The sequence below is a fragment of the Physcomitrium patens genome, chromosome 3 (genome assembly GCF_059467195.1).
Source record: "Physcomitrium patens ecotype Gransden chromosome 3, ASM5946719v1, whole genome shotgun sequence".
Taxonomy (NCBI): Eukaryota; Viridiplantae; Streptophyta; class Bryopsida; order Funariales; family Funariaceae; genus Physcomitrium; species Physcomitrium patens.
In genome coordinates this window covers 7,764,340-7,829,637 of record NC_143412.1, presented here as the reverse complement: position 1 = coordinate 7,829,637, position 65,298 = coordinate 7,764,340, and the positions used below count along the sequence as shown (strand labels likewise).

The 65,298-nt window shown below is 38.1% G+C and overlaps 5 protein-coding genes across 7 annotated transcripts; 3 read left to right on the top strand and 2 right to left on the bottom strand.

The window, feature by feature from the left end:
• Positions 1 to 6,037: 6,037 nt before the first annotated feature.
• LOC112280582 (ubiquitin carboxyl-terminal hydrolase 4) lies at positions 6,038 to 9,476 on the top strand. Its single transcript, XM_024516218.3, has 6 exons — positions 6,038 to 6,558; positions 7,026 to 7,142; positions 7,370 to 7,468; positions 7,626 to 7,817; positions 7,972 to 8,153; positions 8,561 to 9,476. Exons 1-6 carry the CDS (start codon positions 6,436 to 6,438, stop codon positions 8,967 to 8,969), a joined length of 1,122 nt encoding a protein of 373 aa, XP_024371986.1. The 5' UTR covers positions 6,038 to 6,435; the 3' UTR covers positions 8,970 to 9,476.
• Positions 9,477 to 24,004: 14,528 nt separating this feature from the next.
• LOC112279426 (uncharacterized) lies at positions 24,005 to 27,070 on the top strand. Its single transcript, XM_024513843.3, has 5 exons — positions 24,005 to 24,788; positions 25,408 to 25,498; positions 25,635 to 25,707; positions 25,994 to 26,077; positions 26,347 to 27,070. The coding sequence occupies exons 1-5, from the start codon at positions 24,526 to 24,528 to the stop codon at positions 26,664 to 26,666; spliced, it is 831 nt and encodes a 276-aa protein (XP_024369611.1). The 5' UTR covers positions 24,005 to 24,525; the 3' UTR covers positions 26,667 to 27,070.
• Positions 27,071 to 32,481: 5,411 nt separating this feature from the next.
• Positions 32,482 to 38,736, bottom strand: LOC112279299 (eukaryotic translation initiation factor 3 subunit A). The gene is made up of 12 exons (XM_024513598.3): positions 38,463 to 38,736; positions 37,103 to 37,584; positions 36,641 to 36,856; positions 36,073 to 36,441; positions 35,873 to 35,902; positions 35,223 to 35,612; positions 34,857 to 35,081; positions 34,494 to 34,700; positions 34,113 to 34,325; positions 33,911 to 33,991; positions 33,616 to 33,817; positions 32,482 to 33,483 (listed from the first exon to the last, which is right to left on the bottom strand). Exons 1-12 carry the CDS (start codon positions 38,506 to 38,508, stop codon positions 32,903 to 32,905), a joined length of 3,042 nt encoding a protein of 1,013 aa, XP_024369366.1. The 5' UTR covers positions 38,509 to 38,736; the 3' UTR covers positions 32,482 to 32,902.
• A 2,181-nt stretch (positions 38,737 to 40,917) lies between these two features.
• LOC112279300 (ubiquitin carboxyl-terminal hydrolase 4) lies at positions 40,918 to 44,158 on the bottom strand. Its single transcript, XM_024513599.3, has 6 exons — positions 43,556 to 44,158; positions 42,972 to 43,088; positions 42,646 to 42,744; positions 42,297 to 42,488; positions 41,961 to 42,142; positions 40,918 to 41,553 (listed from the first exon to the last, which is right to left on the bottom strand). Exons 1-6 carry the CDS (start codon positions 43,676 to 43,678, stop codon positions 41,145 to 41,147), a joined length of 1,122 nt encoding a protein of 373 aa, XP_024369367.1. The 5' UTR covers positions 43,679 to 44,158; the 3' UTR covers positions 40,918 to 41,144.
• Positions 44,159 to 46,368: 2,210 nt separating this feature from the next.
• LOC112279912 (uncharacterized protein At3g06530) lies at positions 46,369 to 61,861 on the top strand. 3 transcript variants are annotated; one of them, XM_024514667.3, is made up of 38 exons: positions 46,369 to 46,845; positions 46,996 to 47,209; positions 47,377 to 47,472; positions 47,814 to 47,931; positions 48,244 to 48,414; positions 48,926 to 49,093; positions 49,423 to 49,478; positions 49,793 to 49,882; positions 50,260 to 50,488; positions 50,629 to 50,760; positions 50,938 to 51,012; positions 51,222 to 51,390; positions 51,952 to 52,091; positions 52,219 to 52,341; positions 52,536 to 52,707; positions 52,842 to 52,945; positions 53,270 to 53,401; positions 53,561 to 53,717; positions 53,969 to 54,141; positions 54,417 to 54,495; positions 54,660 to 54,843; positions 55,065 to 55,140; positions 55,239 to 55,418; positions 55,775 to 55,861; positions 55,987 to 56,091; positions 56,424 to 56,513; positions 56,625 to 56,827; positions 57,005 to 57,212; positions 57,486 to 57,656; positions 57,829 to 57,924; positions 58,162 to 58,229; positions 58,416 to 58,725; positions 58,917 to 59,093; positions 59,250 to 59,921; positions 60,091 to 60,500; positions 60,661 to 60,904; positions 61,050 to 61,232; positions 61,419 to 61,861. In XM_024514667.3, the coding sequence occupies exons 1-38, from the start codon at positions 46,692 to 46,694 to the stop codon at positions 61,647 to 61,649; spliced, it is 6,447 nt and encodes a 2,148-aa protein (XP_024370435.1). In that variant the 5' UTR covers positions 46,369 to 46,691; the 3' UTR covers positions 61,650 to 61,861. The 3 variants fall into 3 exon arrangements, with proteins under 3 accessions (XP_024370435.1, XP_024370434.1, XP_090104785.1); XM_024514666.3 differs by having other exon boundaries at positions 46,376 to 46,845; positions 54,657 to 54,843; XM_090248659.1 differs by lacking the exons at positions 46,369 to 46,845; positions 46,996 to 47,209; positions 47,377 to 47,472 and having other exon boundaries at positions 47,814 to 47,936; positions 54,657 to 54,843.
• The last annotated feature ends 3,437 nt before the right edge of the window (positions 61,862 to 65,298 follow it).

Genomic DNA, 65,298 nt, shown 5'->3' with positions numbered 1-65,298 from the left:
GAAATTTAAAATATTTGTCAAAATGTTGAGAGAGGAAAGAGTCACTCCAATCCTTGCAAAATCTAGCCACCAGATTATACATGGAAGAAACAAAAATGAAGCTAAGATTTGATTTGCATAAAGAAGCGCTTGTGTTTAGAACTAGAGATATCCTTTACGATTGATATTGCCCGGGCTTTGGACACACAACTTCGGGCTCCTCATCATCCACCTTATTTTAAACCCCAAGATTCTTAAATGAAATCGCAACTTCGGCCAACAAAGAATGGAGACACACAAAGAATAAGTTTGTCATTACTGTGGCAAACTCGGCTACATTGCAATGCATTGACGTGCACTGGATTTGCTTTCCACAAGCCGCTACCAAACCAAGGCCAATTACATGAAATAATTTACTGGTGAGCAATATTTCACTCTAGATGACATTCAATTTGTGTTGAAAATGTTATCATTAGCATTGCCTCATGATAAAGACTGGATTATAGATAGTGGGGTCTAAAACACTTCTCTGGAGATCATGAAGTTTTCTCAACATTAGAAAGACCTTTCTATCAAATTTTGGCAGCCACTACAGACGGAAAAACACATTTTGTACAAGGTTAAGGTAATGTAAACATACATGGTTCAAATAAAGAAATAAACAACCTCACAAATGTTCTCTTTGTTCCAAGCTTAAAACAAAATCTGTTATCGGTAGGATAATATGTGCAAAATAATAATCAATTATTGATTTTTAGAAGAGATAAGAGTGTAGTATTAATGCAATCAAATCTACTGCAGATGGTCACAATAGATCATTGGGATTAAAACTCTTGATTGTACAAATTAAACACAGAACGTATACCTTTATCTCAAGACAAGTCACAGCTCCTAGCATAAAACTCAGTAATAAGACGTGAGGTCAATTTTTGTTTTTTTTTGGAATTGCCGCCTTGGCCATGCTGGATTTTCCACGTTGACCATGATGAACTCGGAGGGAGCCTCCAAAGTTCACAGCAAAACAAATAGTATGTCAATGTTGCCTTCGAGACAAACAGACTCGTGAATCATTTTCTAAAGATGGTGCATCAAGGTCAATTGAATTACCAAGCTAAATTCATTCAAATCTTTGTGGTCCATTGAAAGTCATGTCACTGTTAGGTACAATATACTTCCTCTTGTTTGTAGACAATTATACTAGAAAGATTTGGATCTACTTCCTCAAGGATAAAAAAAACACATGGCAAATTCATAGAATTTAAAGCCATGATAGAAAGATAAACATGAAAGTCTATTAAGAAGTTAAGAACGAATAATAGAGGAGAATTTATTTCAAATGCCTTTACTGTTTTTTGTCAGAATCATAACAATATTAGACAATTCATGTAGTCTTACACATCTCAACAAAATGGGGTGGTGTAATAGAGGAATAGAATTGTCCTTAAAAAATTTTGATGTATATTATTGACAAAAAAATTGCTTACTTTTTTTATAGCCTGAAGTAGCAAAGATTGCTCTATATTTACTAAATCAAATGCCTATATAAGAATATGAATCCAAATTTTTTCATATGATGCTTTTTTGGACTTTAAACCACATCTTGACCATCTAAGAAGTTTTGGTTATTTATTTGAAGTTCATATTAGAAATCATATTAGAAATAAATTTCAACCATATTTGATAGTTGGCACTTTTGTAGATTATAATAACTATATCAAAATGTATCACATTTATTTGTTCTATTTTAAAAAAGTAATAATATTCTAGAACATAATATTTGATGAAATAATATTTTATAACTTAAATGCAACAAAGTCTATTTTAAACTACATATCATATATAAAAACTCAAATTAAATATAGTAGTATAAATATAGCTATTGATTTACTATTATTAATATATATTTATTCTTTTTTATAACCTTCAAATATTATTGAAACAACATCCTTTAACTTTGTACCAAATCGAGCATGGTCTTTTTTTGTTAATAATTCACGATAAGACAAGACACCATCTAGTTTAAGATCTCTACCGCCAATGCACCACTTCCATGTTATTGATCTTTTTTCTATACAAAAGCCAATTGACTTGACAATACAACCAACAAAAACCAAAAATAATGATTCTACCAAATATCTAAGATTAAAGCCAATTCAGATCTCAATTCTAATTCCATTTAGTTATACATCTTATAACAACTTTAATAAATAATCCATTGCCATGGCTTGTAACAATCTCACATCCATTATAATATCAAACTTACTAGTACCATCATTGGAATCTACATCAATGTGATTGGCTAGTTTTACATAGAATGTGCCAACTACAACCAAGGCAAGCTACCAAATGTGCTACCTTGGATGGTTGAGAAACTACTTTGTGGGATTTATGACTCTGCCAAATTTTTAGTCTACATTGTTTCAAGGAGCTACTTCTTACTAAAGATGGATGTATCCAATGACAAAAGAAATATAATCTATACATAAAAATGAAACATGATTTTTTACAAAGTTACCTTTTTATAAGTTTATTATCTCAAATAAATGAATTTATAAAGCAAAACTAAATATTGATGGATTTCTACAAAAATTTAAAGCCTAGTTAATAGCTTAGAATTTTAAATAGTAAGAAGGGGTATATTGTGAAGAAACATTTGTACCAATTATAAAATAGATAATAATTTGAGGAATGGTTTTAATTGATGCTCAAATGAATTGGAAACTATGTTATATAGACGTAAAAATTTTCTTAAATAAAAAATTAAAGGAAGAAATATATATCATTCAACCTTAAGGTTTTGACATATCAAAAAAAAAAAAAAAAAAAAAAAAAAAACTAATTTGTAGATTATGGAAGATTCCACATGAATTAAGACAAGTACCACATGTTTAGTATAAAAAAATAGACTCATACTTAAAAGGCATAGGATTTTAATAAGGTATAAGTAATCACAACCTATATTCTAGATTATCATAAGGCATAATAATTTTCATCTCTTTAAATATAAATGATCTTTTTATGATTAAAAATTGTACAAAAACATATGATCAATTTCAAGAAGTAATTATATAACAGATTTGAAATGTTCAATTTATCAAAAGAAGAAGTTATACTATATTTGAAAGTAAAATACATACAAGTTTAGGAAGAAATTTTTATGATACAACAAGCATATTTTCAAAATATTCTTAAATTTTTTTAAGTATAAAGTTGTGTACTGGCAACAACTCTAATGGATAAAAAGAATTAGCTCAATATTGATATGAGAGAAAAAGATGTGGATCCAATACAATATCACAACATTGTTGGAAAATGTCTCTATTTTATAAACATCTGCTCCAATATTCAATTTTTCATAGGAATTTTTGGTGGCTTCATGGCAAAACCTCACCAATCTCACTTACTTATAGTTAAACAGATTTTGCGCTACATCAAGGATACGCAAGACTATGGAATTTCATATCAAAATAATAGTCTATCAAAACTCTCAAGATACATGGATTTAGATTAGATGGGAGATACAAATCAAATTCAATCTACTACTACATTGGTTTTTAATATTGGAACAATTCCTATCTTAAGGCTATCCAAAAAATAATCTACAATAGCTTTATCATCACTAAAAGCAAATATAGATTGTAAACAAATGTATCACAAGAAGCCTTGTGTAACACAATTTTACTTTATAATCTATAACTTAACATCAAATAACTAATGGTAATCCATTATGATAATGTAGGAAGTTTTAGAATAGCAACAAATCCAAGAATAAATCCACAAACAAGACACATAGCTATTCATTACTATTTTACAAAGGGAAAAAAAATTAGTAAAAAAAAAATCAGACCATAATATATTCCAACACTAGAAAAAGTAGATTATAGTATAATAAAATCACTTAGGCACTCTTTATTCAAAAAACTTAAAAAAATCCTAAGTATAATTATTACTTTCAATGTAATCAAGCATTCATAATTAATATTTCTTAATTTAGTTTAAAAGAAAATCTTTTTTTCTTTACTATAATTTTAAATGATTTATATTTGGAGCTTCTAAAAACTTTAATCTTTTATTCATAGTCCTACTAAGCTTTGTAGATCTTAAGATTATATCCACGCTAAATTCTATAGTATCTTCTAGGTTGAAATAACAAATGCTCCTTCATAGAATAAATATCTTTGAAGCTAAAAACTAATCAATGAACAAATATCTAATTATCTTTATTTAAAAAAAGTTAAAGAGTAAAAAGACCAACATGCAAGATCTTGGAGCTTTAATAGTTAGAAAAACATCAATTTGTCTAAGAGTTGTAGCAGTAACAAGAAAAACATAATACTCTTTGAAATTCAATAAGCAACTAAAGATAATTGAAATAAAGACCAATAATGCCTAAAGAACAAAGCAAAAGAAACAACATTGAAACATTCAAGTTTTCAACATTAGTATCCACATCTAAGAAGATAAAAAACTAAGTATCTTGTAGAATTAATCACATAAATCTACCAAAAAACTATAGCAATATTCCTAAAAACTAGTCATCTCCTTACCTTGCAACAATTAAACTTGAAGCAAAAGAATATAGATACCTTCACCCTTAGTAATTTGATATCTCTAGTGAGATACCAATGATCAAGAATACACCTTTTAAATCTTCCATAGTCAATCAAAATTGTCATAAGAAAATCACCTTATCATATTAGTACTAGTATGTCTTCTCTTATAGCTGAACACATAGATTGAAAGAATATCATAACAACCACAAGGGCAAGAATGAGTATTGGACATTACATCCTTATGACTAGATATCAATCTATTCTTTGGATACATAACTCTTTGAATAAGAAGCTTCATCTTTTCTTCAAATTATAATTAAGTAGAATGTATATATATTGGTATTTTAATACAATTCTTGAGGGACATATTTACACAACACATTTGTATTATAGTCTATAGGCTCATGCTAGCAACCAACTCTACAATAATCATAAACAAGCAACCATGTTCAATATATAGTCATAATTTTTAAAAACAATGTTTAATTTTATAACACACAACTGCAAATTGTGTAGTAATTTTTTTAAAGAAAAAAATAATAAGAAAATAAGGTAAGAGGAAAAAGTGGATTAAAATGAAACTAATCTAACTAAAGAGGGAGATGAAGACTTCTTAGAGTCTTAAGAGGATACAATTTAGAATTTTTAAGGTTTTGACCCAAAAAAAGGATAACAAAACCTGTGTATTTCAAAGCATGATAGGCCTAAGGGCATAGCATGAATGTTTGTTGATAAAAACTTCATGATATGTTTAACTTAATAAATTCCAGATTATACAATATCATAATCCAATTCAGTGAAAAGAAATGAAAATGCGTTATATTTTGTGTTCGTGCACAAGCTACGAAGCAGTAAATGAGATGCGTGGTCCACTGGCAAACTTCTAAATCAAATTCGTAATCGGTATTGATTGTTCGACTTACTGACTGAAAAAACAGTGATCGTTGTAGTAAATTCTATTTATCAACTATTGGTTCAGTGACTAGAATGTTAGTTGTATTTGACTTGAAGAATATCCTTTTGCTTGCATTTAATGTAATGCAATAAAAACTGAGAGTTTTATGCCGCCAAATTCCAAGCTACAAAGATGTAAATCAGATTTTGAAAGTAGCATGAAATACGTGATATTACATCCCAAACGATGGCATCCTGACTGACAGACAGACAGACACACACACACACACAACAACAACAACAACAACAAAACAAATAAAGAAAAAAAAAAAAAAATTATAAAAATGAGGAACAGGTGGTTTGAGTAATGTGAAACTCCTGAGAAGGTTTAAGGGTAACAGGAGGAAGGAGACGAACAATCCTTCCAAGGGGGCGAAGAAATCGAATATTCTCTAATGAGAATATTCAGCGGAGGGGTAGGGGACGCGTGTGGGAGCGGGGGGAACGGCGGGAGGGAGCCAAGATGGCGCCAGATTCGAAGATCGCATCAATGGGGCCCTCCCAAGCCAAAGGCGGACTCACTCGCTCGCTCGCTCACACCAGTTTCCTCACAGCAACCCCTTCTTCATCTTCTTCTTCTACTTCTTCTCCTTCCTCTTCTTCACAACCTGACTTGCTTGCTTCTAATGGATGGATGGCGCATGCTTGTCTGCGCCCCTCCCTCGACTGACTGACTCCATATCTTCTTCTTCTTATTAGCCTTTGCTCACAGAGAAGGAGGAGGACTTGTGGGACACGCAGCTCAAGCAGTCCCAACACACGCTGAATATGCATGCCATGCGACGGAGGCGGTGATGGACATCGCGGTGAGATCGTGGTGAGATCGGAGTAGCGGGGGAAGGGAGGGGGGAGGGGGAGGAGGAGGAGGAGGAGGAAGCAAAGGAAAGGCAGAGAGAGTGAGACTCGGACTGTGGCCAAGCTGCCCTCTCTCTCCGACGGGGGACGACCTATGGTCATGGGAGCCTCGGGTTCCAAGCTGGAGAAGGCATTGGGCGATCAATTTCCCGAGGGAGAGCGCTACTTTGGCCTCGAGAATTTCGGCAACACTTGCTACTGCAATAGCGTTCTGCAGGTATTGGTCTCGTTCCCCCTGTTGCTTCTGCCGTGCTGGGTTTTCGTTTCTGATGCAATCGTGTTGCCCCGGCTGCGTCGTCACGGTGCACTCTTTGGTTCCGTGTTGTGGCGCGGTGGTGAAGGAGCTTGTTCGAGATGCCCGGTGCTTGGGTTTCCGCGAGTTTGTTGCGGCTTGGGATGCGATGGTGCCCCGATTAGGTCATCGAGGGATCTAGAAGAGTTGGGTTGGGATGGTCAGTTGCAGCTGAAGAGGGAAAGCGGTGAATTGATGGCATGATTGTGTCTACCCTGTTGGCCGGACGAATTGACACACCTGATATTGTGATCGAGGGATCGAGGGACGAGACGTGGGGTTTGGGCAGTTTTGCGAGGGCGTTGGACATGTGCGGGCCGAGTAGAAGGACGTGAACGCAGCAGTGCGTGCGAGGAGATTGAGTGATGGGTTGTGTGTTGGGTGTTTTGTAGGCTCTGTACTTCTGCGTCCCATTCCGGGATCAATTGTTGGAGCATTGCGGTCAGAGCAAACCCGTCGCTGAAGCAGAGGAGAATCTGCTGACGTGCTTGTCCGAGCTGTTCTCACAGGTGAGGGGGTATTGTTTCTTGTGCGTTGGTGCATCGGTCAAGCAGGCGTTGTGGTGGGCACGGAGGCAGTGGGGCGTGTGGGGGAGGGGACGTGATGGTGCGGTTGGGGTTTGGCGCGTGTACGAAGGGTTGGGTGGCAGTCGCAATAGGGATATGTGACGGAAACGGGGTGTGGAAGCAAGGGTTGCACAATGTTTGACGCGCGTTGAGGAACTGGATGGGTGCAGATAAACTCGCAGAAGAAGAAGACTGGGGTGATAGCCCCGAAGCGATTCGTGCAAAGAGTGAAGAAGCAGAATGAGCTGTTCCGGAGTTACATGCATCAGGTGCGAGGGAGGCTTGGGTTTGAGCTAGAGCTGTTGATGGACAGCTCCCGTGTGCAGGGATGCGGAGGTGTTGTTACGCGCGTCGCGGGAATTGGGGTTTGGTAGGAGGTTGTTTGTGAAGGGCGAGCAGATGTTGACTGTTATTTGGTTGGTGCAGGATGCCCATGAGTTTCTGAACTTTCTGCTGAATGAGCTGGTTGACATCCTGGAGAGAGAGGCGAAAGCAGCGAAGTCGAATTCAGGGTGTGAGACGTCACCGGGCAAGGTGGTGGGGAATGGGTCAGTGAGCGGCCTGGCGAACGGAACGCACAAGGAAGCAGTGGTGACATGGGTACACAAGATATTCCAGGTGCGAGGGTTGACGTGATGTGACGGTGGTGGGCAACGGTGGGGACGTTGTGTGAATGTGGGTGCAAAGTGAAAAAAGATGAGGGTGTGGACGTATGTGGGTCGGGTTGTCTGACGGGCGGGAGGCGCGGTGTGTGGGTGGGTGTGTGATGCAGGGGATACTGACAAACGAGACGAGATGCTTGCGATGCGAAACCATCACTGCGCGAGATGAGACATTCTTGGATCTGAGCCTGGACATCGAGCAGAACAGCTCCATAACGAGCTGCCTGCGGAATTTCAGTTCTACGGAAACGCTGAACGCGGAGGACAAGTTCTTTTGCGACAAGTGTTGCAGGTGGGTTTGGTGGCAGTAGTTTGGGGGTGAGGCGTGATAGGATTGCGAGAAGTAGCTGAGACGTGGTTGGGCCGGTAGTGAGTAGATGGTGCGTTTGGAGGAGGATGGTGTGGGGGGTTGAGGATCGTAGACGTGGGTAGCAGGGTGTGTGTGGTTGGGCAGGAATGCGGACGGCGGTGGTGGTAGTTGGTCGGGGAGAGGGGGGTGGGGAGTGGGATTGTTGAGAGGCGCAGTGCAATGTGAGAAGAGAGGTGGAGCTGTGGGATGGTGGAATGGATGTGAGGTGGGGAGGAGACGCGTGAGTGGGTGAGGGAAGTGTGGATGAGAGGAGAGCAGGGTGGGAGAGGAGGGGATGGTTGAGTTGGTGTGGATACGATGGCAGCAGTGACACGATGTTGGTGGGTCAGTTTGCAGGAAGCGCAAAAGAGGATGAAGATAAAGTCGGCACCGCGGATTCTAGCGCTGCACCTGAAGCGATTCAAGTACATCGAGCAGTTGGGGCGGTACAAGAAGTTGTCGTACCGGGTGGTGTTTCCGTTGGAGTTGAAGCTTTGCAACACGACGGACGATGCACCTGGGTCGGAGGCAGAGTACTCGTTGTTTGCGGTGGTGGTGCACGTGGGGAGTGGACCGAATCACGGGCACTACGTGAGTCTGGTGAAGAGCCACAACCACTGGCTGTTTTTCGACGACGAGAACGTGGAGATCATCGACGAGTCGATCGTGCAGACATTTTTTGGATCGACGCAGGAGTATTCGAACAACACGGACCACGGGTACATTCTGTTTTACGAGAGCTTGGAGCAGAAGAGCTAAGGTTGGGAAGCGGAGAGGGTGAGGAAGGTAGGAATGGTGGAGGAATGGTTGCGATGAGGTGATGGCATCCCCTCTCTTTTTTTCAGGAGGATGCGTTATGGTAGGTGGTGATTAAGAGGAGTTGGACATGAGTGTTGTTGAGAGATGAAGAGTATTTGCAAGGTAGGAACACGGCCATAGTCAACTGTTTGATTTGACCAAGTGCTATGATACCCATCAGCTTGTGGGTTTGCACTTCCAAGCGCGAAATTTCATGAGAGTAGTTAAATATTGGCTGCTTTGCATTAGCTTGGGAGTTGGGAATGGAGCTTCCGAGAATCCGACTCGCTGTGCTGTATAGGTTGGAGTAAATGGTGCCGAAATGTCTGTATGAGTGATGTACCAGTACCTGCTTGGGTTCTTGCTGGGTTCGTTTTTTATTTTCCTCGGAATTTCAGAGTTGCGAACCATTGCTTGTACAACGATGGTTATGATGCAGGTAGAGCTCAGTTTCTTGCCTTTTGAAAATTGGTATTTTGTTCCAAGTTTTTGTGAATGCTGACTTTATGATCCAGGCGGTGGTGTTGTTGGGTTATTATTTGTACTTGATACATCTGCAATGATCGATCTCATTCAAGTTCTCTTTGGCTCCGTTCGCTGGTTATGAGGGTCTCTACGGGTATTCATTGATTGGTGACTCTTCAGTATGTGCTTGAACATATCACGAATTCCCGGCTTAATATTTTCTGGCTAACAGCAGCTTACTTTTAGGTAGGAATTCTCGCAAAAATATTTTTTAAACTGATGTATCACCCTTTTCGTATCACTTTTACCTACAGCATATATTCTTCGGGAATAAAGCCTTTCACCTAGATCCGGGAATTCGTTGCCGAATATGCCTTCAATTAATGCTCCAATTTGATCCGATCAATCCACCTCAAAGACATTTGATCTTCTAGCATGTCATGATGGTGTACAAAACAAATTATGATCGTCAAAACCTCAATGTCTGTAGTTCGTATTCATTTATCTTTCATTACTGTGGGGTTACACTCGATTTCTAAATACGACAAGGGAGCAATGTCTTGGTTTGTTTCTGACAGCTTGAGAGGACTTTTCCGTCCTGTGCAATGCACCAATGTTTTTCTTCGAATTTCTGCTCGTACTTGAAAATGATTTTCAATTCTATTACAAATCTGCAGATCTGGAATTTGATTGAACCTTCACATGTGTGCACTAGCACCAGCTGGTCGTGATATCAAGCAAAATTACGTCAAACTTGATTATCCCCGGGAATGATCTTAAAACGCCGATGAATGGCAGCTTCCTCCCAAGAATCTCTAAATAGCATTATCCAGGCTGGCGGTTAGAATCACATGCCTGACAGACCCTTGCACAGAATTTATCCCTGCTGTGACAAAAAAGACACTTAATTGTCAGCTACAATATCCACGTTGACGAGGATGAAACCTCTCACAGTGAACGGCTACAACTGAAGTACAAAGTGGCTCATCATTGGAAACTTACCCACCAGATGTACCACATCCTTGCTACAACCCATGTACAGAGGTACGAATTTTGAACTGCAGTCTTGTCACAATGCTTCTTTTTTTTCGCCATGTATCTGGACACTCTAACGTCCCACTTTCAGAATTCAAAATTGGATCGTTCAATTCATACATGCAATGATTATGTGGAATCGACAAGGCTCCAAAGCCTCCTCTCACAGGAGATATGTACAACCTGATTTCTACTGGCTTCAGGACACCTGTTCTGAGCAGTTGTCTTGCTGAAGTTTTACTCGTCACTACAAAGATAGGCTTACAAGTGTGGTGTGAGTTGCTTCCATTTCTCATAGCTGATATGGGGAGTAACACGTTGAACATCGCAGCTCTCATGCACACACCAATCCACTGATAAAAGGATGGGTTTCTTGAGGAGCTCGAGAAATTTCTACTTTTGACGGCACCTTCATGGGACAAACGGCAATAGAGAATTGCAGGGTTGACGTTGCAACCCTTAATAAAATCAATTAAATAAAATAGAAAAAATATATATAAAAAACCAAATTGGTGGGTACGAATGTTTCGCATACCGATGACGCCGAACTTCTGGGACGTTGAAGGGTTGAAAAACATGTCAAGGAGACAGGACAAAAGCCTTGCCGCAAGCTTGCATTGTCGATGGTTGTCCAGAAATCTAGATCGATCAGTTGTCAGAAACATTGCAGAGGAAGAGGGACCCACAGTTTGCAAGTTTACGTCCTCGACAATTAACAACTACCGCAAGCAAATCAGCGACAATGAGACGATCCAAATTGAAGAAAAGCGACTTTGGGAAAAAGGGGATCCATTCAAGAGTGGCTGGCAAAAGTGGTTCGATGTCTTGATCGATGCAGAACACAACATATGCACGCCGCACAGCTGAATGGTCCATTCCACACCTGCATTTTCTTTTGGCTGCTGCAGGTCGGGTCAATGCAGGCACTGCAATGGCGATGGCAATGGGGATGGCGATTCTTCTCACCTCGGCGAGTTTTGTCGCCGATTGTTGCCTGTTTGCAGGTTGATCGTGTCACGTCTCAGTCTACAATCTAGATCTCATCGTGAGCAAATGATCCTCACCAACCTCGACAATTCATAGTCACTCTCACACACAGCATGATTTGGTTTCTTAATTTATTTCACAGCGGCTCTTATCACGTTGAAAACAGGATTTTTCTCAGGTAATATATCTCTTTCCATGTTGTGCACTACGCGGAATTAGATGCAACTCAAAAATAGGAAGTTGACTAGTGCTTTGAAAATCATTGAATTTGGCCAAGCAAATGGTTTATTTGTAGTAATTTTACACCAATGTTTTGACTAGAGTTTATTTTTTGATTTATTTTTATTTCATCATGCTTTTGTTTTGTGTTATGTAACCAAGTTCCATCTAACATTTGCTGGCTACTTGACCTTGCCAATAATTTATCATTCTATGCATAAAAATACAGTGTAAGTTTCATTGCTATATGTATTTCTTATCACGTCTGTGTCAAAAATAGTTACGTAGTTTTATTCCAAGTCATTCATTTTTTAGACCTTAGAATCTTATCTTAACACAAAAATTATACTAGTTGGATATTGTTTTATTTTATGTTCTTGTCCTTATTTAATTAATTATAAAAGAAAAGAGTGTCATTTATAAACAAATTAATTTAAAATTAATTAAATATATACAACCTTTCTTTTTTTTTTTTAAATGTATAGCATTTTTTTGAGCATTTTTTTGCATGTGTTTTTAAAGTCCAGGAGATCTTTTAAACTGGTCTTTTTTACATTGATGTGTACTTGATTTTTTTTTACAAACTTTCATTGGAAGATGATTATTTTGTTGAATTTAATAAATGTTTTTGCCATTTACAAAGATAAAATACCACAAATCTTATAATCATTTATATGACTTAACAAAGTAGGTTTTCTTCATCTTGTGTCTTTTATTATATTTCAAACTTGTTATAAGAAATATAGAGAAAAACTAAAAACAAGTCATATTTTATGATAGTATTTTAAAATCATCTATATATATATATATATATATATATAGATATATTTTGGAGAAGGTTAAATAGACCCATGCTTTGACTAAATTGACCCATCCTTGATGAAGAATATGGTAATCATGATGAATGTGGTTGATTTTCATTGCTTACAGATCTAATGGTAGAGAAATGAATCATGATGGTTAGGATGGGTGGGTCAATTTAGTAAAAACTTGGATCTATTTAACATTCCCTTATGTGTATATATATACAATGGTGTTTGGTTAGGAAAAAAAACCACTTAGAAGAAAAAAATAGATAAGAGCACTGTCTCATTTTTTTTTAGTGCTTGCCCATATTTTTCATGAACCAGTGAGAGAAAAGTGTGGTTAAAGTCAATACTCCATTACAAGTAAGTACCACCTCCACCAACACAAGGCATAACGTGTCTCATTAATAGCAATTTTTTGCTCCTCTGTGCAAATGCCACTCACTCCAAGTTGCATGGCACAACTATGGATATTGACACCATTAGTTTGATCTGCAATGTTCTTGGCTACAAGTGTGTGTAACTGTAAAACATCCACAATGTGCTAAGCCATCGTCCAGCATGCCACCCTACTTCATTGTACCCATTTTAGCTTGAGATGGACAATGCGGCTGTCAGCAAAGATGCACTACAATTTTCTATGTTTTATTGATAATAAACTTCCAAAGGCATGGAGAACTGTGCGGTATTTGGTTATGAGAAATGTGGTTAAGAGAAAAGCTTTTCCCTATCCCAAGGGATTTCTCTTAACCAGACACCATTATAAATATATATATATATATATATATATTCACACATACATACACTCATTAAAACATCAACTTTAACTTTTTCATTGCCACCATCGTCTGTCATGAGAATGTGAAACGTTTAAAAGTTCTCTACCACATTCTACACCGCCTCATTTCGCGCTGTGCCAGTTACACGGCTTCGAAGTAGTAGCAGCCGCCAGAAGCCGCGATCAGCCGCCTGGAGAGGATACCATGATGTGGCCGCCGCCGCCGCCGCCGCCGCCGCCGCCCTTCTTCATTAGCACGAAAGAGGGAGGTGGAGAGTGGCTGTGGCGTCGAGACGAGGAGGCACCGGATCACTGAGCCCCCATTTCTTCTTCTTCTCCTCCTCCTCCTTCAGAACCCAGTTGCTGTGGACGCTTGTGAATCCCTCCCGTGCGATGTGCAGAACGATTCTTTCTAGAAACGATGATGACGACGATTGTGATTTCGAGACAGCAAGGCCCTCGACATCTGGATGCAGTGACTGTAGGGCGGAGTGGAACAATCTCCGTCATAGCCCTGCTTCCTGGCAGCAATTCTCATCACCCTTGCTTTGTCCCAGCCTCGAAATCTCATGCTTCAGGGAGCCTACACTGTGACAGACCTCGCAACGTGCTCGTGTTTGCAGAATTCGTCACTTTCGCACGTCTCACCGCCGGTACAGAGTGTGGCCTTAAGCATTTCATGAGCAAAAAAAAATAAAAATAATAAAAAAAAAACTTCTCGCCACTCATCTGCCTGCTGTGAGAGCTTCACGGACACTGACTGTAGTTAAGAAAACTATCTACCTCTATAGACGCAATCGAATCGTGGCCGAGGACTACGCCTCGAGCACAACAACATGCATGAATCTAGCCATTGAGACCACTACCCGCATGCCGAAGTAAACTTCTTCTAAACTGTCAAGTCAACTTCCCCTTTCCCTGAAGCTCTCACAACAAGTTCCCATTCCTAGTGAGGTAGCAGCACTATTCGGTGTTGACACTGCTTAATGAATTAATCAATTGATACGGATAGATAGATTGATTGATTGATTGATTTGTGTGTGTGTGTGTGTTTTTTATTTCCCGAATCCGGCTCCGAGCTCGCATTGGATGTTGATAAGCTAATGTGATGCTTCCGTATGGAATATGCTTATTGTGTGTGTGTAAGTGAGTTTTTTTTTAGAGCACTGTTCACTTCGCTTCAATATCAGGGCCTGCAATCACACTTCATAACGTGGACAAGTGTTGCGAGAGGAGGGGAATGGGTCAGGGAATTACATTTATTTATTGGGAACTACTTGGGCTCCATATTTTTATAATAGAATTGGATCTTTGTTGCTACTCTTTTGTGGTACAAGATACTTATTCTCTCAAGTTGGGCGTCCAATTGTGCCTGATATTGTTGAGATCATTAAATGTAGCCGGCGCTCTCCATAATATTTATTGTAGATTATAATAAATATTGTAACTACAGTATTTAGAGTCTAGTGGAGAAGTACTGTTTATCCTCTTTCCTTTTCTCTTCTTGTATATGAGACACAACTAGATCAATAGATTTTTATGTGTGAAGCTCTCTCTCCTTAGAAACCCTCTTGTGTGTATGACTTACTACTACTCTTGTGTGTGTGTATGACTTATTATTACTCTTATGTATTTCTAAACATTCTCAACATGTTATGAGCACGACTCTCTTCTACACACTATCACAATTTTTTTTGCTCTAATCTTGACTCTTCAAACCTGTTGCTACTCTTGATTCACTGTTTGCCTCATGATCTTGTTGCACTTCTTATTGGCCCCTCACACATTAGCTGCTTGCTTAGAGCACTTGTTCCACTCTCTGCCTTGCTTACTTAGAATATTTGTTTAGAATACTTGATCAAGCCAGCTCCACTCCAACTTGCTCCCTGCTGTGCCATGCACCTGCCGTCGAACAGCCGCCAAATTACCATTGAACTCGCTGAGGTACTGCCATTGGCACTGCCGCCCTACCGTTGTTGTCCACCACTGCCATCCTGCTACCCTGCAACTGCTGCCCTACCACTGCCTATTGCCTTAATCCACAATCTCCTTAAAATATATATATATATATATATATATATATATATATAGATATATTAGTTTTTCAAATTCAAATTTATCATTTTATTTGACTTTATATTTTAAGGTATGTTTTACTCAATTTTTCTACTTGATCTTGTATTTTCTTTACAGATTTATTTATAATGAGTGCTTCAACATCTTCAACTGCTTCTATTATGGTTCCAACTATTACCAATGCATCCCAACATTTTCAAGCTCTTTTATTTCCACCATTGACTATGGATGGAAATAATTATTAATTATGGGTAAAAATGGAAAAAATAAATTTATTTACAAAATAACTCTCAAATATCATTATGTTTGAAGAATCTCCTACAATAAGTATTTCTATACCTCTTGCTATTTGTTGGAAAGCACTTCTTCTCTTTTGTCATCATCTTATACCTACATTATAACATCAATATTTAAAAATGGAAGATCCTCTAGAACTTTGGAAGAATCTTAAATCTAAGTTTGATCATCAAAAGACCATTTTTCTTCCACGTACACATCATAATTGGACACATTTACGTGTCTTGGATTTTTCAAATTTAAATGCTTTCAATAGTGAAATGTATAGTATTGTCTGACAATTACGATTATGTGGACAAAACATTTTTGAAGAAGAAATGATTGAAAAAACTCTCTCTACATTTCCTCCTGTATCTGCTCTGCTTGCACAACAATGCAGGAACATGAAATTTCAGAGTCATTCTGATCTCATGTCCTATCTACTTCTTGCAAAGAAGCAAAATGATCTACTCTTGCACAATGCAAAAGCTCATCCTATTGGAACTACAGTTCCATAATCTCATGCACTTAATATTTCAAAGTCTAAAAAGAAATTATATAAACATGGGAAACATGCTCATAAGTATCAAGGTAGTTATAGTCATGACCATTTCTACCCATATGGAAAGAATAAATGTTCTACTATTAATTATAGTAGAAAACAAAAATCAGAGATGCATTCTTGCTATAAGTGTGGAATGATTGGACATTTAGCACATGCGTGCCATACTTCAAAATATTTTATTAAAATATTCCAAAAAAATAAGAAACTCTGAGCTGAGGCTCGTAAAGTTCATACCATGGATGTGTCAATGGATTCAATTGGTATTGATGACTTAGAGGCTTATATGAATGATAAAACCTCTAATGATGAATTAAATAATGCACTCATCGATTCTGCAACAACACATACTATCTTGCAAGATAGATGATTTTTTATTGAAAAATCTTCAACTTGGCAAACTAAAAATATGATGACTATGGCTGGAGCAAATGCATTTTGTTTCCAAGAGGGCACAGTGATGGTAAAATGACCTGCGGGTTCCATCATAAAATATAAACATGTGATGTTTGGACCTTGAGTACCTTGGAGTCTGATCAACTACCGAGATGTGCTCATTAATGGTTATCACCTCTTGACTGCTATTTTAAATAGAAAAGAGATTTTGGTTCTTGTGAAGAACCATAAAGTTATTGAAAAAGCTTTTGCTATAGAAAATTGTTTATACCAAATTGTGATTTGGCCTCCCATTATATTTAATTTTGCATCATCTATCATAGAGAGTCGTGTTTCACTCTGGCATGGATGATTGGCACATCTAGGATCCACATTATTTAGAAAGATCATTCCATGTATAATTGGGCACAATTTAAAGCCTACGGATGTAGACTCTATGGAATTATGTTGTGCATGCATGCAAGATAAAATGATTACTTGGCCTTCAATTTGGAAACTTCCACAAGAATTACCACCAATGCTTGAAAGATTGCATGGTGATATTTGTAGTCCTATTAATCCAATATCAAGACTATTTTGTTATTTTTTGGTCTTTGTTGATGCATCAGGTAAACAATCACATGTTTCATTATTATCAACTCGAAACATGGTGTTTGTCAATCTTATATCTATGCTTATTCATTTTTGTCCACATTTTCTTGATTATCCTATAAAAACATTGTGTATGGATAATGCAAAAGAATTTGTATCAAAGTCTTTTGAAGACTATTGTACTGCAACAGGAATTGAGTTGAAATATTGTGTTCTATATGAATATGCTCAAAATGGACTTGCAAAGTTATTTATAAAGCATATACAAGTCATAATCCGGCCACTCTTCTTTCATGCAAATTTACGTGCATCTATGTGGGGTCATGCAATTTTACATGCTACAGCATTAATATGCCTCCGCCCTTCTTTTCTTGAAATTATTTCACCACATGAGCTGATTTTGGGTTGTCTTCCAAATATATCTCACTTACGAGTATTTGGTTGCCGTGCTTGGATTCCATGTTTATAACCTTAACAGCATATCAATGGAGCTCATTGACAAGAAGGCATATATGTTGGTTTTGATTCACCAAGCATTATTCGTATTATTGATCCATCAACTGATACATTATTACGTTCACATTTGCAAAATTTTTGTTTTGAAGAAAATGTATTTCCATCTCTTTAAGGAGGGATATCCAATCAACAAAGAAATAAAGTACTCATATTTGAAGCACCAGAAATATTTACAATGAATTCTAATCATATGACATCTTTGGCAGAAACTGAAGTTGCTAAGATTTTGGATCTAAAATAGATCGCGGATGAAACACTTGATGGCTTCAATAATGCACCTAGAATTACAAGAGTTCCTATTAATGAGGCTCAAAATGCACTCGCTCAGATTACAATGCCATTGACTATAATACCTCAACTTATAAGAACAACAACTAAAAGAACTCGTGGACCAAATAAGCAACCACATAAGAAAAAAGCTATAAAATTGACTAATCCTGGTATTATTTCTCAAGAAATTTTCACTCATCCTACGAGACTACCTATTCATGATAATATATCCATGCATAATGTATTTTCAATTCCTATAAAAAACAATCTTAGAATTGGAAGGAATAAGAACAAGTTGAGTAAAGAATTATCTATTCTGTATTGTGCTATAGATGATATTTGGGACATACCATCTATTATGGTAGATGAATCATTTACATATATGATTATAGAAGCCCTTTCTTGCAAGGAAGACGATCCTAAATCTCAAACCATCGAAGAGGTGATGTATTGCTCTAATTGGTCAAAATAGAAAACTACTATTGAGGAGGAGTATGCCTCTTTGCGTAAGAGGAAAGTCTTTGGCCCAATTGTAGACACTCTTACATCTTGCCCTGTGGAATATAATATGGTATTCGTATGCAAGTGAGATGCTCAAGGTCGAATAACCCTCTATAAAGCTCGTTTTGTTGCTCAAGGATTTACTCAACGATTTGGCATTGATTATGAATCCACATATTCTCTAGTCATGGATTCAATTATATTTCGATATATTATTGGAATGACAATTCATGCTACCGTGAAAATACATCTGATGGATGTAGTAACTGCATATCTATATGGTTCTCTTGATGCAAATATTTATATGAAAGTTTCACCTAGCTTAGAAATAGGATCTCCAAATCGACCCGCTCGAGGATAATATCATGGTATTAAATTATGTAAGGCCTTGTATGGTTTAAAACAATCTGGACGCATGTGGTATCAACGTCTTTGAGATTATTTAATTACAAATAATTTTATAAGTGATCCACTAATCCCTTGTTTATTTATCAAACGAGATAAAACTGGTTTTGTGATCATCGCTGTATATGTTGATGATCTTAACTTAGTGGGTACTACATCTACATGTATTACAGCTACTAACCTATTTATACGTGAATTTGAGATGATAATGTTAGAAAAAATAACTTTTTGTATTAGTTTTCAAATTATGCATCTAATAGATGGTAGCATTTTTCTCTACCAACTAACATATATTAGACAAATCTTGCAAAGATTTAATATGATTGATGCTTATCCATTGTCCACACCAATGGTTGGACGTGGTTGTAATGGTCATGATCCATATCGTCCATGCGAGGAAGAGGAGGAAATATTGGGAGATCAATATCCATACCTCGTAGTAGTTGGAGCACTTTTATATTTAACTACATCTACAAGACCATATATTGCATTTGCAATTAGTGTTCTTGCAAGACATAGTGTATGTCCAATACTACGACATTGGAATGGCATCAAATATTTATTATGTTATTTAAAAGGTACTAAAGACTTAGGATTATACTACACACAATCCATAGATCCAAAATTAGTTGAATATTGTGATGCAAGATATAAATTTGATACTGCAACAACTAAATCTCAAATAGGATATGTATTTTTAAGACATGGAGCTGCAATATCATGGAAATCAGTGAAACAAACAATAACTACAACTTATCCAACCATGCAAAAGTTATTGCCTTACATAAAGTATCTCAAGAATGTATTTGGTTGCGATCAATTGACAAATTCATTCAAACAACCTATGGATTTTCATATGATGATTCTCTAATTATCTTACATGAAGATAATAGTGCTTGTATTGCATAGATGCAAGTTGGTTTCATTAAAGGTGATAAGACAAAGCATATTGATCCAAAGTATTTTAGTTATATCCATGACTTGATTACTGATCAAGCACTTATAATTAAGAAAATTAAATCTACAAATAACCTTGCTGATCTCTTTACCAAAGCTCTCCCATTAAGCAACCATCGTCGACTTACTTATGGCATTGTTATGCGACGACTTACTTTTCTTGAATAAAAAAGTTAATGAGATTTTTAAATAATTAAATAAAATGATGTTGTACTCTTTTTCCTTCATCTATGGTTTTGTCCTTAAATAAAATAAGATTTTCTTAGATAAGGTTTTAATGAGGCAACAATTGTTGATCTTGCAAGATTACAGAAAAGTATAGATTATAATTCTATACAAATTTTATATTATGTAAATATTATGATGAGTGAAGAGGAGTGTTGAGATCATTAAATAAAGTCGGCGCTCTCCATAATATTTATTGTAGATTACAATAAATATTATAGCTATAGTATTTAGAGTCTAGTGGAGAAGTACTGTTTATCCTCTCCTCTTTTCTCTTCTTGTATATGAGACACAACTAGGTCAATAGATTTTTATGTGTAAAGCTCTCTCTCCTTAGAAACCCTCTTGTGTGTATGACTTACTACTACTCTTGTGTGTGTGTATGACTTACTACTACTCTTGTGTGTGTGTATGACTTACCATTACTCTTGTGTATTTCTAAACATCCTCAATAGATACAAAGCTTTGATGGTGGCCCTTCTTTTTGTTTTGTTTATTAAAATAAGTGATTTTATAGATTCTTTGGATCATGACTTCTTTCTATCTTAAAGAGGGATTGTGATTCTTTTTTAAGTCACTTCACATATTTTTATAGTTGCTATTCTTGTACCAAGTTTTTAAATATTTATTTTCATTACTATTATTTAATGATTTTAGGTGAAATTTGGCAAAAATCAATCCTAAAAATTTTAAATGTTATAGTATTTCAAAATATAATAGATGTTTCTTTAATGAAAAATCATGAAATGTATATATATATATATATATATATATAATAATAATAACACAATCATTCTTATCCAATAAACATATACCTAAAAAGTACACAAACATGCAAGAAAAAATATTTTTTTTTACAAATTAAATATTATATAATTTATTACTAAATATAATTAAATAATCCAATTATTTTAAATATTTTAATAATTATTTCTATATATTTGATGTTTTAACTTCTCTACATTTGATATATGTATTTAAAATATTACATATATCAAATATATATATATATATATATATATATATATATATTAGTTTATTTTTTCTTTAGAATGTATGTTTTTTCTTAAAATTTTGATTGTACTCAATTTATATATATATATATATATATATAAAATAAAAGTAAAATATTTTATTTTAATTAAACTTACTCTTTAGTTGTTTATTAGTTCTACCCTTATTCTAGTACTATAATTGAGCTTATAAATTGCTATGTAAATAGACTTAGCTCAATTATATATATATATATATATATATATATATATATATAAAATAAAAGTAAAATATTTTATTTTAATTAAACTTACTCTTTAGTTTTTTATTAGTTCTACCCTTATTCTAGTACTATAATTGAGCTTATAAATTGCTATGTAAATAGACTTAGCTCAATTATATATATATATATATATTTTTAAAATCATACTAAACTAGAATAATTAATTTTAAAAAATAAAATTTAATCATTTAATCTTGTCGTATTATAAACTATGTATGTATATTTTTAGATTCTATATTTCTGCAATTTTAATAATATCTTCAAAACAATCCAAAAAAAAAATAATATCAAAGTTTTTGTCAATTCTTATTTTTTATTTTATTTTAATATATTTCTTCTTTTCAGTGAAAGATTCATTTAGGATCACACACAAGTTTAAAGTACTTGCACAAATAATTTAAGTTCAAATAACAACAATAATTATTTTACAAGGATCATCTATAAAACTTTTTTTTTAAAACAAAGATTATAGCAGATTCAGCATTTTAAGTCCTAAATAAATCTTATCAAATTCCTCTATATAATAGACCTCAATGCAATATATCCATAAAAATTTCTTATTTCATCTATATTTTATATACGTATAATCTATTCCTTATTTAAAATCTTAATTTAGATCTTGTATTGTTTTTATACTTTTTAAATAAAATAAACTAAAAAACAAACTCAAAATCCAAAAATAAATAAATCTTTAAACTCATATTGATTGTCTGTTAAATATTAAAACTACATTGTTTCTTTTGATTTGTTGTTGTTGTTGCTGTTGTTGTGTTTTTTTTTTTTTTTACTACTTTATTATTAAGTGAGTTGTATTTATGAATAAATTTAATTATATATGAACCAAAAATGATAAATATCTGAAACTTATGAGAAATTATTAAATTTTAATTAATACTAATATTAACTTGTAGTTTAACCTTCATGATTGTTTTTAATGAAATAACTAGTTAATTGAATTGTGTAAATTACTTGGCACTTTTTTAAAAATTATGCTAAATAGTTGTTAAATTTCATTATCATTATTTGAATTATTAGCATAGCACCTAAATTTGAGCTTAGCAAAGTTTATTGTCAAATCTAATTTGTATTTTTATGATAAGTATATAGCTTGGTATATTTATATAAGATGATTATTTGAATCAACTTCTTGATCCAAATTCAATCTCTTCCAATTCTTAGAGAACACCATTTAGTTGTAATGCAACACATAATAGAATCATGTTCAAGATAAGGTATTTGATCCTTCCTTCAAGTGGTGAGATATTCTCCTATCTTCTTTAAAATTAAAAAACGAACTTTCCAAAATATTTAGATAGCAATTTTTACATATATCTTCTGAAAATAAAAGAGATATATATATTTTTTATTTTATTTTTAGCTTTATTCCTTTTGTACAACACATTATTAACTTACATACTTTATATCACAAGTTTTTTTCTTTTTTCTATTTTAAACTTACAACACAATCAACAACATTGTTTCCAATTGCAAATAGTCAATTCTTAAATAGAAACAAACACTCCAAAATGTTCAATCAAGTGTATATCTATGGATAATTTACATTTCCAAAAAGCACAAAAAGACTTTCAAAGAACTTAATTGGACTTGCAAAAGAATCATCCATGGCAACATGATCCACACACTTATAATGTATGATAAGAATGTGTTGAATGTAAACCCACAAATAATGGCCAAAACACCCTAAACCACAACTACAAGCTAAATTATAAAATTTGATTACAAGTTTTGACTACCAACAGCACAATTATACACCAGGAGTAGGATCTTAGCAACATGGGAACCCTAATTCTCCAAATCCCAACCTGGTTGTCCACCCTGAGCCAGATCCATGGCAGTCAGATTCTGCACCAGCTCACTCTGACTGTTTTTTTTTTTTTTTTTTTTTTTTCGATTGTCTGTTTTGTGGGTTTGCAGCTTTCCTTCGTTAACAGGCCAAGGCGATAACACCAACTTCTGCTCCTCAGGAAAATAATTTAAATAAATAAATAAACAAACAACAACAAAACAAAACTTAAATAAGCAAGGAATCAAAGCCACACAAGGATGAGGTGTGTGTGTGTGATGCAGGAATCGGTAGTGTGGTCTCCGACTAACTGAGAAGGCAAAAGGAAAGGGAGGAGACGTTGCTGATGGTGTGGACAAGCTCCTCTATATTGGCAGAATTGCAGAGCAGAGCAGAGCAAGCAAGCAAGGAGGGAGGAAGGGAAGGAAGGGAGGGGAGGGCAATCAAAGGAAGGAAAAAGACGAAGGATACGACGAGGCAGGGGTTTGTACCGGGCAAAAGGGAGAGAATGAGGGTAAAGCTGCCGCAGCAATGCCAGTCATGGGTGGTGATGGCGAGAGCGCATGATCGCCAAAAGCGCAGACGGGATTGGACAGATGACGCGCAGTTGGGCGAGCCCCAATCGGGCACAGCAACGATGGATGGCAAGCGACCTAACGGAACAACGAAAGAAACAAAGCAATGACAAAAAGCAACCCCCCCCCCTTTTAGAAGACCAAAAAGGCGATCCATAAAACTAAAAAGAGCTCAGGAATTGCGTCCCGCAAGGCGAGGGGATGGGTGGGGGGTGGGACGGGGGCAGAAGTAGAAGAAGATGCTGCCGCACAACATCAGGGGCAGCAAAAGCGAGAAGAAGGGAGAGGAGAGAGAGAGAGCGAGCGGGAGAGCAGGAGAGCGGGCGAGATAGAGCCAAGCGCGCAAATACCCATCCTCCCCGCGGCAGATATTATTCCCTGTTCCATTCGTGCTGATCGTATCATCCCCCTGCCAGGATTTCCCATCTGGAGGTCGCCGCGCTGCAGCGGTAGCGCGAGAGCTCGCCGATGGGCGGGCCTGATGTCGATGGAGAATTGCTTGCTTTGGGGATTCAGTCTCGAGGTTGTATGCACCGATTTAGTACACACGCAAGGGCTCTCTGACACGGCGTGAGAGTTTGTCATCATCATTATCGTCATCATATCAGGCACAAGTGCCTTTGCCTTCTTCTCCCAATCCTATTTCTGACCCTGAGATAGCAGTCAACACTCAACGGGTGTCTCTCTCTCTGCGTGTGGTTTTTTGGAGAAGGTGGGAAAGAAAGAAAGAGAGCGAGCGATAGAGTTGGGATTGCTACTGGGTGGAGTTAGTTTTTGTGGAGTAGGCATTGTTGGCGATGGGGGATGAGGACGTGAAGGCGAAGGATGAGCAAGTCCCAGGCTGCTCAAGGCTTCATGTTTTGTGTGCGTTGTCGGAGTTTGGCGACGGGGAGCTGGCGGAGCTCCGTGAGCTGCTAGATGCTGGGGCCGATCCCAACGCCTTGGACAGCTTCGAGCGCGCTCCGCTGTCGCTGCTGTGCATGAATACGGGTCATGTGGAAGCTGCGAAGGCACTGTTAGCGTCTGGGGCTCTACCCTCGTCTCAAGACACTTGGGGCAGGTACCATCGTTCGTGTAGTCTTGTGTCTTTGCATTAGACTGCTGGACTGCTGAATGGGGGAGGTTCAAGTTGGGTCCTCTATTTCAGCGACGAAATTCCGTCGTTTCGTCTTTGCCTTTTTGTTTCTGTAGTTTAGGTTTGTTCTCTCTTGTTCGGGAACGGCGTTTTTGCAGACTTGCAGTCTTCTTTCAACATCAATATGTGTACGATCAGGGATTCTTGGCTTGGATGCTAGGGTCAAGAGATTGGCGGGATGACTGTTTTGTGTGTCGTTTCTGATTTGGCGCCGGAGCAATGTTGTCCCATCTCTACCTGCAGTTTTCACTTAGATATGTACGTTTAGGATATACATCCGCGTAGGGAGCTGTTGCCCCCACTTTTCTGTTGCCGAATAATCGCCGGTGCCAAGTGCGCATCCATGCTTGAGAGCAAAACTTATCACGAGGACGATCACAACTACGCAAGTTTCAGGGAATCGTAGTTTGTCACGTCTGCCAGTGGTGACGAGTCGAGAGTGGTGAGGTGGATGGTGCTGAGCAAAGGTAGCACGGTTTGTCATTGGTGTGCAGACTGATCGATTAGGAAGCTGCTTCATCATCCTCTTGTTTGGGGTGGGCAGGACATCGCTGCACTGGTGTTGTGATCGGGGATGGTTGGCGATAGCTGAGCTTCTACTCGGGAGTGGAGCTTCGGTGAACGAATCCACAAAGGTAAGAAAACAACAATAGCTGAGGTCGGAAGGTGGTTGAGATTTGAATCGGCACCTCGTGTCTAAGGGTGGGTAGCACTCACTAGATGATGGGAAGGCAGTGGAAGTGGTAACCAGCGTTGGTTGTGGATTCGCAGCAAGGAGACACGCCATTGCTTTGGGCAGCTAAATCAGGACATGTCAAGTTGGTACAGTTGCTGTTACAATCTGGTACGTATATATATATATATATACACACACATTTATTGCATAGATGTTGCATATTTCTCCCAAGTATTTCGTCTATTTATTTGCAGTTTTCGGGTTCATGATGTCTGCACAGGTCTGCGAATCAACATCACACTTCCAGACCTTGATCTTTTTCCACTGAATTGTAATTAGCATTTATAATATGTGATAAAGGGGTGTTTGCTGCTGTATTGTACTCTAAGTTTGAATAAGCAAGAATTGTTCAACCTTAATGTGAGTTTGTCGTTGCGATGCTGATGAGTGGCAGGATGTGATCCACTCCTGCGCAACAATCGCGATGAGGCTCCTCTCGATGTGGCTACTGATGAAGTCGTGAGCACTTTGATATACTGTAAGTATTTATAATTTGTCTTAAATTATGCTTATTATTGGAAGTTCAAACACACACTGGTTGTTGCGTTGTGGAACCACTTCATATCGCAACGCAGGATCGATCCCAACGTGCTTCTTTGAATTGCAATGCTTTCCAAGACAATGTCATCTTTCGAACTGCTCCAGATGAGAATTTACTTAATTTTAATGCTGTTCGTAAAGATCTGTCTCGAATTGCGGCTGCCCACAGCAAATCATTAAGCAGCATCTGGTTGGCAATGTGGACAGCTGCAGTTTCTGAGAAGAAGTCTAGCATTAGAGTCACAGATTTTGCTCCTCCCCTTCAAAAAGCAGAAGACGCAGTGAGAGAGAAACCCACCAACTGGAAGGAGGAGAAAGCCCCAGCATCACCAGAACGCAACATTCCTAGAACGGTCAGCTCTGAATTAGGCAGCCGTGCATTGGCCGGGTTGCCAATGGGCGCGCAGACTGGAACCTCTGGTGGTCTGTTGTTCTCAGCTTACAAGAAGCAGCCAATGTCATCAATAGCTGGATCGGGTTCTGGGCCAGGACCCAAGAAAATGAAAATAACTCTGAAGAAGAAGTGATTTCTTGATGTCCCCTCGCACCGTGTGTGTAAGATGATCCCGTACTGTAACACTTGAACATTGGTAAACTGGTCATTTTTTCTGATATGATTGGAGGCTCTACAGTCTGGCCAATCTATCTCAGGCTTGACAAGCCAAATTGTTTGGACTGATATTTTTTCCACGAACCCAAGAATTTGGTCTGCTCTGGGCAGCAACCTGTTCATTGAGAATGAGGGAAGGAGATGACACTCAGTATGTAGAAGCAGCGAATCGATAAGGTAGAATGTGGATACATTGACGAGAGCCTTCTGGAGTGACGATTGCAGGGTATCGCTCCTTGCCGTCGTAAGGACCTAGATCTATCCTTGATTCGTGTACAATGTCAAAGTTTAGCAAGATGAATTCTTTTGGATGTTTGTAAACTGTCTCTAGTTTTCCAGCAGATTGTCAGCTATGGTGTCTATGTTTTGCTATGCATTGGGTGACTGGATGCAAAATATAACTCAGGGCTAGTTCACAATGGTAGTAAGGATTGCCAATTTAATTTTACTCGTGTGCAACTAGTGGAAGCGTCTATAACTGTGATGTTAAGCCCAGCGTTGTGACATATGCAGTGACGTGTGTACAGAACTTTGTGTTGTCCACAGTGCGAAATAGATTTAGATTGAGTATAAACTAATTGCAAACCCCCCGTACAACTCCCAGATACTTGCGGCGGTGGAGCTTTTGTAAATCAAGCTCCGAATATCAGAACAGTCAGATTCTTAACTGGGAACTCCTCATATAAAAACGTAACGAATTCGAACCTTGTTACGTTGAAATTCCAATTCCCTTACCGAGCAGACTTACACTGATATATCTGAGCGTGACCTGACCAGAAAACTTCGCTTACCATGACACGGCTTAAGTTTCACAGTCGTTTTGATTGTCAATTTTTCTTCAACAACTTGGACTCTATATGGACTTATTGTTTGCCGTCGGTGTGTAAAATTAGTATTCTTCGGGATTGGGGTCGCTGCATAACTGCAGAGGCTACTGTGATCAGTGGGAGATTTAGGACCTTGGATTCCTAATCCTACCGGTACCTTCATCGGTGTGGCTAATGAAAAGAGGTCCTTCCCTCATATTCTATTGCATAGAGACGCAAGGAAAGGTAACGACAAAGTATTCAGAGTCTAGAAAATTTGTAGCTATTACTACGTTGCCTTATTAGTTGCACACATTTGACTTCAAACTATATTTAACTGATTACTCTAATGTGAAGTGTTTTGAAATTCCATCTGATAGTCATTTCTTCTTTGTCTTCCTTTTCTATTCTTTATAAGACCAAGAAAAGAGTACAATCTGTTGTTGCCTCGAAGGCCAAATGCCTCAAACTGATTTTTTTCCCCAAATAAAGATGATTTGTTTAAGAGGCTTGAAGTCCATAGTTGTTTTTTTGCCTCCAATTGTAGAGCACGGTATGGGTTGTAGACTATGTAGTATCGTCTTTCTTCAAAATAGTGCACCATCCAAGTATTCCACAACTCTTGTAATATTTTTACCAATATAGTTTGTTTGTCATGTTGTGTCAATCTACTTGTATTTTTATTTTATTTTTTATGTGAATTTATATTGCATAATAGTCTCCTTGCTTTTATTTTAATTAATATCTCTTACTCTATTGTTAGATTTCCTCTAGACATGTTTTTTCAATACTTTTCTATTCTACCTTAAAGAAATTTACCTACAACAACTTGATTTATTTAGTTATTTAAGGATTTCAGCCATATTAATACTTCTTTTGGAAGTTTACTCTTTTGTTGGCTAATGTGCATGAATCTTAATAAATCCTTCCATAACATTTTTCTTTTTACATTGGCTTTGCATTAGTTTTTTTCTTGCCTTTACATAGTGTATTATTTTCCATTTGAACAACAATTTTATTTTTAGAGTATAATTCTTAGTACTTTATGATAAGGTATTATTGCCAGGAGTAATGCTATCATATGTATTTTTTAATTGGATTTGGTACATGTGTTTGGACACTATTTATCCAATTTTATTCTATAATAGTTATTTGAATTTCTTTTATCTACATATTCTCATCTCTTTCTATCTACTTGTTTCTTCTACTTCAATGAATTTTATTTGGTTTTTTCTTTTGGTTTGTTTGACTTATTTTAAATTAACTCATTTTAAATCATAGTGTAGAGTTGATTTCTATTATAAAACTATTTACATTCTAGCTTATTGATATTGAAAAAAATTAGACATGGCTCACAATGTTATTTGATTACCAAAAAAATAATATTGTACAAAGGTATTAAACATAATTTAGTCTAAATCACCAAGTCTGAAATTTGTCTAATTTTATTTTATTTCCTCTTTAGAAATTATAAGAAATAATTTCAAACAGAAAAGATTTTACATATATAATAGTTTAGTTTCATAAAGTATATTTCGAAAAGATTTATATATGCTTCTTTGGCTAAGTTTTGTATTATTGATTATTGATTTTTTATTTGCAAGTTGAGTAATTAAAACCCTTTTTCACGTGTAATCAAAATTTTATAAACATCCATTTGATACTATATATTTTATTAGCATTTACAAATTTATAATATATACAAACAAAAATAATTTATATTCAAATCAAATTTTACATAAAAAAGTTAAATTTGTTTATAAATGCTATTCTTTTGTATTTTTTTAAAAAATGCATCGACCACCATTAATTCTAAGAGATCTTTTCTAGAAATCAAGTTGATATGTAAATAATATAAATGTAGATTTGTTGTTTACAATAGTAAATCTTTTTCCAATTTGTTTAATAGAAAAAATTATGTCCTTTTTTGTACAAATTTAAATCCTTTATTGATTAAAGAATACTAGCTTCTATTAATTTATAAAGCTATTTTATATTTATTTTTTTACACTTTTGTCTATATAGATTGCATCACAAAACTTGGTATAGAGTAATTTCTATTCTCTTTTCTATTATAAAGTTACTTTTATGGCTGGTCAGCTATTTTTGAATTTTTTTTGTCTAATTTTGCCTTGTTGAGAATTTCAAATAATTTTCTTGGTTATGACAAATTTTTGTATTAATATTTTACACCGTTATAATTTTAATAATTGTATTTACTTCTTATAAGAGAAGTATTTTTCAACTTAGATATATTAATTCTTACTAATATTTAATATCAAATCTTTTATTTTTATTTTAACTAATTCAATAAAAAATTTAAAGTCAAATAAATTTATTTATTTTGTTAATTTATCTAACTTTATGAATTTCAATTAGTATTTTTTTTGTCTTGTATTGCAATATGTTGGCATAATTGAATTAACTTCCAAACATTGATAGACTATATCAAATTTCTTAATTATCTTATTTTCTTTTGATTTTTTTCTTCTTATAATAAATCATAGTTATTATTTCTACTAGATTGGTTGAATCTAAATTTTTTAGACTATTAAACTCAATATTATTTAATATTTTTTAATACATATTAATAGTTTTAAACTTATTATTTTTAATATTTTTCAATATTTAGTTTAATTCTATTAAACTTAATATTTTTTAATATTTATTTTGTGTGCTTCTCTTATTTTCGAACAAATAAGCTATATTTGGAAAGATCTATCTCTATTAATATGTAATATTTTCTGATATATATGTACATGTTTTTAGCTTCTATTAAAAAAAAATATTTGCATTTTCTATAAAGTTTAAAGTTTTTAATAGTTTCTAGGTGTTAATATATAATTACAAGTTAGTCAACTATTACAATAAGATGAAGGTCAATATTATAATACAACTCATCTTTATAAAAACATTCTCATCAATTAATTTGGTAAAAGAAGTTGATCCTACTTTCTTTTCTATATGTAACAATCTTACAACCAACATAGTTTAGATACCAACATTCATCCCAATTATATGCATATTATACATAAGAATTCCTTACACTATTAAAGTACACTTCCTACTTTAAGTATTCCATTTTTATATACTAGATGTCTTTAACAACACATAGAAAATTTTCAATCAAACAAATGAGGACTATCTCTTTGTGTATTATTCTTTTAAGTTTATAAATTGGTTAAGTCAAAATTGAACTAAATATTGCTACCGCAACTAAATGACTTTGTTTCTTTAATTCTCTACTAAGATTTTAAGACTTCTAATCAAATGAATTTGAATTTTTTTGTTGAACAAGAAAGTAAGAGAGTTCAAGTAAGATAGATTATTGTAGCTTTGATGCTAAGACAAAATTATTAAAATAAGGATTAGAACCTACTTTAGAAGTTGTTGCATGATTTTTCTAGGTATTGTATGCTAGAAATAAGTAGATTATAAAATACATATATATATATATATATATATATATATATATATATTGTTGTAAATTTGTAAAAATATTTTATTGTTGTAAATTACTTCTAATAAGTGTTTAATGTTATTACTTCTTATAAAACAACTTTAAAGAATTCTTTTGAAAAAAAAATTAAAAAGTATCTATGTCAAAATTTTAATAAAATCAATCTCACCATAATCATTATCAAAATTCCAAATTACTTGCACATCAAAATTAGGTTTTCAAGACTAGAAGGTGCATACTTACCAATATCCAATGAAAAAATAAAATAAAGACTCTCCTCATTATCTCTTCTGAATAAACTTGTATTTAAAAATAACATTTGCTAATACTTGTTTGGAATTAATAACTCTTGTGAATTCCTATTCAATCATGCCAACTATTTTTTTTTAAAATCGAATTTGGAGAAACCCACCACCCACCAAACAAACTATGATAAATCACACAATTAGCTAACTAATTTGTCTTGTCTTTCACCACCTCCTCATCCACTCCAATATCTTGCACACCTTGGTTTGCAGCAGAAACCCTACACTACTGCAAACAAAACTTGCCATGTGAAAGCCCTAAACCTAACCTAACCAAGACTCAGAAAGTGATGGTTATCTACAACTACAATCTCTGCTCCTCTGCTTGTTATAACGTACTATGTCCGTTCCCTCCACGCCGCCAAGATGACTTGTGGGACGTACCCTCGAAAAATATATTATGGTTTCATTTTTGCCCTGCTTTGTAACTAACCCACGTTATAAGGATGTTGAAATTCTCCCTTTGCTATTTGCTTCTCGTTCGCTGTATCGGCAGAATTTGAGACTCACTGGACACGTCCCACAACCTTGATCAACTGGATTGCACTGGGAGGGAGACTCGCAGGGCATGATGGTTAGCAATTTTCACCCTAATCAAGGTATTTTTTCGCTAATCAAGGTATGGCTTGCGAAACGAAGAAACCTTTCACATAGAGGATTGTGCACAAGTCTCTTGACAATATAGATTACACTTGATCTGCATTGTCAAGTCATGAATTGTAGAATGATGCAATTTATTGTTCATTGTTCAGAGTTGATATCTGCGATACCTCGTCCGTGTAAGAAAGACCAAACTTACCACCTTCAATATTCCAAATGGTTTGTTCGTTGTCGAAAAAGTTCCGACCATATTAACATTAAATAACTCTTTTTCATGACCCAATTCAGAAAGTCCTTCACAACCCAGGTTCACATTCCTAAAAGCACAATTTCTAGTCAAAAGTTGTTCGTGGCAGTTTTTGTACATTCTGTTCACCGTTGAGACCATCACTTCGAAGTCGAAGAATAGCTATTGTATAGCGAACCTTCCATACTCAACCTTAAATAATCCCGTGGACACTGCTGGTGCTCATGTAAAGCGTTCTGGAAGGATACGGGAAAATGTACAGCACTTCAGGGTATTGCATAATACCTTCATGTAGCGATTTATCAAAAGTAATATCAGATGCAAACGAACGATGTATTAAACATGACTCAGACGTATTAAAACAACAAGTGTGTTCCAACTAAAAGGATCCCTACTAAATAAGTTGTCAATATCCGCATCAAAATGAGCAGGATAAATAAACCTTCAAATTGAAAGTTCATTAGCGCGGATATTGCCAATGTAAAACCTCAACCAGAAAGCTAATGATATGAAACAAGATCGATCGAACTGACATCTGCAAAGACAAAAAAAAATATATCTGAACAGGGAGGAATCGACAAGAGAATACTTGTAGACTCCACCTTACTATTACTGGCCCTAGTGCAATGTGCCCATACAAGCACTTGAAAGGAAAAAAAACATTATATCCTACAGTTTCCGCTGGTTGAACTAGAACTCATTATCTGGATCAGACCTAAAGCAGCCACATTCAAATTACCAACGATCACGACGCTCTTGACGATCTTCACGCTCGCGCTCACCGCCAATAACAGGACGCCTGTCTGTACGACCGGGAGGAGCATACGCGTCGCCACGAGCCCCAGCCCGAGGAGGCTCATATGTATCCCCTCTTGCACCAGGAGCACCATAGCTTCGACGAACTGGAAGTTCATAAGCTCTTGGAGGAGGAGGAGAATCCGCAGCATCAGACTGGCGAGCTCGGGGAGGTTGGTAGCGATCCGTGGAAAGTGGACTAGCAGCATCTCTTTCCATGTGCCTATCAGTTTCACGAGGAGCCACGCGTGCTGACACAAACACAGGGCGACGTTCTTCTACTGGCGGACGGGCGTCTCTGTCTTCACCCACACGCCGCGTGTCGTTACCACTCTCCATCCTCTTCCGAAGTGAAGGGGGAACAAATTTTCCAGGCTTGACATCGAGCTTGGGTCGCAAAGCCTCTTCTCTCTCACGCTTCTGCCTTTCTTCAGCGGCAATCTCCCTCTCACGCTGTTTAGCAGCTAATTCCTCAAATTTGGCACGACGCTCAGCCTCCTCTTTGCGTTTGCGTTCTTCCTCTGCAAAGACAGGTACCCGATATGTCAGATATTGACCATCATCGATAATTCACAAACATCACTCAAGTCCAATAACATCAACGAAAGCTTCGAAGAAGCGACAGAGGGAAAGTAACGATAGAAAATACACACCTTCCCTCTTTCTAGCCTCCTCTTCTTCCTTGATCTTCAGAAGTCGCGCTTCTTCTTGTCTTCTAAAGTACTCTTTCTTGCGTCTAATCTGACGGTCCAGTGACCTCATGGCTCGCTCCTCCCTGAGTCTCTCCTCACGTAAACGCCTCAACCTGGCGAATTCTCCTTGTCGACGGCTGATGACTTGTTCTTCAAAAATCTCCTGAAACATCACAAACTCACATGTGAATATATGCATAAAAAATGACACAAAAAATCAATCAACGAATGCAGGAAAGGTACGGATGGAAAATACCTTGTCTTCCGCCATACGAATCAACCTGTTCTTCTCAACCACATCTGTATCATGCTGCTTCTTGCTCTGCTCAAGTGCTTGCTGCAAGAACAAAGGAATATTTGTTAGAAATACACACCAGTTTTAGACACGTACATTTTTAGATACAACCATACCCGCCTAAATCATCTACATTTAAGGGAACCAGTTCAATATTGCATACCTCCTGTTGTTCCTGATAAAATTTCTCATCATCTTGGAGCCGCTTGCGGTAAGCCTCTTCAATTAGAGGTCTCTCTTCCTCTCGCTTAGCACGTTCCAAATGATCCATGGTTTTGGAGAGCTTCTGAAGCTTGCGTTCCATTTCTTGCCGCTCTTTAATTTGCTCACTCAAAGCCTCTTCCATAAGATGCTGTTTTGAGAGTTTGGAAACTTCCTGCATTTCCCACCATTCAAACACGTCAAGATCTGATAAAAATCTGATCATAAACAAAGAGATTATGCGAGTTTCTGGACCATGTGGGAGCATCTCTGCTTCACGTTCCGAACATGGGAAGATAGAACTGCATGGTCAGCAAACTTCATAAAAACATCATACACTTACTCCGTCCGTAATACCCTTCTTGCCTTTCTTCCCCTTCCGCTTCTCAGCCTCCGCGAGCATCGCCCTTGCTTCTTCAAGTTCCTTTTCTTCAATTTCTTTCCTGATTCTGGCCTCTTCTCGCCTTGCTGACTCGTTTGCAAGCCGTTTTGCCTCGGCTTCCTCCGTCAAACGTAGCTGCTTCAATCTCTTCGACTCCTCTTCTCTTTCCTATTTATATGAAAGCATTCAAACAATCCATCAGCAGCTCTTCGAACAGGGAACACAGAACTTAAAGAGACCAGCACCTATGTCCTTTAAATGTCTCCCATTATACTAAAACGAAAGGACACAAGCCTTGCTTGGTTTCAAAGTAAAGTTGCAAACCATTTCAAGCATATGCCGCTCCTGCTCTTCTTTACGGCGCTCAATCAGAACTTTACGGGCAAGCAACTTTTTATGCTCTTTCTCCACGAGAGCTTGAAGCTCAGCATAAGGAAGAATTTGCCTAGACGCTTTCTCCTCAAAAGGTGGAGAGATCATAATACAGGCTTTCTTTAACCTCTTCGCAAGAATAGTAAGATGTGTTTTCACTTTCTCGGATTCCAAATCCTGCAATAAGTTATCCAAGCACATCAATGAAAGGCTTATCCAATATCATTTCGGTGAACATGCTTCATCGCAGATTGAGAGATCCACACAATCTGGATGAGTACGCTACTGACATTTTGATTAAAGATGAAGAGGGTTTACCTGACTGCCGAAGTTTACAACGCCCATCATATGATCAACCTTCATTTGCACATAGTTGTACTTGACAGCCTCCACAATCAACTTCTCCACAGTCGAGAAATCAAAAAAGGTCACCATTCGGGTTAGCTCAGGTATTCGGATGGTCGAGTACACTTGTGAAGCCTGCTGAAAAACTCGAAGAGTTGTCAACCTTTCGAGAGCTGGAACATATTGCTCCAAACGAACTTCTGGAACAGGCGATGCTGGAGTTAACTTGTCACTCAGGCTCGGGAGCCTCACGATAAAAGCGTTCGCTTTAGCAGCGAGGTCAAGAGGATGAAACTCATTCTCCAACAATGTAAATAAATCCTTCACTTCCGGTGACACATAAGTCATCACACCTTTCGCAACCTTACGAGAGCAATACGAACAAAATATACCCCCGTCAGTAACCATAATCAAGATCCAATTCAGAACAGGTATAATGTTACAAGCCCGTAGGAAATTTAAAATTAAGAATAAGTAAAAATAAAAATTAATAGGGCAACGTCTCTGAATATAAGGCGTGGAAGATTCGAAGGGCATGTAACAGGAAATAAAGGACTGAAGCCATAGAGAAAACAGATACTACGGCAACCACCGAGCATGAAATATGTCGAAATGAGACTTACCAATTCAGAAAGAAGAGCTGCCCTTGAGAGCTGCAAGTAGCCAAGTACAATCAAAGAAGTGCAGGAATATTAGTGAAAAAACTAGAAAGTAGTAATAAATCCAACTACTCAAGATTCTTATGGTCAATCTTAGACGCGGGTTGCGATCAATTTCTAGAAAGAACAAGATGTGCTGAATTATGTCGAGAGCAGACGCTTACCACTTCCCGAGAATCTTTTTTTGCATCTATACTGAAACCAAGGATGTTGGCCATGCGAATATTCCTGTCCTTCTCTATCTCCAACTCAGAATGGGGAGCACCATGTTTACGGTCGTAGGGAGGAACAGCGAGAGTTGCCAACACAACAGAAGAAGCCATCAGTTGTAAATCCTTAGCTGTAAGATTCTTATTGTAACTCTTCTGCAAATTGTAAAGCTTGTACCATGCATATGCATGGTACAGGTGATTGTCGGACATCCAATATATTTGAGTCAATTTGGCATAATACACAGCCATCATTTGAGGCTTGGGTGTTCTCTTAACCATCGTCATCAGTCCATGGATGTCTTCTATCGAACGGAATGCTTCCTGAAGAAATGAAACAAAAAGTCAGCTGCTTTGCCCAAATCTAAAACATACACTTGTCATACAGCAGTGCCCGTGACTGCATCTTGTTCTCTCTCTCTCTCTCTCTCTCTCTCTCTCTCTCTCTCTCTCTCTCTCTCTCTCTCTTGCGCTTCATGAGTGAGTTCTTGGCCAAAACAAATCGTCACAAAAAGAGCCGTACCTGCCAAAGCTCCAGCTCAGTGGCAATCTTGAGCTGCTCAAACCTAGTATCCAGGTACAATTGCAAACTTTCTGGCTGAGTAAGATCAGGCCTATCACGCTGATCTCTGTACTTGTTCAGGTTAATGAGATGGTTGCGAAGAATTTCGCAGAGGCGCCGAAACTCAGTGGTACGCTTATACTGAAGACAGAATTGGAAAGCCCGGTGAGCCGTCATCTGCAAGAAAATTGAAAGAGTGATAAGAACCATAAAGAAGGCCCCCATTTAACCCTTCAAGCGCATGTCGTAAGGGATTTGAAGAGGCACATATCACAAGAAATTGTTTTCTCGCAAGCAATAGTATCAACTTACAAACAAACCTTGTTGCCGATACACGGACTACGTCTATAAAAGCTTCCCTTCTCTGGATATGCTCAAACCTAATAACAAGAGGTAAATTTTGCTTCACAAAGAAATACTTACAGCGTACAAGGATTCCAACTTTGAATTGTTCCGCAAAATCTCCAAAACTGTACGGTAAGTCTCCCACAAAAACTTAAACCAAGGAGTCACGGTCTCGCGGTCTGATCGTTCTTTGCCCCTCTCGCCACTGACATAACTCAACATCAAATCTTCTGGCCTTTTCTCGGCCTCTAAATCCTCCACATCTAAAGTTACCTCAGCAGCTGCTGCTTGGGCTTGTGCTTGCTCAGCCCGCTCACTAGACAGCTGAAGGAAGTACTTGATTACTTCTTCCAGAGAACTAACATTAACTTGCTGACATACTATTCTGTACTGAATAAGCCCATCCTTCGCAAATCTGCCCTTCTTCATATCTACACACAGCTCCACATACTTGAACATAATCTTTTCTAGTGTCTTCTGCCATGCTCGATACCTCTTGGAAGTGATAAGATCGTGGAGAGCTTGCAAAGCAGCTTGCTTCTGGCCAACGTTCATCAACTCTGCAACCAGTAATAACCCCAAAAATTAACCCAACTGGCATACAAGATACACGGCGGCATGAAGACCGGGCAACTTGAGTCACACATTGCCGGATAACCATGTCGTAAACTCAGCGATCCAATCCTTGATCCAGTATAAACTGGCAGCCAATATGCGAGACTGAGTTCAAATTCAATAAAAATAAAAATCGAAATCGATAACATAAATGTAAATAAACCACACCATTAGAATTAAATGAGGAAGCTGGTCATAATGATCAGGTCACAAAGTCATCAACATCTTGCGACCTAATCATTAACAGAACTGTCAATGATAGGACGCCTCGTCTAAACAACTGCAACATGTTGGGACGTACACTATATAGAATAAAAAACTTCTTGATTGCAAAATGATCAATGATCATCACTACGAAAAATGTAACTCGTCTCCGACGAAGATAAGATCGAGACTAAATCAACAATTGTGGGAAACCTGTATGCTGAAATATAATAAAAACAATAGAAAAATTTTAAAAAACAAAACAAAACAAAAATAAATAAAACAAACAAACAAACAAGATCATTCTTTTCGAATTCCAAATAAGCAATCAAGTTCACTCACTACGCGCACAAACAGCGAACTGAAAAAAGCAACAAATTACGAAAAATGAAGAAATTGTAGGGCACGAACAGCCATCGGCGAGCTCTATCCAACGCCTCTCCTAGAATCAACTAAGTCAACACGACGCGGAAAGGTGAAAAGGAAGTTCTGCAGAAACATAATGAAAAGACTGAGAGAGGGAGGGAGGGAGAGAGAGAGAGAGAGAGAGAGAGAGAGAGAGAGAGAGAGAGAGAGGAGGAGGAGGAGGAAAATGCAAGGGGTGGTGTTTTCAGGAGACCTTCCGCTCGCTTGAGGGCATTCTCGGGCTTCGCAAAAGTTGACATGGTGTTCCGAGGCGAGACGCCACCTGATCCAACGAGGGCGTAGGAGGATGCAGCACCAACACAAAACTACCCGGAGGATGAAGACGAGAAGCAGAAGAAAGAGGAAGAGAAGGGAGTGGAGAGGGAGGAGGAAGTGAGGGGCAGAGAAAGGGTCAGACAGAGCGAGAGAGGGCAGAGGCAGCACGACCAGCCCTGCTCACAACGACGCAAGCAAATGGCAGAGCACAAAAGGGAACACCAGCAAGCGTCCGGCAAACCCTAATAAGAATTCACCCTCCCTCGGGACTGGCTCATGACACCCCGCTACGATCGTGCCACGTGGACGGCTACGATTTTCCATTCCAGCCAGGCTGAATATATGACTTTCCGGGTGCATATGATCCCATTCGGCTTTCTATTTTTGAATTTATGTATTATTACAAAATATATATACTTATTAATATGAAAAACACTTCTTTGTGTACAAATTTTTTAGAAAACATGCTATAAACTGGGTTAGATTGAGAGGTGAGATTTTAAATTATGTTACTTTTTTCTTTTCTTTTTTTTTTTTTTTTTGTTTTTGCTTTGGGCATTTTTTTTGCTTGGGAATCCTTTCACACCGGAAAACACACGTTACTCATTATTATTTTGGTTGTGGGATTGTACAAAATGTACATGAGAAGAATATTCCTTTGGAGTGGTCAGTCTTTGAGCAATGCATTCCTTCTTTACAATACAATATTCTATGTTCTATGTTATTAGAATTTCAGCATATTGAAAATGTATTTGTAAACAATATAAAAAACCAATTACACAAGGAGAAAATACATTATTCTCATTCGTTGTTATTAATTTAGGACTAAATTTCTCAAAAGTAGAACATTATTTTGATCTAAATATAATTTGAAAATCAAGTGTACGTGATCAAATTTACTCATAAGAATCACGTTTAAATTTGTTTTTCTGCCTTTTTCTAAGATTTTATTGCTCTTCTTGTTTATTGCTTTCGACTTCTCATTCTAACAACATATTTTAGCCTCATTTGATACTTCAAATGCAATGACAACTAGATTTTGAATCAGCTATCCTTGCAACTGATAAACATTGGTTATATTCACTGAAATCCTATTTCCCAAGTGCACTGAAGTCTTGTATGTAAAAGATGAGATGAACTCTTCAATACCTGAGCGACACTTGACATTTTTGGAGTTTTTCATAGCACAGGTTCCAATTTTATATTTTTGAAGTTCTTCCAATAAGTATAATAGTATAATTCTTCGAATGCAAAAAAGTTTCAAGACAAGTGTAATTTTTTCAAATGCAAACACAATACAAATTCGAAAACTCCTCCAAATAATCAAACACATAAATAAAAAACCAAATAAAGGAAGTATGAGAAAAACGCATATTTTGACTTATTGTTACAAAGATATTCACCCATACACATCACCTCAATACAAAATGATAAGTATTGTATAATCAATACAAAATACAAGTTCCACATTTTTCACATTCCACAAAAACTACCAACCACAAATCATGACTCAGTGAACTTCGTTGAAAATACTTGCAAGTAAAGAAGTATACTCATTAAGTTCAGTTAAGAGTCAACGAAGTAACATTGTTGTTGGTACACTCTCACTGCTAACAATCATTATAATGCTCTACGTAAACTAAAGATCCGAAACCCAACTGAAGCATAAAAATGCATTAAGAATTGCTGCGACACGCAATATCCACACACTAGAAGAAAGTTCGTTGCAAATGCTAAAAGACGTAAGCATTATAATAAAACCCTGTATATTCAGCTGTTACTTGCGGGTGAAGCATTTCCACACCTAATTGTTTTCATACCGAAGTATAAGTCCAAAATTTTAATTCATATAACTAAACAATGACCCGCACAAACGAACATTTAGAACTTATTTGCTTCTCGACATTTTATTCCGCAGTTCCAATGAAATCGATTGATTTCTAGGAATGCACAATAACATAACCAAATTAATCGAATTAAGACCAACAGAATTCAAAAAATAATCCTCCAATACAACATTGCATCCTGACTGAAAAAAGTAAGACTGACCTATTGACCAAACCCGTGTTGAAGGGTGCTGACCTCCGAATAGGGGGTCCAAAGTAAATGCTACTAAACTCGCAAGAAACTAAATCCATCATGAATCCACGACACGACCAATTCATAACAAGTCCAACTTGTAGCTTCCCCACACTGGGAGAACTCCAGTGCAAGCACTACAAACCCATGCATACCAAACGACCACCCAGGATGATCCAGAAACACCAATACAAAGAAAATTTCAACACCATCAAGCAACAGAAGAATCCGCGATCCTCGCCACAACTCAAACCTCATCACGTAGGTCAAAGACGCGTTCTACCCATAAACCATACATGCCAAACCGCAAGCAATGAGGTAAAAAAAAGAAATCGAAACTCAAACAATTTGTAATGGTTGACTATGGCCGTGTTCCTACCTTGCAAATACTCTTCATCTCTCAACAACACTCATGTCCAACTCCTCTTAATCACCACCTACCATAACGCATCCTCCTGAAAAAAAGAGAGGGGATGCCATCACCTCATCGCAACCATTCCTCCACCATTCCTACCTTCCTCACCCTCTCCGCTTCCCAACCTTAGCTCTTCTGCTCCAAGCTCTCGTAAAACAGAATGTACCCGTGGTCCGTGTTGTTCGAATACTCCTGCGTCGATCCAAAAAATGTCTGCACGATCGACTCGTCGATGATCTCCACGTTCTCGTCGTCGAAAAACAGCCAGTGGTTGTGGCTCTTCACCAGACTCACGTAGTGCCCGTGATTCGGTCCACTCCCCACGTGCACCACCACCGCAAACAACGAGTACTCTGCCTCCGACCCAGGTGCATCGTCCGTCGTGTTGCAAAGCTTCAACTCCAACGGAAACACCACCCGGTACGACAACTTCTTGTACCGCCCCAACTGCTCGATGTACTTGAATCGCTTCAGGTGCAGCGCTAGAATCCGCGGTGCCGACTTTATCTTCATCCTCTTTTGCGCTTCCTGCAAACTGACCCACCAACATCGTGTCACTGCTGCCATCGTATCCACACCAACTCAACCATCCCCTCCTCTCCCACCCTGCTCTCCTCTCATCCACACTTCCCTCACCCACTCACGCGTCTCCTCCCCACCTCACATCCATTCCACCATCCCACAGCTCCACCTCTCTTCTCACATTGCACTGCGCCTCTCAACAATCCCACTCCCCACCCCCCTCTCCCCGACCAACTACCACCACCGCCGTCCGCATTCCTGCCCAACCACACACACCCTGCTACCCACGTCTACGATCCTCAACCCCCCACACCATCCTCCTCCAAACGCACCATCTACTCACTACCGGCCCAACCACGTCTCAGCTACTTCTCGCAATCCTATCACGCCTCACCCCCAAACTACTGCCACCAAACCCACCTGCAACACTTGTCGCAAAAGAACTTGTCCTCCGCGTTCAGCGTTTCCGTAGAACTGAAATTCCGCAGGCAGCTCGTTATGGAGCTGTTCTGCTCGATGTCCAGGCTCAGATCCAAGAATGTCTCATCTCGCGCAGTGATGGTTTCGCATCGCAAGCATCTCGTCTCGTTTGTCAGTATCCCCTGCATCACACACCCACCCACACACCGCGCCTCCCGCCCGTCAGACAACCCGACCCACATACGTCCACACCCTCATCTTTTTTCACTTTGCACCCACATTCACACAACGTCCCCACCGTTGCCCACCACCGTCACATCACGTCAACCCTCGCACCTGGAATATCTTGTGTACCCATGTCACCACTGCTTCCTTGTGCGTTCCGTTCGCCAGGCCGCTCACTGACCCATTCCCCACCACCTTGCCCGGTGACGTCTCACACCCTGAATTCGACTTCGCTGCTTTCGCCTCTCTCTCCAGGATGTCAACCAGCTCATTCAGCAGAAAGTTCAGAAACTCATGGGCATCCTGCACCAACCAAATAACAGTCAACATCTGCTCGCCCTTCACAAACAACCTCCTACCAAACCCCAATTCCCGCGACGCGCGTAACAACACCTCCGCATCCCTGCACACGGGAGCTGTCCATCAACAGCTCTAGCTCAAACCCAAGCCTCCCTCGCACCTGATGCATGTAACTCCGGAACAGCTCATTCTGCTTCTTCACTCTTTGCACGAATCGCTTCGGGGCTATCACCCCAGTCTTCTTCTTCTGCGAGTTTATCTGCACCCATCCAGTTCCTCAACGCGCGTCAAACATTGTGCAACCCTTGCTTCCACACCCCGTTTCCGTCACATATCCCTATTGCAACTGCCACCCAACCCTTCGTACACGCGCCAAACCCCAACCGCACCATCACGTCCCCTCCCCCACACGCCCCACTGCCTCCGTGCCCACCACAACGCCTGCTTGACCGATGCACCAACGCACAAGAAACAATACCCCCTCACCTGTGAGAACAGCTCGGACAAGCACGTCAGCAGATTCTCCTCTGCTTCAGCGACGGGTTTGCTCTGACCGCAATGCTCCAACAATTGATCCCGGAATGGGACGCAGAAGTACAGAGCCTACAAAACACCCAACACACAACCCATCACTCAATCTCCTCGCACGCACTGCTGCGTTCACGTCCTTCTACTCGGCCCGCACATGTCCAACGCCCTCGCAAAACTGCCCAAACCCCACGTCTCGTCCCTCGATCCCTCGATCACAATATCAGGTGTGTCAATTCGTCCGGCCAACAGGGTAGACACAATCATGCCATCAATTCACCGCTTTCCCTCTTCAGCTGCAACTGACCATCCCAACCCAACTCTTCTAGATCCCTCGATGACCTAATCGGGGCACCATCGCATCCCAAGCCGCAACAAACTCGCGGAAACCCAAGCACCGGGCATCTCGAACAAGCTCCTTCACCACCGCGCCACAACACGGAACCAAAGAGTGCACCGTGACGACGCAGCCGGGGCAACACGATTGCATCAGAAACGAAAACCCAGCACGGCAGAAGCAACAGGGGGAACGAGACCAATACCTGCAGAACGCTATTGCAGTAGCAAGTGTTGCCGAAATTCTCGAGGCCAAAGTAGCGCTCTCCCTCGGGAAATTGATCGCCAAATGCCTTCTCCAGCTTGGAACCCGAGGCTCCCATGACCATAGGTCGTCCCCCGTCGGAGAGAGAGGGCAGCTTGGCCACAGTCCGAGTCTCACTCTCTCTGCCTTTCCTTTGCTTCCTCCTCCTCCTCCTCCTCCCCCTCCCCCCTCCCTTCCCCCGCTACTCCGATCTCACCACGATCTCACCGCGATGTCCATCACCGCCTCCGTCGCATGGCATGCTTTGCCTGTTGCTTCAGCCTCCTCACACCGTCCACGAATAAGCACGTGGGCTTATTCGCCTGGGGCACCCGTGGAACACAGAAGAAACAACGTCATCACAAGGAGAGTGGGATGACGAGGAGGAGAAGTGGTGACGATGTTGATTGTGGGTTGGCTTGATGATGTGCAGCAGGGGCGATAGCCGCACAGTAGCAGACTCTGCAACTATTGCAATTCAGTTCCTTCCTAATCGTCCAGAGTTGGTTGTGGATTTGCGAAGCCACTACTGCGAATTTGTGTAGGAAACGATGGTGCTATTGGGGCATCAAACTCATCAGCTTCCATAACCTTCGTCCGCATTTCAGGCCTCCAAGAGTGCCGCTGATGTGCATTCTGTGTTGCCTTGTTTTATTCGTTTGTTCTTCTTCGTTTGTCGCCTTCAGTTGTGGCCGATTCAGCCGTCTTAGATAGAGTCGTGGTGGCGGATCTCGATCAGGATTTTTACCTCTTATTGGTTTATTCACGTGGAAAATAGAACTATTTTTTATTTGGGTTTTTATTTATGTAGAAACGAGTATTTGTGTATATCTTGTAGTTTTGACTTTATCGTCTCGTTTACATTATTTTTATTATTATTATTATTTTAGTATATAGCCTTTTTGTACTTGTTAGATTAATTTGTGGTTGTTTTCGTCTTCAATTGTTTCGCCGGAATATATTGTATCAATTTGAAGACTTCAGGATTGGGTTAATATTCAAGCATATCTGATGGGTCTTCAATTTTATGTATGATTCGATGAATATGTGATGTTATACTTTTGTTGTTGTAGGTGGAGGAGTTGCATAACATTTTCAATTTTCAAGTGAGTTGTGGGCATGTGGATGCTTATGAATACAATTGAGAGCTTATTTAAATTTGTTAGTAGGATAGTTCTTTCAATTTGGAATTCCCAATATAAAAAATTTGACTTTTTGTGTGCATGATCAAATAATTGACAAAAGCTCATCTCTTTTTTTATGTGCAATTTTTTTATTTCAAATTTTGGAGTGGTATAAAATTGTGTCTTTGACCCTAAAAAAAAATCATACATAACAAATCTGCATTGTTACTTTTCAAATTGTTCAATTATATGCTTACGTGATGGCAGATTATGTTTTGTAAATAGAATTGACATGTTTTAAAGATATCTCTTACAGAATTTAAGCTGGAATAACCAAGATGTTTTAGTGTTGGAGTGAATCGATTCTTTATTTTTGTTTGATTTAATTCTAGAAACAATGAGGAATTATATATTAAACATTTTTATCGATTACTGTATGTATAGTAGTCTCAATAATACGTATGGTTTACATTCAATATATCGATGATACTTTGTCTATGAACGTTTGCTGCAAATGCAAATAAAATTAAAATCTTATGGATCTTCACAAATTCCACGTGAGTAAACTATTTTATATGTGTATGTTGCGTGTTTTTTGATATCATTGTTATTATCATATTCGGATGAATGAACTGAAGGAGCTCAGTATGTATATGTTTGAGTGTTGATTTATTTTTAAAAAATGAAATAAAATGTAGTCAAGCATTCTCAATGTTTTAACATCCCATGGATGCGATTTCTTATTGTGTATAGTCTTAAAGGATCGTTTTTGAAAATGACGTACCTCAAGCTATAATATATATTTTAAAGTTGGTACTTCCAAGTATGGAATAATGAAAAAGAAACGACATTTAAAAATAATTTGATAAAATATCAGCTTATATTTTTTTAACAAAAAAAGATGAAAATATTGATTATGACTTAGTATATCAACTAGATTAGTTCAAAATATGTTGTGGAAATATCTTTTGTGTGAGCGTGATATTTAAATAGTAAATATTAAATATTGTCCCCTGGCTTTTGTGATCATCACTAGTTTCATCTAAAATAGCTTTTGGGTTATTTTGGTTCCTAGGTGTTGTGAAATTATAAATTCACACACATTGTGAAAAAGGAAAAGGAAAAAAGAAAAAGAAAAAATGGAACAAAACGGATTAAATTGAGCATGTGTCAACTTATTTTATTCAAATACATGTTTCAAAATTGTATTTCATACGTATTGTTACATACAAAATACAAAATGGATCTCCTTTCCAACATGTTAATATATATATGTATATATACATATATATATATATATACGGGAATGTTAAATAGAATCATACTTTTACTAAATAGACCCACTTTTGATGACAAATATGATAATCATGATGAAAATACAATGTCTACAAAGCTACAATCAATTGGCCTTTCAAGTAGAAATTAAAAGGAGAAAGAATGAAGGAAAAAACGATGGTGGAAGAGCGTACAGCAATACCGTATAATACGATACTTTGTCACAGTCGTACAATTTTCAACACAGAGTTCATTCGTCGATACATGAATGAAATGTCTACACGGTCTCATTCATTCATTCATTCAATCGGTCTTCGCCGACGGGCCGAAGAGACATGAACCAAAAGGAGAGTGAGCTGCAGACAGTTTTCAGTTTCAGGCGTTGGGGCCGTTTGTCCCTAAAATTAGGGTTTAGGGTTTATGGCGGCAGTTGAATTCCTTTGTACAATTTCGCTTCGTGGACGTCACTTCATGCACACTGGAGTTTTCCAGTGTTAGGCTGAAAGTGGATTCTGGTGCCGCTCCAGCCTCGTAATCTGTAGAGGATCCCCCCAACGAGCTGTAGGAACGTGTACCAGGAGAATCCTATTTTTGTTTTTGATTGAATTCAATTTTGTGCCAAGGGAGAGAGAGTAGGATTTTGTCAACAAGCCGTGGAGCAGTGCATAGACGAAAGGGAAGAAGAGAAGCGGAGGCGTTATGGCGTCAGCGCTTGCTAGTCAATTGGAGGCCCTGGCCGTGGCCACGGGCCAGCCTACTAGCACGAGTAGGAAGATCAGAGCGTCAATAATTTTTACGCCTTCTCAAGCTGCGGATGTCGACCTTAGAACCATTTATGATCTTTGCGACGCAGGTGTGACCATGTTTTAAACACCCCTCACTCCACCAGGTGAAAGGAATGTCACAGGCACTTAGTGGAATAGAGAGTACTGAGAAAAGAATCGTACGAACCTTTTTCATGTCTGGAACTCATGCTTGTTCTTGTGTGCGTGGGTGGGTGTAGGTCTAGGAGAGTTAGCCGACATCGACGGGCGGTTTGAACCATACAGACACACCTTGTTCAGTGTGGAGACTTTGAAATTAGACCGCGAGTTGCAATCACGCGAGCTTAACGATAAGTTGAATAGATCAATCGGTACTTTCATTCGAGTATTGTCGAATTACATTTTGCTCAAGCCTGCACATCAAGTATTGGAATACCTCATCCGCCGCTACAAGTGTGTGACCTTCACACCATCTTGGATTAATTGCATATGTGGTGCACAGCTAGACGAGGTTTACACGTGTTGGGCTTCGCACGATAGTACGTGTTTTTGAGTCAAAGTACATGATTTTTCAGAATATTTTTTTGACAGCTTTTTAATTCTCTGACTGGTTTTTGCAGAATTCATATATACAATGTGGAGGATATCTTAATTTCCATATTGCCATATCATGAAACTAGTCTCTTCGTCCGTATTCTTCAACTCCTTCAAATTAAGTAAGTATCAGGGTTTTTGAGAGTTATCAATTTCTATCAATAACCTCTTGGGTGATTGTTGCATGAGCCATCCGATTCTGAGAAAAGTTGGAAGTTGCCATTACAAGTATTTTCTTCATTGTATGGTAAATTTTACGTTCTTATTGGAAGCCTTAATCTTTTTGAGAAGCTGTTTAAAGTTTAACAAGAGTTTTTGCTCTCTAATAATTAAGCACGACCCTTTATGATCAGTATCCTCATCAGGCCAGATTGCTCACCAAGATTTAGTTAGCCTCTTTGCATAGCTTACATAATGGTAATCGTTAGTGTTTGTTAACTGCGGGTTTTTCCCTGTCTCGTAGAAACACAAAATGGGCGTTCTTAGAAAGAGTGCAGAAATCGGGTGCTGCACCAACTCGTGCTGCGCTGGTGGATCAGTGCAGGAGGGACCCGGCGGTGCTCGATACACTCTGTGAAGCTGTAAGGTTTTACGGCTGTACATTAAAGAAATGAATGTTTGAGTGGTTGTGTTGGTTGTTATTAGACGCTTGCGCTCGTGTCTGTGTCCTTCTCGCAATCGCATTTGAAATGGGTAGGCAGTTTTTTTAGGTCGTGCGAGGGTTGCCTGACGCATCTTCTGGGAATGCTCTTTACCTGTTTAAATAACTGCATATGTCAAATAGCATTATCATTCTAGCTTACTTGTAAAATGAATTCTTGCTTTTGTGACCAAACCGAATTGCGTATGCTCTGGCCTGATTTGGCTGTTCCATTGATATGCGGATTTCATAGGCTGTGAAGGTCGCTCGAATGCCGTCTAAGACTAGGACCATTGCGTCGTTTACATCGATTGTTGTCATGGAGCTGCTGGCCACTGTCCCATCAGTGCAAACCAGTACCGTGAACAGAATCTTGCCCTTCGTCTTGCACAGCTTCGAAGGTGGCATCACGGAAGACTATCGGGTATGTGTTTGTGGTGCAGGCAACCACTTTTATTTTTCACAACCCTATGGTGTTTGTTCATTCGTTTATATATTTAATAGTTCTATATCTCATGTTTTCAGTAGCTCTCTAGCTGGGGTTCATTTCCTTGTCGCTTCTATTGTAATCGAGTTTTGCCATTCTCATCTATGCTTAATTTTTGTGACATTGGCAGTGCTACGGAGTTGTATCAGTAGTAATAGTTCCTGCAAGATACTTTGTGTGTTCTTGATGTTTTCGTTATCTTTCCATAGTTCAACTTTTGTTTTCTTGTCTAATATTTTTTCTGGATACATAGATACTTTTTGGGTTTACTTTGGGCTTCAATGTCCACATATTTGTTGCCTTATATTCACACACTAAGTCAAACAGGAGGCAAATGCCCATGATGGGATAAGGATAGGACATCGCATGTAGAGATTTTTCAGTTTATCTATTTGTTGTTGCAATGAAAGGTTATGTCTTTTTTTGTAATATCTTTATGGTTGTGCAGGTTGGGGCCCTAATGGTGATTGGTACCTTAGCCAACAGAACATCTCTCTCCTCTTCATTGGCGGAGACGTTAATTGTTTCCATTGCGAAAAAATTACAAATAGAGTCTGCTGTTGAAGGAGCGCCTCTCACCAGGATTTCGTTGATGGTCATGATTCAGCTCATGCAGGCCAGTTTTTCTCAAGTCCTTGCATTCCACTCTGGCACTTTCTTGTGACAGTACAGTTCGCAATTTTTGATAATGTTGTTTCGTTTTCTCGGTTTCAGAGTCGCAAATTATTCCTTGACACTATTCTAACGTTTACGTTGCTCAAAGAAGTCTGTGTCGAGTCCGCAATTCATGATGGATTGAACGATGTGTTACGCCCTGCTCGTCTCTAGCTCTGTAGGTTTTCAGCAGCTCTTAGATCCCTCAATTTGTATGAATGTCATTATTGTTACTGTATGTTTTTTGATGTAATGTTTTGTCATGTAAATTAGCCATGTTTGTTCCTGCAGACTCAAGCTATGGATCAGTTTCCGGTACAGGCTTTCAAAATGCTTGTGAAGTCAGGGTGAGTTTAGCAAATGAATTGATTTCTCTGCTAATTCATACATTTTCATTTATTTATTTTTTGGTTCCTGACCTTTTAGCTCTGTATATATATATATTTATTAGCTCTGAGTGCATTAAAATATCTTCGTTTCCTGCATGTTTCACTGATGTCATTCACCTATTGTAGCTAAGTGGATGTTGCAAGAATCCCTTCCTCGCTCTTTCCATTTTTCTGTAAGAGCTTTCAGTAGATATTTTTTGTTGAGTTATGTTCCAGGGATGTGAAGTGTTTGTGTATGTTAGGAGCTTATGTTTATGACGTGATCTATACAGGGCTTTTTTCGAACTGTTGGCCAAGCTTATAGTGATGTACGATGCAAGCAAATTTCTCTCCCTCTTTCTCGAAGTTCTAGTTAAACACTGGTAAGTTGATCGTTGAAAGCCGGGTCCAGTTCAAAGTTTGGGTGTAAACGTGGTTGAGCATGATGAAACGTGTTTAGTTATTCTCGAATACTTTATTTGTAATTCTACATGATTCGGAAATCACCCAGCTGATCTTCTTTGCAAGGAACGCGCTACCTGCTTGTGACCTTTAATTGGTTAACATCATTCTGAATATCCGTAGTACCAATCCAATTTTCCTCGCTGGGTCTCAGTTATCCGATCCAAGCTTGTCGTGCCACTATCAAATGATGAAGCTGATTTTAGAAATTGAGAATTTAAACATTAATTGGTTCCGCGCAGTTGAACTTTATTGCACTGATGATTAACCAAGTCATGGTACTTTTTAAAACTGGCAGTGCTGCACATGTGAACTATGAGCGGTCTCTAGTGGCCATGATCGACACAATTCCATTAAAAGATTATGTGGGACAACTGGTGGCAAATATTTTACAACTCTACATGGGAAACATTGGTGTAGAGGTTGGAGAACAGAGGAATTGCAAGGAAATTTCCAAGCATCTCTTTCGAGTAATAGAGAAGCGGTTCCCTACAGAGCTGGACAGTGCAATCTCTTCAGTTTTAGAGGTAATTGCATGAATATGGTAGTTCTTGTTGATATATGATTTACCATCGTATGTTTATCATCGCAAGCTACTGGGCTACTTTGCTACAATTATTTCTTGCAATGTTAGAATGTGGAGATTCATACATTGATGCTTTGACAGAACCGATCTGAACCTGGGAAGAGCCAGAGGAGTGCTCAACAAGAAGCCCTGAACGAGATATTTCTGGGAACTCTTCACATGCCTCTCGTGGAATCTAATAAGACTCTTTACGCTTCACTGGACCATCCAGAGGTACTTTTAGTTTTCCATACAGGAAGTGTGTATGTTTGTGCTGAAATTAAGGTTCCATTTAGTACAATTGCTTCAGGAATGGCTTCAACGAACTTAGGTCTCTTAATTCTGTTTCGGTTAATATCTTTTTTGCATTGGTTTTCTATGTAATTTCTTGATTTAACGCTTGAAATTCAGGCGCGGGTTCGAGTGGCAGCAGTGAAGCGATTAGCAGAGATTGATAACGCACAAAATAATAATCTCCACACCCAGGTGAGTATCATCACCATCTGCTGACTAGTCGAAAATGCAATTTTTTGTCGTATGCATTGTTGATGATGTTCATGTTGCTGGACTAAGTGATCTTATTTTGTTTATGCAATTTCATCATGTTTAAAGTGGTTGTAGTGTGTTACTTACCATTAACTATCCCGAAGAGTCGTGCAGTTTGTGGAGGCTGACCCTGGTTTGTGGCATCGCAGATGAAAGATATGATGTGGGAGACCTTGTTTCAACGTGCTCACGATGAAGACTACGGTGTATTGGAAGCACTATTGTCTGTCGAAAGTCTCGTTCACTACCCTTACCCAGAAAAACTATTCAAGATGTTGACATCTATAATTTCTAGGAGCTTACACAGCATCACATCAGGTTCGTATTTGGTGAAAAGATGGTTCTGTAGGTACAAAATTATTTTCAATCTTATTTAGTTAATAAATACTGTGGTCGAGATTTGAAATAGAATGAGTGATTCGATTACCTTAAGTACTTTTGGAGTGCAACTCCTCGGTGCCGAACGATGTTCGCCATATGCTTTTTGCGTTGTGATTTTTCTAATTTACGAATCAAACAAATTTGTAAAAGTAATTATTAACTTCTGACTTGAAGGACTTGTAACATCATTTTCTTCATGTAGTAGTTTTGTCAAGTTGAGCTTCCCACCATCTGTAATTTTTTTGCTTAGATAATACATGAGATTTAACAGAGATGCCTACAAAAGTGGTGAGATTTGTGCGTATTCCTCTTCTTTTGGTCATGTTGAAGGATTTCTGCTTTTTCTTGATTTGTGATTAGTTCAAGAGGCCATGTTTAAGTCATTTGCTAGAGTGACCTGCCGTTTTGCATAGCAGCATGGATTGTTGCTTGTATAGTTAAGGGACGTTACACTTTCATTGCTGATACCGCTGGCGGAAATATTTTTATTCTTCTCAGGCGTAAACGTGGATGCTCGCGTCATTGCAACTGCAAGTTCAACTTTGAAGCTTCTTGCGTCTGGTTTTCTCACGCTACATCCAACTTTTGCGGAGCGAGTTGCAACTGTACTCTTCGGTCTTTGTCTTACATCCCGTAAGGTATAAATTATACTAATAGATTATGAAATTCGATTTTTTATTGCAGCGTAGTTGTTTGAACATCGTTTTTGGAATTGTTCGTACTGCTCATTGTCGATTGCTTATCTGAACGAGTGCTTGCTTTCAGACACTCCAATTGAATTTGGTTGCACTGAAGTTAGCAAGAACGGTACCGTTTGCACTGTTTGAAGCCTTGCCAGAGTTTCCGGAATCAATTTCTGGAAAGGCAAAAGATGCAAAGAATCAGAAGGTGAGTGGCTTCTTAGATTTTGACTTATTTATACTGTCTACATAAAATTTTATGAGATCTTTCTCAACGTTGCTTCTCATCACAAGTTTTCATCAGATGTAGTTGAGGCTTTGGTTTTTACTAATTATCTTGTTAGTTACATGCTGTACACGTCAAATAATATGTGATACAATGTGGGTGCTGTTTGATCTTAGGAACAACTGTTGGTGCTTGTTAACGAAAAGTTGGTATCTAGCCTAACTACGTGCGTGCTGAAGAAGAGTGAAATTTTGCTGCCGGTCTTGCTTAGCACTGCTACGGACTATGTCCAAAATAAATGTTTAGCCCTAGCCGTTTTGCTACGTATCCTCCACGAATCTCCTAAAGGTACTTGTACTTTCACATGTACCCCAGTTTTTTATTTGGGTATTTGATTTTCTTATTGTTTTTTGATTTTCGTGGTACTTGCGTACTCTTGTTAGATCCTAGAGTTTCCGAGTTAATGGCGTGGTTAATTGCAGGTTCTATTTTGAACGTAGTCGACGTATGTTTGCCTTGGCTCAGAGGTCAGTTAGTTGCCTTGCAGTCAAAGAACTTTGATTTTAAGAACGCACCTACTCAGCAGGTATATTCTTTTTTCACTTTCCCCTATCATCTTAAAGATCTGCGTTTTTTCTCTGTAATCTCCGGTTGTTTGCTTGGTACCTGGTTGCTATTCTTTAAATAACAGTAGCGTTCATTTTATGTAACAGATTTGTGCATTATTATTTATAACTCACCAGCATAACTAGAAACTGAAGAAATTGATGAACAATTTCTAGAGGTTTTGTCTGATGTTTTGATAAAGTTGGAACCCGTCAAAGTAGGAGTTCATATTGATACTTCTTCAAAGGATGTGATGTATGTAGAGCTTACATCTAATTATGTTGGTGATATGGGTCGCTTACAGGAAGACTATAGTGCGGCTAAAATCAGGTTGGTTGAATTTGAGCTGCTTGATACACAACCGAGCCACCTCCATGCAGACCTGTTATTGAAGAACTTTTATAAGCTCTTAGAAGTAATTCCAACCAGTTTCAAGGTTTGTGAATCTGAAGTTACATTTTATGTTAATTCCGAGGTGTTGAAAAAACCTAGAGGACAAATTGAGGGATGTTGCGAATGAGTCGTTGGTCATTGCATGTACGTGAAAAGCTGATGATAGTGTTCCTAAGTTGAATTTTATCCGGCTTCTTTTCAGGGAAAGTCGATCCAAACAAATGATCGGCTGAAGACGTTGTATGAGATCTTGTCAAGTGCCCGAGCTGGGGATAAATTCTCTTCTCATATGCAGCTTCTGTTGAAACGGCTGTCTGGCGATGTTTTTCCTTTTCTCTCCAGCTATTTTATTTCTGGGGGTTAAATCCTGAAACAAAAGACTTTCCGATGTTGTTGTCAAGTTTGGAATTGTTAATTATCAGCGTGAAATTTTTCACATCACGGAGCATATTTGTTGTCTGAGAAAATCATATTTCTCATTACGTAGAGTTTTTCTTCGTGAATAGCGGTATACCTTAGTATGTGCAAGTAAAACCTTCCTTCAACAGCTATCCGATTTCCTTTCATCGTCTAAAATTCTCACATTTTAACGTTTTGTCTAACATTGTAGATTTTGAGAAATCAACACACCGTCACAGCCACAGTTTGGATCTTCTGGCATTCTACTATTCTGATTTGTCAACCACCATTACCAAGGAGAGAGCTATTTCTGAAAAAATGACGGTTACCCAATTGCAAGTAGCTCTGCCAGCTATTGTAGTAGGTCTAGCAAGTCCTGTTCAGGTATTTGAGCATTCCATCTTATATGTTAGTACATCTTTTTCACACTTGTTTTGATTCGTCCAGACTGCAAATATTATTTCCACGACAGGAAAAATGCTTTGTGCAGTTTCGCTATTTTCATCAAGTTCTACCATGAAATGGAATTCGACATTTTCTATCAGATGCTCCTTGAAGCACAGTCTTTCAAAAAAAGTCATATATATGAAATGCTGCGATACTCGTGTTTAGTTATTTGAAAATGTGCTTAAAAGATCTGTTGTTTGACCTTCTCTCAGAAGGTACGAAGGAGCGCCGCAGAATGTCTAGAACAACTGTACGCGTTGTTAAAGCAATATCGCAGCATTTCACCTGAAGGTACTTATTTCACGAATTTTTCTGAAGATATGTGTTGTGTTCTTACTAGTAATTTCTGGGATTGTGTAGAGGAAGTATTGTAGAGGAAATGATTGCTTCCTACTTATGTAAAACATGTGCTACCTATTGTAATGTGACCATGGTCGAACATTTGTGCGCAGAAGCCAAGAAGAAATCCACGAGCTTACCAAATGAAGTTTTACATCATAGCACATTTGAGAAAGTGGTAACAATTCTTGTGGAGTCTAAAGCTGCGTGTACATCTAATGAACAATATGTAGCTACAGTATTAGAGAATTTGCTGAATGACTCCGAAAGCAAGACTGTGTCCACCACTGAGGTACCCAGGTAATGCATTGTACAGAACTCGCTTACGATTTTTGAAGTCTTCTTTTTTAAAGCAGGTGTTTTTAAATGAACAACACTTTTATTGTGCTCCGATTTCTCCTATTTAATGAATCCTCCCGTTTTTCTTTTCCGTGCCTCCGTCTTATCTGATGATAATCGTACGCAAACTTTTCGGAATTGATGTAATTCATCTGTTCCATACTTTGGCTTAATTTATGCAGGTTGATGCCTGCGGATTCCAAGGCCGTTGTGAATTTCTTCACTGCGCATGCTTTGAGACACTCTGCAGTTGTGCAGGTGCGTACAAACTGTCAGGGATTACAGTTCTTGCCCTCTATCTTCGAGATGATATTTGGAACTATTCAAGGTTGACTGGTTGGTTGTCTTTGGTGCAGAGAATCCTCTTTTCAGTTTTAAAAGGCACAGGACATGATTTAGAGCTGCTCGGTGCCGTAGCTGGACCCATGGAGAACCTTTTGGAACGACGTTCACGGCATCATCTGAACGCCACTCAGGCATCGGATGTCGAGAAATTGTCTCCGGCAGAAGTGGACGTATTGTGCATTCTTTTGCAGGTACTCTACTGCTCAATCACGTTTGCTCATTCAATAGAAGCACCTATATTATTATCATATTCAGTAAATGATATAATGAACTGACTTATTTAGTTTGATACATGGCGAAGCATGTCCGTAGCGTTCACCACTGAGCTAATGGTACTTTTAAGCATTAACTTGGAGGTTATGATACTGTAGTTGTCTCTGCAGGAAAGGAGAGTAGGCAAGCATATGTCTTAGATCAATTGCCAGTAACAGTTGAATGTTTTCGTCGTTTGTTAGGTTTTGTTTCTGATATTGACCATGTCGGTTATTTTCCTATTTTCGCGGTCATTTCATTTCAAAATTTTAATTTTAGTTTTGACTTTCTGCAGATGTTTACTCCCAAAGCTGCCAAAGCATTATCTGCTGCTGCGGACGTGCAAAAAAGCTCTCTGAGTTACTTGCTTGAGTCCCTGAAGGCAAGCATCCTGTTGTATCTATACATATTTATGTTTATTTTGTTCTGTCCTTTCGTGCATTCATCTAGATTGTGCTGTGTTACACAACCTGACGTCTTATTGGTTACGATTCTGAATTGATTCAGGTTGAGGGAGGCTCTACATCAGATCCAGTAGTTTTGAAGCCCTGTATTTCAGCTCTTGGATGTTTGACATCGGAGTTCACAAATCAGCTTACAGTCCTTTTGAAGGTAATATTCTCAGCTTTGAGAATCACATTGTGGATCCGATCAACATGTGTATTCTGTGACCTTAATTTATCAGCCTGGGTGAATTGGGGGCTGATCTGGTTAGTAAATCCTTCTTCTATTGTGCATGTCTTGCTGTTTTTTAACTGACTGTGACCGGTTAGGGTAGTTATTCTCTAGCAATCTCAGATTAGTCATTAGGCTCCTTATATGTATATTGTATTCCCGGTCATTACTATTCATCTTTTCTTTTATCAGTTTTGAAGTAAGCAATCTAACTTTTCACCCAGTGCTACAATACGTAAACTGAAACCTGTTATGAGTGGAATTCTCAGGATGAACTGTTTCAAGCGTTGATAAGACTGAGTTCTTCTACGTCTTCTGATATCCACGCGCCTGCACAAGCTGTGTTGCGAAATATTACTGTGAGTATCATCTAAACATTCTGACTAATTATGGTGTCTTCATATTCTAGTGTATAGTCGTATGACCAGCAAGCTTTCATGACATCTAGGAGGAGCTCTGTTGGGTCGCAGGTTCCTTCTGAAGTCATTGCTGCTTATTTGGGGCGCTTAAGTAACCATAATCAGGTTGTCGAACAAAGCCCTGCAAAGAAAAGGAGAGTGAAGCCGGTAAAGACTTCTGGCGTGATTGTATCTTGGTCTACTCCTCAGCAGCAAGTTTCATGCACCGCTGCCGTGTTGGAAGTATTGACATGGCTTCCCATCATAGAAAACAGGTGCGGGATGATGATTGGACATATACTAATGCCTTTCTTTCTCTCTTTCGGATTAATCTGAAGTCTCATTTTATGAAGAATGATTGTAGCTTGAATGCATATTTAGACTGGGCATATCGTTTTTCCTACATCGGAGAAACTGCGTACATGAAGTTTAATTTTCAATTGGGATTGCAGGCAAGAACTTGTGGTACCTTTGTTTGAGCTGCTCAAATTTTCTCAAAGTGAGAAATGGCCATTACCTGTGGCGGATCTCAACAGTGCAGAAGCTGGTGAAGATGGATCGATGCCACGTATCAGTCTTGATTATATCCAACAACTAATATTTATAAATCTTGAGAGATTAGCAACTTTTGTCCTAACCAATAGCAACCGATCTCATGCGGTTAGTCACTTTTCTCTTCCTCCTTTCGAATACTTTTGATAATCCTATCCAGCTATATGTTCATGATTCTGTTGGTTCTGCCCTCAAGACGCTCATTTCTCAACCTACTCTGGAGTAATTCACACTGAAAGATATTTATGCCGCTTCTTTCTACTAAGTGAAATTGTTTAATTGTGGTACAGTTCAGTAGGTTGCCGTTGTCTCTGAAACTAATTGTAAGTGCTATGTACATAACGGTTTTGCTGATATGGTGTGGATATGACCTCTTACCAGGAGCTTTTTGATATCGGCACTATCGTTCATTGTGTTGCGAACACTTCAGATAGTACCACCAGAAACCAAGCTTTGATGGTGCTCATAGCCATTGCAAGGGTTTTCCCCCAGAAAGTACTGAAGCACATTGTTGACATCTTCTCAGTAGTTGGGTCATCCACAATTACCCAGGTTTGCTTCGGTGCCTCCCATTGATTCGTACTCGAACATTTAAATCACGTCATATTCTGTATCACTGAAAAGTTTGAAGTCGTACCGCCAAAAATATTCTCTGAACAACCTTCTGATAACGGTCAGGCGTTAGGTCTTTATTTGAAGATACTGTTCAATTTTGTGTGTTCAGGATGACAAGTATTCTCACGACGTAACTCAGCAGCTACTCGTGGTCGTGGTTCCATTTTGGTTGGAAACTAGCAAGGATCCTACAGCGCTCTTGCAGGTGGACATACAGTCAAACTCTTCGATTTGTCTGCATGTGCTTAAGACGACGCTTGCCTAATGGATTGACTATTATCTAAGAAGTTTGCGGTCAAGTGAGATCATGAAATCGTATCATGGTTGTCTTCAAATAGTTTCATGTATTGATGTAGTATCATGCCCTGCTCTGTTATATGATGCGTCAATGCTTGTTATGAATTTATGGTTGATGTGTTTATGTCAATTACCTGGCAAGCAGATTATTGTTACAGCTCTTCCGCGGGTTCCGTCACACCGGAGAATGTCGCTTGTCACCACTCTGCTCAGGTATTTTCCCTAGCCGATATTCTGGATTTTTTTGCGCTGTGATCAGACGCGGCAGTATTAATTTTGTTCCGGCAGCATCTGTTCTTGCCTGGTTTTATGCTTCTGGACATGTGATTCTTGTTATTTCACCTTAATTTATCGTTGTCACTTTATTTAATGATTTATTGCATATTTATTTTGCATCAGGGTTATGAAGGAGAAAGACAGTCTTCATCTATTTCTTCGGTTACTTCTTGACGAAACAATGCATGTCACAAATGGTGAAGAAGTAGCAGTTGAGAACGGTGAAACTAACAGAGAACTTCAGACATGGATGGATCGCTGGGAAGTGAAGTTTGCTGAAGACCTTTGCCAGGAGTACGCTCCAAGTGTGTGGCTTCCAGCCTTAGTGAAGTTGCTCAAAGCCACTTCAGAAAGTATCTCACCTGCTGCAAGACAATTTATTACTTATCAGCTACAAGGTCTTCATGGGAACGACATATCTCGCATTCCTCAGGTATTTTTGTTGTCATTATTTTATCTGTTTTGTTTGCTCGTTTGTTTCAGTATTTAGAAGGTGCTTGGATGAAATATTTTTCCGTAGCTCGATCTAAGACGCATCTATCAGAAGGAATTTAAATTGGAGAATGATAAATAGGAACCAAACTAGGAAGTACATCTAACCAGGTTTTGGTTGTGGTCTTTCAGGAGGCATTTGTGGCCCTACTTGGGCAGGTTGTGATGCAGTTGCATTCAGGCAAGAAAGAAAATCAGCTTTCGCTGGTTTCTCTCTTGGACTGTCTAACTCTTATCATGGCGCCAATTACCTATCTGGAAGGATTAATTAGATTGCTTAAGAATTCTGACAAAAATATCTGCCGAAAGGTAACTTTTGTAACTCTTTACTGGAATGAAGACCATGTTTGTATTTGCAGCATTTGAAAGTGATATCTAACAAGCCAGTCATGGATGAGATCAGCTACGCTTTTTTCTTGGTTACGTCCACATCTGTTTAATCTGACAAAGCACTCGTAATGCTAGGTGCTCCTCCTCTACACTGCAAGGATGAAAATGCAGGATGAAAATGGCGAGCGTCCTCAGAGAAGCAACAAGTTCGAGCACAAGCAGAATGCTAAGAGTGTGCTGAAGAAAGAACCTGAATTTCAAGAACGGATGGTGTCACAGTTATCGGATATATTAGTAGCACCCACGGAAGATAGTTCAGCAAATGTCAAACTTGCAGCGTTGGAGGCTCTGGAAAGATGTGCGACAAGATTGGCGAATACTGACCGCGCAGGGACTCTAATTAATATCGTGCCTGCTGTGCTTTCCATTCTGAGTGTAAAGAAAAAAGCACTTTCTGTCGCTGGGGTTCGTTGTGTTGGTACTCTTGTGAGCATCTTGGGTCCACGAGCTTTACCATCTCTGCCTGACATCAGCACTCAGTTGTTTATTATGGGCAGGGATGCTTCCTTAAGCTGCAGTGATACTGAAGGAGTCAAAGAATCTAATGCTAACTCAGGAACCGAGATAATCGTCTCAATTCTTAAAACTTTAATAGCGATTGTTGAGCATTTGGGTGCCTTCATAAATCCATATCTGAATGACTTAATCTCCTACCTGGTACTCCAGCGATCTGTTATCAAGTCTCCTGATGTTAATGTGTCCAAGAATGCAGCAACTCTGCGCGAGCTGATCTCTGAAAAGATTCCTGTAAGCAACCTAACAATATGGAATTTGATGTTTCTGACTTGCGGTAGTCCTTTGAGTTCATTTGACTTCATACTGGGAGTATGCTATTGCCTAGGACGGGGAAGTTTAAATTGGTATTAGCCATGGCACACAAATTACGTTTTTAACATTTACTTCAATTGTATTGCAGGCACGTCTTTTGCTCGACCCCTTGATTGTTACATATGAACGATCTATTAGTGTAGGTCCAGAAGCTACAAGTGCCTTGTTTCTCATGGTAGCTGCAGTAGCTTCAAGGATGGATAGGACTTCAGTACCTTTGTATTATGTGAAGATCTTCAACGTTTGCCTCCAGGCTTTGGACTTCCGGACCAATAGACCCTCCAATTTTGCATCGATTACAGAAGTAGAGAAGTCGGTCATTGACGCTCTTTCCTCACTCGTTCTGAAGCTGAGTGAGAATTCCTTCAAGCCCCTATTTGTGAATCTCCTAGATTGGGCACTCGCTAGTTCTGTGGAATCTAGTGGGCTTTCCGGAAATCAGCCTGGTCGAAGAATCGCTTTTTTCGGAGTTGTCCAACAGCTTTTGGAAAAACTTAGGTAAGGGCTTTCGACTTGGCCAGAACGAGTGTTTCTATTGCATTAATCTGAAACTGGAAGTACATGATATAAAATGGTCGTTCGTGTGTAGTTGTTTCAACATGTGAAGCATTCACTTATTATGGCAACTATTGATTACATCTAATTTTCAAATGTGCAGGTCTCTATTTGTTCCATATTTCAGTTATCTACTGGACATATGCATTTCCACCCTCACAGATGGTCAGTTCGTTGAAGACTCAGATCCTGCGAAACCGAAGAAGAAAAAGAAGAGAGCATCCGACGGTGGTTCTAATTTAGGTCTAAGCTTTGCATCATGGCATTTGCGCCAGTTGGTTCTCTCCTCTTTGCACAAGTGCTTCCTCTACGACACAATCGGGTTCCTCGATTCTGCCAAGTTTCAGGTGTCGTACAATCCTTCCCATCTCCATCAAGCGTAACTAAATCTTCTTTTTTAGATGCCTAATAGTATGTTTGTCTTGTTTCGACTAAAACATGTTTATGGTTACTATATGGGCTGAAGTAATAACCATGAATGTATTGGTTCAGCAATTGTTAGGACCAATTGTGTCGCAAATCTTGGTGGATGCGCCACTTGATTTGGCTAGTGCCGAAGACGAGTACGAGAAGATCGCGACCGTAGAAGAAATGGACGATACTTTAGTCTCTTGTGTCAGTCGGATGGCTTTAACAGCTGGAAGCGACTTATTCTGGAAGCCTTTGAATCGTGAGGTATGCATAATCTTCTTATATATGCACTACTAATATTCAGTTGCCGTAAAACATGCACGAGTATGTTTTATTTTAGTCTTCTTGAAGTGCTTGCCTCGTTCTAGTGTAAAAACCTAGAAATTGCTCTTTTCCTCACCGCAGCTTCAGTTCGTATCTGAATCGGGTTTCCCATGGTCACCTGCGCAGGTGTTGATGTGCACAAGAAACAAGAAGCTCAGGGCTCGCTTACTTGCACTGAGAATTGTGAAGGAACTGGCAGAGAATTTGAAGGAGGAGTATCTCGTCCTGCTGCCAGAAACCCTTCCATTCTTAGCAGAGCTTTTGGAAGACAGTGAACTGGAGGTTGTAGCAAAGAGTCAGGAAATAATCAAGATCCTTGAGACCAACAGTGGTGAAAGTCTGTCACAGTATTTTTAGGGACCAGAAGCTATGTTAGTATACCAAGTTGACATTGTTTAGATCAAAGCCGTGATTTTGCTGGTTTGAGACCTTCAGATTGCTTCCTGGAATCTTTATCGAAGGCAGCACTTCCTCCGCTGATCTTTCTGCAATGAATTTAAACTCATTTATGCCTGCCTTTTTAAGGGCTCTGTTACCTCGCAAGAAACAAATCGGAGATTTTATTGAAATGTGTAGACGAGCATATAACTGGAAGCAAAATTTTCTTTCTTCTGGTTGAGTATCGTTACGAGCCCTACAGTCGTGACCATGATTTCTGGGTTAAAGAAGTTCAGAATCAAATGTTTTTTCTTGTCTTGTAGTTGGTTGGGTTGATGATTATGCACACAACATAGATGCAAATATTCCGCTAGTCCCACTCATGCTTTAATTTAAGGTTGTTTCATTGGACCAATTTATTTACGTCTGGTCTTTCTATTACCCAATGGTTCATGGGCCATGAAGTAGCATATCCGCCCATGTTTAATTTGATCGTTGCGAATGCACATGCTGCTGGGTATCCACTTGAAAGCTTTTATGATTTGCTTAGGACTTCAATAGAAGTCAAGTTTGTTTATAATGACAAGAGCCAGGAAGTGCGCAGTTGTTTTTGGGGTGCCTTCACTGAAACAGTGCAGCAGTACCACATGTCGGGTTTGCAGAATTGTCAGCATGCTTAGATTCACATCTCCGGGATGACGTGTCTGCTAGCTTGGATGTCTGAGTGCAGGCAGTGCAAGTCGACTTTGTCAAATTGTTTCTGTCGCCACTTCCTCTCCGAAAGTGCTAGGACTGAATTTTCAGCACCTTGGGTGGTAACTGTCTTCGGAGATAATCCGATCCTGCACACATCAAGTGAATTGCATTATGGCATTTAGGCCGTTATTGATCCTAAGGTGAGAAGTGTAACTGGAGTGGGGATCAAGAAGACAATAAGATTTTAACAGTGCTGCAGTTCGTTCTCTTCGGGTACTGTACTCCGATTAGTTTTGCTAAGTTCAGTCGATAATAAGCACGGAGTACATCCAACTTTTTCACGTGTGACATTTTTAGATATTTTTAGAGTATGTTTATATAATATTGTTTTTTTAATTATTATTAAAAATTGTTTCCCATAACTTCAACGGTTGATAGCTTATATATTTATGTCACAATTTCGGTTGTAAAGAATATTGCACATAAGGGATTATGAAAGTACTTTGCAATTTTATAAATGCCCAATGGCTATTGTTGTATTCCAAAATTTGACAACTTGAATAGCTTTGAAAACAAAAAAAATCATTGAAATGCTGGACAACATTTCTATTTATATTATCCTATTTAGTTAGTGTAGTAACAATGAGAAAATTTTGATAAAAGTTTTGATAGGTCTTAGTTGTGTATTGGTTTGTTGTTATAAATATGAAGTATTTGAAATAAAATTTGTCTAAGTTTTTTGAATTGCACAAAGTACACAACTTTGCTTACAATAAAAGCTGCTACTCAAGGTTGAAAAAATAACTCCAAAAAAAACATAATTATTCTATTAAAAAACCAATCATAATTAATTACTCCAAAAATCATCAAAAAATCCATATTCCTTTAATATTTTTTCTATACCCTTAAGATCCTTTGTCCATTCATCTATTTTATTGTTTGGCCTTTTTACATACTAAGAGCCAACCCTTTGACTAATAATAACTTATCTAAAATAATATCTTCTATAATATAACTTATTCTATGCTATTGTTCAAAGGCTTTCAATTCTAATGCCTTTGTCAACATGTGATGGCTCTCTTTTTCTTATGCCTTTGTCAACAAATCAATAAGTATGTCTTCTAAAAATGATTTGGATTCTTTACAAATGCAAAACATCCTTGATTGTCACATTCCATTGAAGTTGTTTCTATTGATACTACTCTAATGTTTTCTAAAAGTTGACTTAGCCATATTACCTCCATTACACCATAGCTTACTGATATATATTCCACTTCTATTGTTTACCTTGTAATTGTTGGTTTTTTCTTGCAATTCCATGAAATAGCTTCCACTCTAACAAAAAAAAATATATTCCATTATTGATCTTCTATCATTTGTATCTGCAGTCCAATCTGCATCATAATAACTATGCAAAGTAATATTATCACATTCAAGGTACAATTTAAAATGTAAAGTATTTTTTAAATACTTCATGATCATTTTGATGGTTGTCCAATGGATTGATTCAACCTTTGACATGTCTTGGCTCACAACACTTATAGTATATGCAAGATCTACTCTTGTGTCAACTATTGCATATATAAGTGAATCCACTATTGCTTTATATGGAACATCTTGCATTTAATCTTCAACTTCAACAATCTCTTCATCCATGAACTTCATCAACTTCAAATTGGCCTTCATAAGTGTATCTATAGGCTTACACTCTTATAGGTTGAATCGTTTCAATATCTTTTTAATGTACTTATTTTGACTCATTGTAATGGTGTTCTTAGTACAATCTCTCACAAATTCCACTCCTAAACAATACTGAAGCTCTTCCAAATCATTCATCTCATATTCTTTTTATAACTTTGCTTTCAACCAATTTATCATCTTTAAGGTATTGATTAAGATGATTAAATCATCAACATAAATGATGACAATTAATATAAACTCACTTGATTGCATTATATACATGGAATGATTAGCCTTATTTCTTTTAAATCCTTCATCTACAAAAGACGTGTCAATATGTTGATACAATTTCTTTGGTGATTGCTTGAGCCTATATAAAGATTTTTTTAATTTATAAATAAAGTATTATTATTTTTTTCAACAAATCCTTGAGTTTTATCTATATAGATATCTTTTTCTAACCTTCTATTTAAGAAAGCTATCTTCATATTTATTTGATGCATCTAAAAATCTATTATTGCCTCAATTGCCACAATGATTCTAATGGTGTTGAATTTAGCTATGGAAACAAGTATTTCATTGAAATGAATATCAATAACTTGTGAGTAGTCTTTGGCAACCAATCTAGTATTGTTTTTCATAATATTATCCATTGCATCCTTCTTGATTTTAAATTCCAACTTACAACCAATTGAAGATTGATTTGATAGAAGTTGAGTCATCTCTCATGTTCTATTGTCTATAAATGATTTTTACTATTCTTCTATGGCATTTTCCTATTTCATAGCATTTGTGGACTTCATTACATCACATAAACTCAATAGATCAGTAAAAAATACAACATTGGCATGTTCTTCACTTACTTGAAGAAAGATTTGGTTCTTCCACCATTCATTAAGTTGTTTTCTATCTCTCAAAAGATATCTTCTTTCACTTGATGAAGATTCACCTTCTTACACCTCAAGGTTTTTTACAATCTTTTTCTTTCTTAAAGCTTGTCTCTTCATAGTTAGTCATTGATACTCTTCATCATTATCTTGAATATCTTGATTGTCTTCATTTTTAGTTCTAGCAATTATAGATACACTTTGATTTACTTTCTTTGGCTCTTCATCTTCATTTGTATTTCTACCATCTTCATTATTATTATTATTTTTTTTCTTTCTTTGTTGGAATTAAAGATGTATCCGCAAACATACCATTATTTTTACTTGGATATATTTCTAAGTGCTCACAAGCACTTTTATGCTCC

What these genes read in the sequence shown, in the direction of transcription:
- LOC112280582 (XM_024516218.3), top strand. Translation starts at nt 6,436, where the DNA reads ATGGTCATGGGAGCCTCGGGTTCCAAGCTGGAGAAGGCATTGGGCGAT. An exon ending in GGGTACACAAGATATTCCAG is followed by an intron (nt 7,818 to 7,971) that starts GTGCGAGGGTTG and finishes TGTGTGATGCAG; the next exon opens with GGGATACTGACAAACGAGAC. An exon ending in TTTTGCGACAAGTGTTGCAG is followed by an intron (nt 8,154 to 8,560) that starts GTGGGTTTGGTG and finishes TTGGTGGGTCAG; the next exon opens with TTTGCAGGAAGCGCAAAAGA.
- LOC112279426 (XM_024513843.3), top strand. Translation starts at nt 24,526, where the DNA reads ATGGGGGATGAGGACGTGAAGGCGAAGGATGAGCAAGTCCCAGGCTGC. An exon ending in TCTCAAGACACTTGGGGCAG is followed by an intron (nt 24,789 to 25,407) that starts GTACCATCGTTC and finishes TGGGGTGGGCAG; the next exon opens with GACATCGCTGCACTGGTGTT. An exon ending in CGGTGAACGAATCCACAAAG is followed by an intron (nt 25,499 to 25,634) that starts GTAAGAAAACAA and finishes GTGGATTCGCAG; the next exon opens with CAAGGAGACACGCCATTGCT.
- LOC112279299 (XM_024513598.3), bottom strand. Translation starts at nt 38,508, where the DNA reads ATGTCAACTTTTGCGAAGCCCGAGAATGCCCTCAAGCGAGCGGAAG. An exon ending in CTGAGCTGGAGCTTTGGCAG is followed by an intron (nt 36,442 to 36,640) that starts GTACGGCTCTTT and finishes TCATTTCTTCAG; the next exon opens with GAAGCATTCCGTTCGATAGA. An exon ending in TTTATCAGGAACAACAGGAG is followed by an intron (nt 33,992 to 34,112) that starts GTATGCAATATT and finishes TTGTTCTTGCAG; the next exon opens with CAAGCACTTGAGCAGAGCAA.
- LOC112279300 (XM_024513599.3), bottom strand. Translation starts at nt 43,678, where the DNA reads ATGGTCATGGGAGCCTCGGGTTCCAAGCTGGAGAAGGCATTTGGCGAT. An exon ending in ACTGCAATAGCGTTCTGCAG is followed by an intron (nt 43,089 to 43,555) that starts GTATTGGTCTCG and finishes GGTGTTTTGTAG; the next exon opens with GCTCTGTACTTCTGCGTCCC. An exon ending in GGGTACACAAGATATTCCAG is followed by an intron (nt 42,143 to 42,296) that starts GTGCGAGGGTTG and finishes TGTGTGATGCAG; the next exon opens with GGGATACTGACAAACGAGAC.
- LOC112279912 (XM_024514666.3), top strand. Translation starts at nt 46,692, where the DNA reads ATGGCGTCAGCGCTTGCTAGTCAATTGGAGGCCCTGGCCGTGGCCACG. An exon ending in AAAATGCTTGTGAAGTCAGG is followed by an intron (nt 49,479 to 49,792) that starts GTGAGTTTAGCA and finishes TGATCTATACAG; the next exon opens with GGCTTTTTTCGAACTGTTGG. An exon ending in TATTGTGCATTCTTTTGCAG is followed by an intron (nt 55,419 to 55,774) that starts GTACTCTACTGC and finishes GACTTTCTGCAG; the next exon opens with ATGTTTACTCCCAAAGCTGC.